The sequence below is a fragment of the Prunus persica genome, chromosome G8 (assembly GCF_000346465.2).
Source record: "Prunus persica cultivar Lovell chromosome G8, Prunus_persica_NCBIv2, whole genome shotgun sequence".
NCBI classification, from domain to species: Eukaryota; Viridiplantae; Streptophyta; class Magnoliopsida; order Rosales; family Rosaceae; genus Prunus; species Prunus persica.
In genome coordinates, this window is record NC_034016.1 from 11,513,744 (window position 1) to 11,566,426 (window position 52,683).

A 52,683-nucleotide genomic window follows, 5' to 3' on the forward strand; every position below is an offset into this window, starting at 1 on the left:
ACCTACTCTCTCTCTCTCTTTTCGTCTGTGCTTGTGGGATCGGGATATCTATGGCACTAAAAAAGTGAGGGGGTCCTGGGCAGCACACACAGTCATATCTATATAGTGTTATACACAGAGAGAGAGAGAGAGAGAGAGAGAGAGAGAGAGAGAGAGAGAGAGAGAGAGGGTCCATGTTGTCATTTGAAGGGCCAACATACAAGAGTAAACCCAATGGGCTTGGCTCCCACCAATGTCCTTGCTCACATACACGTACCCCAAAACACCCGTGGTATGTCCTTTCCTTCCCACACACCACATGACCCTCCCCAGTCTCTCTCTCTCCCACTCTCTCTAAACCCTCTTCATAAATACCCCTCTTACCCTTCACTCACTTCACCACCTACACCTCTCTCTCACTCCACTCTCTTATCTTTCCTTCACCCCAAAACCAACCCCAACAAAAACAGAAGAAAAAGAAAAGAAAGAGAAAAGATGGGCATCAGAAAATCAAACAAACTGGCTCAAACCGCAGTGCTCAAGCAAATCCTGAAAAGGTGCTCAAGCTTGGGGAAGAAACATGGATATGATGAAGATGGCCTTCCCCTAGATGTCCCAAAAGGTCATTTCCCAGTTTATGTTGGAGAGAACAGAACAAGGTACATTGTTCCCATCTCCTTCTTGACACATCCTCAGTTCCAGTGCCTCCTCCGCCAAGCCGAAGAGGAATTTGGTTTCGATCACGACATGGGCCTCACAATCCCTTGTGAAGAAGTCGTTTTTCGCTCCCTAACTTCAATGCTCAGATGAGATTTCAAGTTTTTGAAAGTCAAGAGATTTGTAGGATTTTCATGGAGAAAAAGATGGCCCAAGATGAAGCACCACAGAGAGCTTCTCTTTTTTTAACATCTTTTTTTCTTCATTTATCTTATCCATCAATCTTGACTTCAATTTGTTGGGTTTTTTTAAAATTCTTTTTGGGGTTGGAAATTTGGGAGTGTTTCTTTCTTTGAATTGAACCCTTTTGAGATGTTTGATTCTTGACTCTAACTTGAAACCCATGAACATAAGATGGGTTTGGTTACATTTTTGTATAAATTAATGTTTGAGATCCATTTTGCTCACAGAGGTGGCTTGTTTCATGTACCCTGTGACAGAAATATTAGTACTGTTTTTTAAGGAATTAATGAGAGATTTAATTGCTTGTTTGCCTTATACCAAATCTCTCTCTCTCTCTCTCTCACATACAAATTTAAGAACATGAAATTGAGATCTGTGCATGGCTTGAAGCAGCAGCTAGTACTAGTAGCTTGAGCTACGTGAAATAAAATCTGGGAGTCAAATCACAATCAGGAGCATCTGTTAGCTATAAAAAAAAGTGTAACCAAAAACATGTGAAAAAACGTAGCTTGTCAGAGAATGTGGGGTACATTGGCATAGGTACGGATTATCGATCAGGGTTTCTTCATTATTGCATGTACTGCTTGCTGATAAGAAATGTTGGTACTCAAAATAATTACGAACTGGAAAAATTAGTCAAATATCACATGAACTCTAGCCTTTGTTGGAATTTGCCATCTGTAAAAATAAAAATAAAAATAAACACATGCATCAGTTTGTCATCTAAAGTAAAATTTTATTGCAATGTGTCAATTAGAGCCGAGCTCTGTCTATTTTTTTTGGTGAAAAAAATACGCATAATTCACTTATGACTCTTTTTGAAGGATGTTTTGATGTCCGAAATATCAATTAATGCATTATTTTTAAAGAATCATGTACAAAATATACGAAACTTCCTGAACATAAAAATGGATGAAGTTAGTCGTAAATGAAATATTACAATAAAATTTGACTTTGAGATGCCAAAGTGCCTTTGTTTTTTCCTTTTTCAGGTGCATTGCTGTAATTAACCTTCTCTTTTAAGTTTGTAACAATAGAAAGGTAAGTGGGGAAGTGCTATTTTGGCAGCCAAAAATGGATTGGGAATGGAAGACACCTAGAAGCACAAAATTTTGTTACCTGAGTGGCCTTCCTGAAGGCAATACTTATTTGAGATGGTGGAATATTATTACGGCATCTATAACATTAATTAATAATGATGACCAGCATGATTTTAACTTAACTTTTACATCAAAAGAGTATGAGTATATATATATGTGTGTGATATAGCTGTAATTCCATCAATTACCTAATGAAAAATGTCATTCTAATTTCAGACTAGACCATCTCTTACAAATACATAATTTAACTATACATTATAATAGATTCTACATAACTCGTTCACGAGAAATGTGTTAAATAAATATGATATAAATAATATTATTCAAATAAGAATTGAAAGGGGTAAGTTTCCTAAATATCTGAGTTTACGATTCTTAAAACTCAATTCAGGAACAGTTAAAGATATCTTCGAGTCAAGTCCGCAGTTAGCTCAAATGCAGGTGGATGAGAAAGAATTACATTAGGATTAAGAGTTCGATTCCTTCCATTGTCATGTATCTAACCTTAACTTAGAGATTAAAAAACGCAACTGACACATATATATATATATATATATATATATGTAAGTGAATTCCATAGAGATGATGATCCAAATTATATGTTCAACAATACAACGACCCAGATGCAACTTTGGAGCCTGCATTATTATTTTGATTGCAGAAGATACGTAGCATGTATACATATATAAATTGAAAATGAAATATCAGTTTTATCTTATCCTTTGTTTATGAAATATATATTATATAGCTTTTGGATTAATGTATATACTGGTAGACCGTACTCCTTCAGCTCTCCTTGTCCTCGAATACTACAGGTCCATGACTGCTCGATTTATATCATATATTATCGGTTATTGGAACTTTTAAATTATTTTTTCTTAAATACATAAAACTGAACTTTCAATCTAAACCATTCATTAAGTAAAATCTTATTCATCGCTTGTAAATAATAGTTTAAATTGACTCAAATTGAATCAATCGAACATGTACTGACACGTAATTTGGTGAATATAAATTTAGTACTAGTAGAAGTTCTCTATTGTAAATGCGCCTAAAAGCATTAACTACCGTTAAAAGTACATATTGCGAAAAATACAAGAATGAACAGAATGTAGATGGATTTACTTTGTGATGGCAAATGACAAACTGAATATGATGCTATGATCATAAGAAAATCAATGAACTCTTCTTGTGTGTTTTGTAATGGCATCTAGCTTTATTATGGTAGCACATTTTCTCAACTTAACACCTCTTAAAGTGATACCGTTTTAGAAATATTCATTAGAATAAAAAACGTATCATACGACGGTTTGTTAAAAACGGTCGTTTTTCAAATATTTTACACCTTATTAGACGACAATTTTATAACAAACTGTCATCTAACAAAATAAAATAACAGTATTTAATACATTCATCATCTATTGAGTATTGTCTATTTCAATTATTCTTGGTGATTACTCTTCCATGCTTTTGCTGAACAAGTCCTTAAGCTAATACACTTTCTGGTTTGAGACACCAAAAGGAGAAAAGACAACCTACATACTCAGATTTTCATTTGCGTGCATCTCTCTCTCTCTCTCTCTCTCTCTCTCTCTCTCTCTCTCTCCACACACACACACACACACCACACGCGAAACTGACAATTTGGTAAAAAATGGCCAACTCATCAAGCAAATAAGGCTGCCTATGGATAGCTGGTCCTCTCCTTCTTATTAATGCACTTTTGTTTGTTTCTCTCGCAGCCACACAACAAAAAGTCTCTCTTCTGACACGCACACCCTCTACCACAAACTGCTTCTTCAACTGCAAAAGAATATCTTCCATTCGTTGCCCCAAATCCCCGATCAAAATTTCCTCCTCAGAAAAAATAAAAAATATCTACTCTAATTATGTTCCTCTTCTTGTTCGTCACGTCCCCCTCTTTCCTTTGGGAACGATAAAAACTTAGAACATGTAAGTAAATTACATGGGTCAATCCAACTTAAACTCAAAAAAAATACCAACCCTAATAAAGACTAGGGAAGTTTTCAAAAGTAGACAAGTTTCACTAATGCCCAGTAAACGGCATCCAATTACAATATATTTATATTTGTGCACAAAAATAAAATTAAAAAAACTAGGAAAATGAAGAGAGTAGTAGACAGAAGTCATCGAGGGGGTCAGTTTACAGTTAGATACATGTCGATTCTGCAGTCTTGTCCCAGCAGTCTCCTATGTAGCTATAGTCCTCGAAATTTCTTGGAAGGAGGCTTCTGATCAGTTCAAAAAGGTCGTATAATCTGAAACAAGACATACATGATCAATTAAAATCACATCACAAGATTTTGTCCTTTGTAGAGCAAGACATAGACCTGCTAATCTAAATCTTCTATAAAGGATAATATACTTGAGCCAACAAAACTTGATCTAATGGTACCTCAATTCTCCGAAATCTCGGAAAAATACCGAATTCCTTGTTTTCGTTGATCACAATACTTAAGAGTACTCACCATTGCCTCACTGTGGCTATTGAGAAATAGTGTTCATAAGTTCATTCTCCATAAATATGTGTGCTGAATTAAGAAGTTGAAAGAGCATTCATCAATGCACTCGAGATTTTACTACAGATCTTACATTCGATTATCTCCCCTTACATTCTACTCAATGCCAAAATTCAAATTCTAAATTAATTTAAACCTTAAACATGGACATAGGTTGGTGATTATTAAGGTATGATCCATCATCTCCACAGCTGTGCGTTTCATCTTCCCCCCTCCACTTTCTCTCCTTCCTCTCCCTCCATAATTTGCATTAATTTATTTATGTTTGTTGCTAAAGTTATCTTCTAATTATAACTTAATTTAAATAACTTTTTTTTTAATTTTAATTTTAATGTATACCACTGGTTCTTCACGCATATTCTTCAAATGTGGGATGAACTAGCTAGACAATGAGGACATTTGGTAGGGTGAGGTGGGGAAGGCATGTTGGGCTCCAAAATATATTTGTAAAATAATCTGAGTTGGTATTGTCGGAGAGTATAAAGTATCCTTTGCTCACTTCATTTTCAATCTTTCTCAGCTGCTCTCCTCCCCGCAATCATCTCACATACAAATTACAAACCCTAATCTTCTTTACTAACCTATCTGTATCTAAAAAGAAATTATGTCTTGTCCATGGTAGGGCGTCAGAGAACATGGTGAACTGGGAAAATGACTTTTGGATATATATACAGAGAGCTTCCATTGAGGGATCCCTCAAATAAGCTTATTTGAGAGACACCCCTTGTAGGTCCTACTCCGGATTGTATTTCACTAATCCAAACCGTCTATTTTGTAGATACTCATTCAAAGATCATCTCTACAAAAAATCACTTGAATCCGATATCATTTGACAACTCAATTAAGTTATTGAAATTTTAGCATTTTCTTAAAGCACCGTGTTCATTGATTTTGTAAGACATAGTTGGATGTCGAAATGGTTTCCGATTTGTCTAATTTTTTGTAAGGATGATCTATGAATGAAGACCTAAAAAATAGATGGTTTGGATCATTGGGAAAAAAATTGTAGGGTACCCTAAAGGGAGTCCTTCAAATAAAATTATTTAAAGAATCCCTCAATAGAAGGGAACTGTATATATATATATATATACACACATTAATTAGTACATGCTAATACTTTTAGAGTGTACTATATGTCATGGCTATGAAGACCTCAAAGGCATATTATGAGTTGGCAATGTCTTTGGTTAATTATTGGATTGCACTATAGCAGATAGAAAGTCGACTAGACATACTCAAAATTAAATTTGATGTACTCCTTGCCAAATTGCCAAAAAAGCAACCGAAATTTGAGAGGGAAGGCGAGAGTAAAATTCTGTTGTCGAGTTGATGTATGGAGTTAAGCGTTCTTTCACTAGAGTTATATGGCCATGTTTGATACGAGAGATTAGACTGGCTAAATGACTAGATTTCATGTGTAATCAATGAGGAATTAATATGGATGTTGTGTTCTAATTAAAGTGTTAAGGTGGACAATTCATGTGAGGTTGATGTCTAAAACTTTTCCCCCTCCTAAAAGACAACATCCCATATTCCTTGATTGCCCGTGAAATCTAGGTATTTAACTAGTTCAGTCTAATCCTCTATACCAAACTTGGGCTATAAGTACCATTGAATTAATATAATGAGAAAGTTTAAGCAATATTGAATTTATGATTGAGTCGGGCAAACTTTTTAAACTGAAAACTAAGTTGAGATTGAATTTGTGATGCATACTCTCAATTTGAGTTCTATCTGACTATATGATTTTGAGTCTCTTCCATTGATTAGGAAATAAGGTTTTCATTTTTCACACATAAATTCTTGAACACTGAAGAAAAAGAGTCAAATGGGAGAGAAAAGAGTTGAGAAAAATAGCCAAAGAAAGATTGAGGATGATTATAGCGATCATCAGTACATTATAGTCAGACCTGAAAGAAATAGTTGAAAACAAAATGTCGTTGGGTATTCCTCATTTTAATCGACAATGATTCCACACTTTCCATAGCTTTTAGCCTCTGCCCTCATCTCTCATCTCTTAGTTTCAAGGGAGATGGGATCCTCCCAACTCAACTCATTAACGGGTTTTGGCATTTCCGTTCGATTCATACCAACTCCCATCCTCTATAACTCATCATAATTCCGAAGTTAAGTAAGTTTAGGCGATAGTTAGATTAGGATGAGTGATAGAAGAACACCATGCAAATGTTGCTTGGTATATCTTGGTCCCCCTTTTACCAAGTTGGCATCGCAATGTCAAATATGTCATTTTCGAAAAAATAACAATATTCTTTTCTTCTTTTGCCATAATTGTCCCAACCACTTTCTCAGACTACCAAAGGCTTTGAGGCCACACAGAGAGAGAAGAGAAGGGACAAAACTGGTTTATACCACCAAAAGTACGAAGCCCCCTGTACTTGGCGGTGCTAGCCATCCTCCCTTTACTCCATATGGGCAATGATAATGTCACCTGCGTTTGCTCCAACGCTTTCTCAAACGGTAAATGTGAGATTGAAGCTGTTGTTGTTTGTGGTCCTGGCTGGTGGGTAATGATAGGATATCCCCTGTGGGTCCCTGGGGGTATGAGTAGCACGTTACTGAGGCCCCACACGTGGCCCGCACATGTTAAAACAAGTGGAACGAAACCTGCTCACCACGTGCATGATAGTCCTTTGACAGTGTGTGGGTATGTTACCATGCATCGATCATGCAATGCAAGAATAGTCTTTGAATTTATTCTCCAGTTCATTTTAGTTCTTCAACTCCTGTTTTAGTTTTTCCCAACTCTCTCACGCGTGTAAATTTTATCATTCCGCAACAAGTCACAATTTAACACATCTGTAATATAATAAAAATTGATAATTTTTTCAAATACAAGAGATAGTCTAAACTACTCTAAATTAAAATAATTTATAGAAAAAAAAACTCAAAAAACGACAACTTGAAAAGAAAAGATATGACCGTTTAGTTTATGAAATATTTAGTATCTATTCTGTTGAAGGAAGTCGTAAGTTGAATTTTTTTATATGCCAGTTTTCTAATATAAAAAATAAAAGCAAACATGTGTCTGGTACTTTTAAGAGTGTTCAAATGTTCTACAGTTCAACTATTGATCATGATCATAGTCTAAAATATTGAAAATATCGAGGATATTATCGTTTTTTCGAATCAATGATATTTTGGAACGTATCCATACACATATCGTATAAATATAAATAATATTGAAAAATATCGATGTCGATAATTTTTCTCACACTTCATACCAAAATATCGCTATAATATCAATAATATCGAGATAATGAAGACAATAAAAAATTTGAAGAGTTATTTACACTAACGCTCCCTGAGGTTTCTTGTGTTTTCATAAAACCCTCTTAGGTCTCAAAAATTACACGAACAGCTTCTGAGGTTTCAGTTTGTTTTCACAAAACCCCTTTTTGTTGATTGTTTGTCCAAAAATTAATGATTCCACTGAAAAAAAAAATTATATGCAAATGACAAAATTAACCTTAATGAAGTTGTGTGGGCTTTTTCTTTCCTGTAGCTACTGATGGGCTTGAGTTGCCGTAAATAGTCAAATGTGTGAAATTGCCCCTGAGTCTGAGTTCAAGAATCAGACCCCAAGAGTGCTTCAGAAGGGTAGCCGAGCCTTAGGAAGAACCTTGGTCTTCTTCACCAATGAAACCAACAGTTGTTTACAGATGAATTCTTGGTTTGACTTAAGAAGCTTGTGACATGAAAACTAAGCATTCATGAGTTTAGCATGAGAGAAAGAAAGACCAGGTTTTCTACGGGAAACAAAGGTTAAAGCAAAGGATTTCGTGAGGATTTGCTGAGGAGAAAGAGAGACAGAGATTAAGGTGGAAGAATGGGTTCTTCGGGTAATTTTCCAGCAGCTTGACGAAGGGTTCGTCAGGTTCTGGAATGGTGTGTCAGAGGAGAAGATGGGAAGAGATGGAGGAATAGAGCTCGAAATTGAAGGGTTCTAAGGATGAGAGGTGAAACTTGCTCTCTCTGGATGTGTATGATGGGTAGAGGATACCCCCATTTTATAGCCGCTGGAAGCTCCTTCTTCCCAAGAAACCCTAATGGGTTCTCTCCAATTTTGCTAAGTCTTCCCTTTCATTTATCTTCCCTTCCTTTGATTCATCTATTTTGTGAAATCACCCTCTGTCCAAACACACAGAGACAAGATTTTTGGGAGCTCAAAAGTCTTCCCGCAACCGTTCCAATGATAACCTCCCATCTCTGGTTATCACTTCTCCTTCTTTCCCCCTATGTTTCATGGTAAGAGCTGGTAAGGGAAAGAAATAGATAGCAGCGTTGGTCTAAATGATGCATTTTCTCCTAGCAACCTACGTGGGCTAATACCCTTTGGTCTTTTGAATGGTTTGTCTTGAGGTTTGTCTTTGGTCATGTGCTGGAGCGTCCCAGCGGACTGCATATGTGAGTCATTCCTTGGCTTTTGTCGTGGTTTTGTCTCCAGCCATGTGTTAGAGACTTTCATATATTTTTCTTGGTCATTTAGGCCTTCCTAAGGTAATGGGTTTGTCTACTAGGGAATGGGCCAACTTCACAAAGTGATGGACTATTTTTTATTAAGGTGATGGGTTAATTTTTCAAAGTAATGGGCTCCCTTTTCTCTTCTTATGCTTACCCACATATTTGGGCTCAAGAAATGAGCTCGAGTTTTTGGGCTCCCAAGCAGCCCAAAACTTCTATTTCTCAACTCATCAATGGGCCTCATGAATGCTTGTTACCATCCATACCCCAACCCACTCAGTAAGCCCCGAGCATTTGCGTAACATGGGCCCACTTAAGCTTGTAGCGTGGCTAGGTGTAAAAATAAGTATTTTCTGTTTGGAATTGCATGTCGATTGGCATGCTTGAATTTTATTGTCTTTGAAAAAGGATATAATGCTTCTGATAAAAAAAATAAAAAGAAAAGGATATGATGTTTGACGGGATAATTAGCATGGGTTTGCATATTTATAGGCTCATTTCAATTCTTAGCTTGACGAATTGCATATTTATTTGGTATGGCACGTGATCGTGGCTCGTACAAACGTGCATGACGAATTTCGCGTGCTCCGAACCTGGTCTTTCCTTAATAAGGTGTCACACTAGGCCGGAAATTTATTTGGGGGCAACCCTGAATTTTTTGGGCCTCAACAGAAGTATATGAAATCTAATCTCAAAAGCAAACTTTGTCATTTAGAGATTTTTTGTATAAAATCATCAATTTTTGGATGAAAAGTCAATGAAAAAGGAGTTTTGTGAAAACAATTTAAAACATCAAGGGGTATTCTTGTACTTTCAAAAACCTCAAGGAGTTTTATGAAAAAGCCAAAAACCTCATGAGGTGTTAGTGTAAATAACTCAATTTTGAATCTTATAGAATCTCTATGTGGTACTAAGTCACTCATGTATCTTATTATGCAAAAATATAAAATATTGTAGTAAATCATTATAAATAAATAATTATGGTGTGTTTAATCGTCTTTCATTAATTCCTATATATTTTTTACACTCGCAGTGTTTGTCAGCTTGCTATATAATTAACTTAAATTAGTTAAACCCATTATGCAATACATTTCCTTCCAAGTTTTTTTTTATATTATAATTTTCGTGGTTTTTATTCAATTTTTATCGATATCGATAATATCTCGATATTTTCTTCAAAATTTCTGTAATTTTAAACTACCAATATTTTCGAAACCAATCTATATTTTAGACCTTAATAAGAATTTATGTGATGTGTTTCCAAAAGGCTAATGTCACTTTTACAAAGAATAAAAAGTTTTAACAATTTGACCACTAATGACACATGTTCATTTCTTTTCCACATCATGAATTATTGGTCGGTTGGAATTTTAACTAGATTTAAGATTATGCAGTACTTCTGCCAACATCTGCATTATTGGTTCTTCTAAATATTTGTTCAATTTTTTTTTCCCCTTTTTCCAAATCTTGAAAGGACTTGTGAAATTATGGGGTCTCCTATTTGAAAAGTCTTTAAAAATAAAAATAAAATAAAATAAAAACCAGTTCGGAAAATAAACCACAAAATGTCAGGCATAGTAAAACATGGGAAGGCCCAATTTGCATGATTTCAAGTATTCATTAAGAAATGAAATGCTGTATGCTTTTTGGCCCAATTCATGTGCTGATTACAAGAAATTAGATCCACAAAGATGCGGACTAGTTTTTTGTTTGAGCTTTCTTCTAGCAATAGGACCAAACTAGGTTAGGGTGGTCCTGAGTCTCATAACTAGGGGTGGGTACGGTTCGAATTGGACCGATTTTTGTCTCAAATTAGAACCGATTAGGTACTATTCATCCTGTTTAGTTTGGTTCGATTTTAATAAAAAAAAAATTCAAAAACTATCTAGTTCAGGTTGAACCGATTTTAGTCAGATTTGATTTTGAACCGGATTATAAAAATTAATTTTTAATTTCAATCTCAACTGAAATATTATTATTTTTACTTGAAAATTAACTAATTATTCAATTTCATATTAAAATAAATATTAAAGTTAGAAAAGAGAGATTTTGAAATTGAACTTGAATAAATATTAGTTTTTTTTTGGTGAAATTAAAAATAATTATATATTTTTTAATTTGACAGGTTTGGTTTGGCCCGATCTGGTTTTTGAAGACATGGAATCGGATCCAAACCGATCCAGTTCAATTTTTGATTGGTTGTTAACTTTTTGGTCAACTCGATTTTTTTCTGATTTGGTTTGGTGCTGTTCGACTCGGATTTTCGGTTCGCCAGTTTGAGTGCCCACCCTTACTCATAACTAATGCATCATGACTTAAAGTATACATTTAAAGGTCCTCTATATTGCAATGATGCTATAATGAGCGGTTACAATGAAGGGGTCTTTAGTGTTGAAGAATATTAGTTCTATATCAAATGATTGACTAAATAAAATACAATTTATAATAAATGATTCCACTTTTAATAACAACAAGAATTTTTGTGATAAAATGCCACATCTATTGAGCTTTTTAAGTGGTTAAGTTGGAAACAGTATCGGTATTATTAGTAGTGGGCCGATGACTCGTCTCTTTGAAATTAACATGGTATCATAGCTTAGGGCTCAGGTGGTGGATTTTAGAAAATTAGTGGGTTAATCAAAATTACTCATTATTTTTTTTTGACATTGACAATAAGAAAAATGGTACAAAACCATCCAATTTTTCTCATGGGTCATCTACCCATGCAAATTTCAATGAAATTAAATTCAAATCTCTCAAATACAAATTCTCAATTAGTGGGCCACACTTACCCATTAATTTCCAATTTTTCCTATGAGTCATCTACCTATGAAAATTTCAACATCTCCAAATTGTCTCAAAGACACAAATTCTTAATTAGTGAGCCACACTTACCTATAAATTTCCAAATCAATTCCGAACTACGTTGGTTTGATTCATTCGAAAAGGTACGTAAGCAATCTAGAAACTCAATCTAGATGCAACCGCCCAAATCTTAAATCCAACAAAATCTCTGGTTTATTCTTAACCAAATTCGCCCCAAACACAATTCAAAATCGAATTCTTGGTTTATTCAGCTAAATTAACTCAATACAATTTAAATCAAATTTCCCTCGCAATGAGTCATTTATTCATTGCAATTCTTTGAACTACGAGTGGCTTGATTTCCGTAAGGGATACGTAGGCACCCTGAGGTTCGACTTAGGAGCAGTTGCAAAACCAAACAGACACGTTCTGTTTCTTTATAATGGAATCAAAGGGTGTTCCCTTGAAGAAATGGATTGTAATTAAGAGACACCGCATCTCGAATGGGTCGAACTTAAAATAATAAAACCCAATTATTTAATTAGTGGTGGGGAAATTATGTTGGGAGGTTCACATTTTTCTTCAACAGGAACAATATCGGTGTTATTAATAGTGGCCGATGACCCATCTCTTTGAAATTTAACATTTAGTAGGCCATCTAATTTGATTGAATTCCGTCATTGTAACCCGTCAATATAGCCCCTCCATATTGAACACCAAGTAGATCAAGTTGATCAATCCCGTCGTTCTCATAGAGTCATACTATATTTTGCAATCAATCGACTTGGACAATTGGATAATTTTCCAAATTTCTTAAGCCCGCCTTGATCATGATAATGAAATATTGATCGACACATTTCATGTTGTCAGTTCTAAGAATGTGTTTAAGTTTCTCCTCTTGGAATGCGATGGGTTTTAGATAAAAAGATAAGGTTGTTGTTGTTGTTTTCATGACGACTTTACCAAGCATAATTGGTAATAGCACTTCCACAAAGTGCTACCAATTTCAAACTTTTCCCCTCTTTTTCCACATGTTGGTAGGACCTTACCTCGAACCCTTTTTACGCTTACCTAATCTTGACTCCTAAAAGTCACTACATTTTTTAGGTAACTCCTAACTCATAATACAGAAAACTACAAACAAAAACAAAAAATAAACCAAACCATTTAGCTCAACTTTTTTTTTGGTCTTTCAATCTGGGTGACATTCTTACATTGAGGTTTAAAATTTTTTGGTTTATTAATACAATGATGTATTATTTTAAATTAATTTAGTTTATGAGGAGGGAGATTCAAACTTAGGTGTTAGGGCCAGTTTGGGATTGTTGTCGCTTTTTAAAAAAGTTGTTTTTGATGTGCTTTGAAAATAATTAGCTGTAAAGTAAAGTAGCTCCATGTTTGGTAAACAATATTTTTAAAGTGTTGTTTGTAGAAAAAGCAGTGTCAAAATTTTTTAGTAAATGTTAATGTAAAACTATTGTAACTGTGAATAATGACTAAAATAGACATAATGTTGAAAGTATCATGCGCTAATCATGTGGTAGTGGTGGTGGTGGTGGTGGTGGTAGTGGTGATGAAGGTGGAGGTGGTGGTGGTGGTGCTAGTAGCAAAGGAGGATGTGGTGGTGGTGGCAGTGGTAATAGTGGAGGTGGTGGTGGAGTTGGAGGTGGAGGTAGTGTCATTTTTAAAAATTAATGATGATATTTTGGGAATTAAAAAATTCATTAAAGGTTCATATCTGCTTCTTTTGAAAGTAGCTTTGTAAAGTAACTTAGAGTCTGCTTTTAAAAACTGATGTCTAAAGGCTACTACTTTAAAATAATCGGGATATTTTTACCAAACACCTTAAATTTCTTAACTTTAAAGTGAAGTATGTTTTTAGTGAAAAAACAAAAACAAAAAAAACAATCACAAACAGGACCTAAGAGGACGGACTCACTTTCTTGGCTGAGCAGCATGTCGGAATTTTTAACTTTAAAGAACAAAAAAGTGCTTTTTAAAAACCGCTTGAAAATAATTCCTAATAAAGCACTAATTAAAAAGTGTGTTTATCTTAAACTGTTCTTAGTCCTTTCAAAAACACTACTAAACGGTTTAAATAGTTGGATCAAAATTTTCAATGAGTGCTTATCTTTTTGGTGGTCCCTCATGTTGCCTACCTTTCCTATCCTTTTTATTAGTTTAGTGTAATAAATCTGCCTTTTTTTTGTAAGGGAGAAGATTAAGAAAATTAAATTAAATTCTAGAGCCTTGCGATAATCATGACAAACAAAGACCAATGATGGATGGTCACACTGATGCCATGGCCTGGATTGCCACAGAACATGCCTTTTTTAGGGTCCTTTTTTGTTTTCAAAAAACGAAAATAAGCAAATATGCGTTCGGTGAATTAAATGGAAACACAGAAATGATTTCAGAATTACTCTTTAAGTTGGAAAACAAAAACAAAATGATGTTTCCCGTTTCCAAATTCTATTTCAAAAAACGAGAAAACATGAGAAACGGAAGAATTGCTCCCTCTGCCGCATTCATCACTTCTTTGTCAGCCACAAAATAAGTACTAATGCGAGCATACATTTGTGCACTACGTTAGTGGGTGGTCGCACATTATCCAAATTTTCTTAAAGTAATGTATCCGAAGAACAAGTAGATCGTGATGGCGTACCTGAAGAACAATTAAATTGTGACAGCGTACCTGAAGAACAACTCGATCGTGATAATGCATCCGAAAAATGAGTGAATTGTAAAAATTTCTCCACCAAAATTTTAAAATGGAAACAACACAAGAAAAATACAGATCTTTAAGTTTGAATATGTTAACTGGAAAAAAAAAAAGTATGAATATGTTAAGAAAATTAGAAAACAAAAATTAAGTGCCTTTGAAAACTAAAATAGAATATGAAGTTTTTTTTTGTTGCAATAAACGTAATTAAATGAAAATATATTGTCGCAAATGATGGAATTAGTCACAACAAACATTTTGTTTGAATATTTCTGTCCTGAAATTATCAATTACTACAAATCCCAAAGTTTACAATATTACACAAATATTAACCACATCTCAAAAAAAAAAAAAAAAAAAACTACCCAAAAATAAATAAAAAATAATTAGTTAACAATTTGTAGTCACTAGTTAGCTAGCAGTGAGCAGTCCATGCAACTCGGAAACTCAGCTGAGTCGTCTCAACTCGACCCGCTCCACTCAAAATCCACAAGCTAACATACTGATTTATCAGCAAGCCCGTGAAGCAACGGCCGAGATTCACCCAAATATTCAAGCTGACTCAAAACATCCACGTGGCAGCGTCTCTGGAGATCATCGATGCTTAAGAACCGCCCGGAGTTACTGGACTCGGACCGGGCCACGACCCGGAGAACCTCCTCGAAAAACGACTCGTCGCACGGGATAGTCAAGGGCCCTTGGTTGGCGAAGCCGTACTCCTCCTCGGCTTGTACTAGAAGCTTCTGGAAGATGGGGTGGTTCAGATACGTCGCGCGCACGATAAACCGCCTGCAGCTGCTCCCCACGCAGACCGCCACGTGTCCTGCGGGGACGTCGGACGGTGCACGTGCTGCCGCGAGGCGGGCCTTCTTGTGCCAGCTTTGTAGCATTTGACGGATTCTCACAATGCGTCGGATTTTGTTGCATTTGCTGATTGCTGGTGACATTTTCCGGGAAAGCGAGGGAATGAGAGAGAAAGTGTGAGAAAAATAAGTCTTCAGAGAAAAAAGTGTAAATGGGTGGGGGGGGGGGTATGAGAATTGTTTGGGGGGAGGGATATTATATGGGTTGGGGGGGAAGAGAAATGCCCCTGGAGTTGGAGATAATTACGAGATTGTGGGTGTTTAAGTTGTTGTCAAGGCCATGTGACAGGGTAGACAAAAAGGGGTTGAGATGATAACATGGGATTAGTTTTGCTAATCTTTAGTTTCTTGATAGATGTGCCCCTCATTTATTTTGGAGATAGATAATGCTTTTATTGGCTCCTCTCCTCACCAAATAAATAAATGTTTTGCTTGATTGGCGGCGTAAAGGAAAAATTAATTTATGAAGAAAAAAAAGTACTAGTAATGTACAATGTGCAATAAGAAAGGAAAATATAACCACAAGTCTGGTGTGGTTAGTAAACTGTCACATTCAGCTGACGAGTTATCTAGCGTCTCAATTGCAATGTTCAAAATTCATTAGAAGCACTTTGTGGCCAGGGCGAGCCAAACTTCGAGCGGGGATTAATCTCACCCTTCGAGTGTACTTACTTCAGACATCTCGTGGTATTTACCCACAAAAAAAAAAAAAAAAAAAGAAAAGAGAGTAAAATATAGATTTTTATCAATAAATCGATTTTAGCATGAAATAATATACAAAAATCCTTATAAAAACTATATGAAGTGAAAAAACCAAAACTAGCAACTCGTCATTTTCTAATTGTTTTTTTAAAAAAATTGAACATACTAAGAACCAATTAGAAAATGACAAGTGACTAATTTTGAGTTTTTCTCTCTAAATAGGTTCAAAAAGAATTTTTGTATATTATGTCATGTTAAAATGAGGCTATATACGAAAAGCCCATGAAAATAATAATATGAAATAAAAGGACTTTTGGAAGCTTTGAAGCATGACATGGGTTGTTGTGTGACCAACAAGCAGGTATATTCAATTGGATTCTCTGAGGTAAAGCACCAAAAAGAGAAAAGAGCATTTTGTGTTTCTGTCCCTAAAAAACATTTTAAGTTTGGGAATAATGTCTTCCAACCAACAGATGCAATGTGTTTAGAAATGTTGCAAAACAGATGTGTTTTTGGTTACAGTCAATCAAGGAACATGGAGAGGGGTCCGTGAGTCAAGGAACGTGGAGAGGGGTCTGTGAGCTTTATCTCAATTAGCTTTATGATGGGACCAAGGACTAGAAACTAGGTTTTCAAGTCTCATTGGGAGGAAAATAAAGTAATTTTTCCATTGATGTAGTGGAATGAAAGGAAAAATCTACCCCAAGGAGATCATAATCATCAAAATCAAATTCAATTACAATGGAGTCTTTCTTTTCTTTTTCTTTTTTTACAAGAGAGGTACACTCAAAATTGGGACCTCTTTAACATTAAAAACAAACGACCAAGAGAAACATGAGAATGATGAGAGAGTGACAAAGTGAGAGCAGACGAGAGAGGGATGACAATGAGGGCAGCTCTGGGATTTTCTATGAGGACAGCGTAACTTTCTGTGGGAGCACACCAAAAAAGAAACAATTATTTAGTATGGTTTCATTTTAACCGAATCAAGAAAAAATTCAAACAAAAACAGAATCAATCTGGTTTGATTTAGTTTAAAGAAATTACCTATTTTTTTCCAAAAGTTGATTCGGTTCGACTGGTTGGCAAACTTCCACCTCCAGTTTGCGGGCTACCTAGTGCCTCCTTAATGACAGGGGTTCAAAACCCGTTGGACTATCGGTTTTTATGCCCTACCCTAAAACTAGTAAAGATAGACTATGCTATAACAGTCCATCTAAGCAATAGCCACTATGAGTAGCATTGCTCATGTTTGTTTTGTATATATTGTTGCCCCATATTTATATAACAATACTGATATGATTGGATTATATTCTATTTGTCTGTGCAATGCAATAGAACCAAGTTGAAGATCAATGAAGTGCATGCTAATCATTTTCAAGTGAAAATTTAATCAATTCAAATGCTCTTCTTAATCTTGATAAAATGTGCAAAGGATTTTATGCTGGGAAGATACATGTGCATCAAATAAGCCTTCAGAAATGCACCCAAAACAATATAATAGGGCATCAATGAATAATTTATTGGACTTAGTTTTGGCAACTTAGGAGCAAGACATTGGTCTGAACTTGTTATGTTTTCTGATCAACAAACAAGCTCTGCTCAGGCAAGATTTTCTTCCCAAACACAAAATCAGCAAACCAGACTTTGGACCACAGCATCAATAATATTTTTTTATGCAGAAACACCTGCTATGGAACCCTTTGAGTTTTTTCTCAATCTGAATTTGTTGTCAGGTTATAAAAAGAAACACTTAATTAAACATCCCCCTCCCCATTTCTTAGCCATCCTTTTTGGCATTATATTTGATACGATTCGATCAGAAAGCTAACTGTTTTTGTGTTTGCGGTTGAATGGACCACATGGTATCACAATTTTAAATACACTTAAGCTATAGTTATAGTTAATAATCATTTGACCCCACATTCGATTTTTGTTTATGTTGCTAAAGTTACGGAATTCGAACCTAAGACCACAAACTTGCAAGTCAAGATCATTTTTCAATGAGGTAGCCCTAATGACGTTTAGATTTCATTAAAAATTTGCATAGGAAAACTCTTGCATACATAATGAGTAATTTTTTAACAGAAAGATTTGACTTAACGACATATTCTCATAATCTAGTAGCATTTAGTTTTCACTTTATTAGAGGAGGTCCCGGGCTTAAATCCTTCAAAAAGGCAGTTTGTTTTTGTGGTTGAAAATGATGTTCTCAAACTGGTGATATACAGCTTGATGATTATGTCCTTGGACAGTAAACTTATTATTTAAAGGTTCAGCCAGCAAAATTATTGGCTCTCATTGAGTGCTTGGCCTTTAATCATAAGTAGCAACTTTGGAAATGCGCAATCAATTTACTGGTACTCAGTGCTTAAGTCCACAAAATTATATTAATTATGCTCGAAATGGACAGATATAATTTTTTTTCTATTGCTTTTTGTTTTTTTTCCCTAACCCCATGATCTCTTGTCGACCAGTATCTTTTTATCACAGTAATACTTGATTAAAATAGAACATAATGAAGATTTGGGGAATATTTGATGGGACCATTTGTGTGGGGTGATTTGATTAGGAGCCACGGATATTTTTAAAAGTTCCAAATATAAAAATAAAATGGAAAATCTAAAATGTGGCTGTTCAAACTTCAATTCAATGTGTTCATCTCAGCCCAAAGAGGAAAAAAATTCGAAGAGTTCAAACTGTTTTCTGACCAAAATAAAAACATGAAAGTTTATTATGTTGTCATTCTTTTGCTTCAGTTAGCCGAGTCATTCTATAGTGAGAGTTTTATGTATGGCCATTAGGTGAGGTTCTATTTCTTAACCGTTGAATCAGGTTAATCAATTTAATTTAACGATTAATCAATTTGATTCAACAATTAAAAAATAGGATCTCTCTTAAGCCAAATAGCTGACTGGGCCCTATACATTGGATTTGGCCTTGTAACTTAGAAAACTTGGACCAAGATAATGAAAATATAATGTCGCAAGCAAGAACAAAACTGTCAAACCCACACACCCAGCAATCTGCAATATCATCACTCAGCCCACCTACCTTCAACTTCCCACTACTTTCTATGGGCGCTCAGATACTTTACTGGCCATACAAAAAATGCAAATGGAACTGCTCAGAGTACAAAAACCACATGTAGAGGTGGGTGGTCCATTCATGAAACTATAAATGGTGGATTAAATTTTTTAGGTGTGCTATATTTAGCCCTCCACTATTGGAGATGAGTTATATTTTTGTCATATTCAGTTGTGTAAGGCTAAATCATAGTCTCTTTAATATTTTATTAGTTTTTAGTATATTCTTTAAATATATTGAATAATTTAATTAAAGTACTACTTTAGATCCTATTTAAAATTGTAGGAAATTATGAAGAGTGATGAAAAGAGTAAGGACAGTATGTAAAAAGAATGACGAAAAAAAATTTGGGAAATAAGATAGAATGATGGAAAAAAAAAGTGGGAACTTATGTAGAAATGAGGTTGGTATTTACAAAAAAAATTAAGAATTTTTCAAGAATTTATAGAAAAAAATTAGGATTTAAAAAAATATATAAATATAACTGCTAGCTAACGTCAATAGCTAGAGAGAGACGTTGGACCTTGTAGGTTTTGTCCAATGAACGAAAGTAATAGAAAAAGATATAGCCCACCCAAAAATCAGGCCACATTTGGCCCCTTTGGCCCATTGACTGGGTTTGGCCCAGTTAACATGGCATAATTAGCTCACTTACTAGAGATGGGTTGGGTGTGAGATTTAGCCCACCGTTGAAAATGGCCTAAAATTATCACCAAAAGCTTTTAACTTTACCACTTCCATTTTATTTAATTTAAGAAGAAATATAGAAAAATGATTTATATTTTTTAATTCTTTAAAAAAAAAGAAAAAAAAAAAGAAGATAACATATTATCTCGATGAACCTCAGCCCGTCTCTTGTAGCCCGTCAGAAATTTCAACCGAAGAACATCATCAAAGAGAAAGAGAAGTAGTGACAATCACCCAAGTGAAGAATAAAATAGCAAATGGAGAGGGATTCTAATAGAAATTGTAAAGACAAAGTGATGGTTAAAGTGTTGTAAACATGCCCTAAGAACCAATTATTAGATGAAATCTCTATGAATAGTTCGTTTAATTAACTCGGTTAGCTTTTTTATTTATTTTCATTTCTTAGATGCTCTTGATTTGTTAGGTTTGCAATTATGGGAGATAACTCTAACGAGAAGAATCAGAACCCTAAGCCGCCAATCACTCCTAACACAACGCCACATCTTCGACATTTTTTTTATTGTTTTTATTTTTGTAAAATGACTCTTCAACACTTACTTGAAGGGGAAAACAGATAATGAGTTTTAGTCACAAACTTGAAAATTTGAATTCATCGATGAAATCGATTCACAAAATGTAACTCATAAATTGGTTAAAGCCTCTGACTTCTACTTTCTTTTGGCTATCTACTTTCATATTCGTTGGAGCTTGTCTATCAACACCTACATGACTTAGAGGAACATTTTATATGGAGTGAACTCGGTTTTTTATTTTATTTTTAGAGTTTATATTTTGGATTTTTTAGGTTTGCAATTATGAGCAAGATTTGTGAGGGATATGATGCACAAGTTCATCTCCACGTAAAGGAACAAATTCGTAGGGAAGTTAAACGGAGTTAAGACTCATGCTATGGGAAAAACAGTCGATGATGTACTTACCTAAAAAGCCTTTCAAATTTTAAGATTAAAGAAAAAATGTGATAGTTAGAATGTCCAATTAGTTTTTCATATTTTGGAAACTGATAACAATTACCACCAAACAAGTTTCCCGTTTTAAGCTTTTTGTTGACAAACAACCGCAAGGAAGCTAAGGGAGGGAGGTGGCCACTGCCCCTTCTCCCCTCTGCCCATCTTCCCCTTCCTCTCCTCATCTCCCCTTATTTTTCTCCCATTTTTCCCCTTCTTTTCCTTCCCTTCCTCTCCCCAGATAGTCTATATCTGTTTGGATCTAGGTCTATTTGTCTGTTTGTTTTGTTTGGTTGTTTTGTAGCATTCTAGGTGACTGTTATTGACTTTGTCTTGGCGGCGACAACAGTAGTGATGTTGAATTGTGTCTCTCCTCGGGAGAGTTGTGATACCTGATGACTTATATTTTATCTCTGTTGCAACGGCGGCGGCGGCAGCAACAATGCTAGTGATAGTTGTTGGGATGTGGTGCTCTTCTCTATTCTACGTCGACTTAAGAACTATGCTTGGTCATATGAGGTTTTCTTTGTCAGAATCTGAGTTGAAGTGGAGTGCTTCTTAGGGGTCCTTTTACTATTATTTTTGTGTTCCTCTGTATTCTATCCTGGTTTCTACTATGATATGCCATGCAGTTTGTGTGAGTGTCAAAGGACTATGATTTTGCTCATAAAAGACTTCTTTTCACATTTGGAATGTTATGCGGTTCTCTCATGTGGATCTACTATGTTGGTCTCTAGTTGCGGTTCTCGTCGTTGGTTTTTGTGTTAGTTTTCATTTTTATTTTATTTTATTTATTGTAATGGTCAAAAGTTACCTGAATTGGACTCTCTTGTTAGTCCATGACATGTGTGCACTCTTTCTTCCCAAGAATTTGTCCTACGAGGTAGTCCTAGAAAGGTTTTAACGAGATCACTGTATCATATCATTCGACATATGTCTTTGGTTCTTTGAATGAATTTTCTTTCAAAAAAAAAAGTTTCCCATTTTAAGTTTTTTTTACAAATAAAATGTAAAAATTGGAAGCTAAAAATTAAGAACTGAAAGAGTTATCAAACCAACCCGAAAACTCTTATAATTTCAGCTTCAAATGTAGCATAGAAAACCCTCAATTATTTTTATTTTTATTTTCCAAAAACGTACCCTCATTTTTTTATTTCCTAGAAGTACCCTTTTAAATTTCATACAGCAGATATTGCGGACTGTCCGGCAAATTATCTTCCTTCACAGTTCCTCTTGCCTTAGCAAACCCGTGTCTATCGTTCCTGCACACTTGCACAGGCACTATCCACACAAAGCAAATTCTTCAGTAAAATTCAAAACGAAAACAAAAACAAAAATATAGAAAACCCAAACTGAAGGAGAGCTGGGTTAGAGTACAGCAATGCCACAAGTGGTCCTCCATCACCCACTCCTCACGCCCTGCCTTTCTCACCTTCCATCATCATCATCAACATCAAGCTTTCCAATTCGAACCCAGAAATCAACGGCCTGGATTCCCCAAAGAAATCATGCGGGTCTGCTCCGCTGGCATCCCACCACCACCATAAGGTGCATGGCTAACCCTCGCAGAGTTGCAATGGTGGCTAAGCAGATAAGGAGGGAGCTTTCTGATATGCTCTTAACTGATAATGTCTTGCAGTACGCTATTCTTCCTGAGGTCGCTTTGGGTGCTGACCGTTATCTCTCTTCTTTGACCACCATTAGTGATGTTGAAGTTTCTACTGACTTGCAGGTAGACTATAGCATTTAGTTATTAGCATATGTGTGGTTGTTTTTGTTTTCATTTTTGAATTGTGATAATTTTTGCGGGTTTTATTGGATTTGAAATATTGGGTTTGTGGGTTTATGAATTGCTTGGGATTTGGGTGATTATAAGGTTGTTTGGTCTAAAATTTATGACTTTTCATTGCTGTGATAGTGTTTTAGGAAAATGGGAGGCAGTGGAAACAAATGGGATAGCTTTAAATTTGTGTTTTTGTGTGTGTGATTTTATTTTTATTTTCCTTTTGCAATGTCATTGCTTTTATTTTTTGTTTATATTTCGAGTAATGACAAGGCCTTCCGTGTTTCTTTAGTGCTATCTCTTTATCTTTTGTTATCTGAAGGTTCGATTTCAAATAACATCTAGCTTAACTTCTCTGTTCTTGCATTCTGTTTTCCCTACGTGATTTCCTCGACTATGGTGAGAGATACTGGCAAACTCCTGTAGTATCTTATATCCATTGCAATCATTGTTTTATGTGAAATTGTACTGAACACAATTATGCTTTTGCTATTTGCATGATTGCATTAGGCTTTGGCTGATATGGTTTTGAGGTGGGACAGTTGTTCGATACGTCTAAGGCACAAAAATTTCTAGAAATAATTTTTTCTCAATATTATGCTTTATGAGGGATGCACATGTTTGGACCAATCATCAAATATATTGATTGAGAGTTAGAAAATGCATTTCATTGTTCAAGTTCTTGGTGACTAAGCCCATAGTTGCTATCTTGTTTGGATTCTGAGGCAAATTAGTTTCTGTGGCATGTTTAACACTGTCTGGGTAAAAATCGTCTGGCTCAATGCACATTTCCCATTTTAATGATACTAAGGAAATCAAAACTTCTTTCCTCTAGTTTTAGTTGTCTCTATTCGTAGCTTCCCTCAATGTTTCAGTGACGGTGGTAATGCTCATAATGTGAGGGAACTTATGGTTCTAGACATCTTTTCAACTATAGTTTATTTCTTTGACTACAGGTGGTTAAAGTATATGTTTCTGTTTTTGGCGATGAAAGAGGAAAGGAGGTTGCCCTTGCGGGGCTAAAGTCAAAAGCCAAATATGTCCGCGGTGAATTGGGAAAGCGTATGAAGCTGCGGTTGACTCCTGAGATACGCTTCATAGAAGACGAGTCTTTAGAGAGAGGAAGCAGGGTAAGATTAGTACTACTTTATTTCATTGATATGATTATCTATATATCTATAACTGGGGAGAGAGCAATACAATTGGTTCCTCTTGCACTTTCTTTCCTACTTTTCCCATTAAAGTACTTAAGTTGTTATATCGGCGGTTCTTGCATTAATTAAGCTTCAGATATAAGTTGGTTAAAAGTTAATTCAAGTTTTTTTTGCGCAAAAAAATTTGAAATATGCAGCTTTGCACAAGTTGTATCTCATAAATAACCAACTTTGATTGTTTCCTTGATTACTTAATGTAGAAGTATAACTTGACTTTGAGCCTATAAAAATTGTAGAAAATACTTCCCCATTTATGCTATTAATTAGTTTTGCTGGTCTTAGCAGTTAAAAATCAAGGGAAAAAATAACAAAAGTTGATTCCCCTTTTGGTTGCTTATATTGCTAATGAACATTCACATTCTGTTTTCTGTTTGTTACTTGGTTATCTCGACTAATTTTGTGCTTGTAGACTTACTTCTAAGGTGGGTGTCAATTTAATCTAATTCGTCAAAGTTGAACCATTTCAGGTTATTGCAATATTAGATAAGATAAAGAATGAAAAGAAAGATCCCGACATTCAAGATGAGGAGCAATTGGAATCATCCGAGGCACCTCAGGATGACACAGATTGGGAGGGTGATGACCCTGATGAAGACATTATATACATAAACTAGTTTCTTCCCCTACTTTCTTCACATTTTGTTTGTTTGGATTCAGGCATGGCTTTGCTTGGCAGCAGGTTTGTCTCATTTTCATGAGTTTGAATGTTGTGACACTCTGGCTGTATTGATTGCTATCAATGTATAGTATTTACAAATATTTATGTTTCTAATTGTTTCTTATCCACACACTGAAATTGGACCCACACATAGTTCAAATGAAGCTGATTACCTGAAATTTGGTTTATAATGAATCATGATGATCGATTTGGGTGCAATATATGAAGGGTTGTTGGATAAGCTTTAGGAAAGAAAAACTGTTGTCATTGTGTATTTGACTACAATTAAGATGTAATAAAATAGTGGCATAGTATGTTTATACTAGGATTTAAAGTAATAGCATACTATGTTTGGAGTTGGAATTTCTGAAATGGACCCACAAAATTGCCAAAATTAATATGTAAGCTGTGTTTTCGGGGCGTTTGATCTCTGAAACACCTCCCACTCCACAGGGGCCTCCGAAGTTGGAACTGCTTGCAATGGTGCAATGTTATGCTCGTTTCATAAAATGCAGGGAAGAAGTGTATAATGTTTATTTTACTTTCTGTGATGCAGGCAAACACCATACGTCACAATGCTAACCTGGACAGAACTGCTCGCAGTTGGAGCCATCTTTTGAATTACAAGCTTCAGCCATGTCACACATTGTAAAATTACGTAAAATATTTTTGTGCTTTTCTTCAGGTATGCTTGTGATTTGCTTTTTGTTTTGGCTTGTCGTAACTCCAGAAGCAGGCCCTGTGTTATTTAACTGTTAGATAGTTCAAAGCCCTTCACAAAAGTGTCAATGCACATGATGTGAATGGAATTATCATGTAAACCAGTCTGCCTTTGGGATTTTCTACTGTTTCTGTTCTACCACAATCGCTTATATATCGATAACACACTAGTTATTGATGTTGTTTGTCACAATCAGGCAAAGATGACTTTGAAGAACTGATTTGATAGTTTCTCTGTTAGCTATAAGTGATAGTTACTGGTCAAGGAGCCCATGAATATCGGTTGATAACAAGCATCGACTTTTAGAGTTAATTCTCACTCCAAAAGCCTATGTACGATGCATAATGTTATGAGAGTAAAGGCAAGGATGAAGATGATGTAAAGGTTTTTTTTCCTAGTGGTGCAAAAAAGAAAAAATCTAGCCCTTTAGAGATTCAACCAAAAATGTTACGATCCTCAATGACAAATTTTGTTGATGACAGTAACATTCGGTTGGTATGTGGACATGTCCTATGAGGTTACTCAAATTATAACACATCTACAATTATTAAAATATTATAATTTGAGTGGATTCGTACATGTCGGTATGCCATGTGCTATTACCCTCCTTAACATAGATATGAATTTGAAAGATCTTAGGTTTCTCTAATGCGACCTAAAATTTTATTTTACAAGATCCTTGTTTCCCTTGATCAAGCTACTCCTCCAAATGCAGGGATTAGCAACGTGCACCATGTCACACTTGAGAAGTTACCACAAATTGGAAGAGTGCTTCCATTTTGGTTAGAAAATATACTTCATAAAGCCCAAAAGCAAAGGGAAGCACAATCAAACAAAGGAACAACTTTTTTTTTCAGGGTTTAGGGAAAAACTTAAACAAGGAGTTAGGACAAAAGTATTGAGGGATGAGATTCTTTGAAATTTTTGCCGCGGGTGACAAAAGTACCGAGGGATAAACAAAATGAACTAATGAAGGATGACAACAGATATGAGTTTTCCTTTTAGCCCATTTGTTGATATGAATTGGTAAGACTGGTGTATAAATCTTTTTCGTAAATATTAAATAATTATTAATAACACATGAACGTAAAGTAAAGAAACTGAACCCATATGAATACTGGACAAATTATACAGCCGAACATGGGATCACAATTCCAAGATCTCCACAAATCCCAACTTGACCTTTGCCAATAGTACTCAAATGTCTAGGGTTCATGGAACCAGGGGGAATAATTGGAGAGACATTGATGGTGCCACGCATCTATGGAGGTAAGATTGTTGATGGCACTCAAATGTCTAGGGTTCATGCCGACCATATCAGAAACTCCATGTAATATAGGCTCACTTTAAATGAGTAATGCATCAGTCAACCAGAGATTCATAACATGCAAAAGACTAATATTCGGGCACAATTAACTGTTACAGCAAAATAACCCAATAATGAAATTGAAGCCAAATCATGATATTAAAAATAATAAATAAATGCAAAGTTAGGCAACTTATTAATCAAGGGAGCATTACCCTCACAGTTTCACTAAAACCAATAGAAATTGAAATGCCGTTACAATAGGCGAGGCCAAGTACATAAATTGTCCTAAAGTGCTGAATTCATAATTCTCAATTTAAACCAAAAAACCAAAAAAAGTTGGAGCTTTAAGCAAGGTTTTCATTATAGCTCTCAGAAGTGAAATATTGGTACACTCCACTCCCATTCATTATTTCTATCTCCAAATCAACTCATTCCTCACTCAACTTCTGATAGAACACATCTCCTTCAGTGATGAGCCTTTGCTGCAGATTTAGCCTTTGCCTTGGTGGGGAGATAACAAAAAAGGAAATTAGCACTTGTAGACATTTTTGGGTGTGCAAGTGTGTGTTTGTGCATGTCTAAAGTAAAGGTGACAAAAAAAATTTCATATGAAACGGCATGGTTTAATCAATCCAACAAACCAATACAAGACTGTCACTATTGCAAACACAACTCAAACACAAGACAACACAAGTAATTTCATTCAGCCTTAAAGGCGAGCATTGGTTAACCATGTACTAAAGCCAGGTTGACCTGACAGATTTGTCTTGACATGTTAAAACATCTTAGGTCATGTTGAAGATCAAGAACATGATTAGGAACAACAAAATATATTATGAAATGGTAATTTAGTTGTTTAAAATGTTAACCTCATCACTTGTCTTCATTCCTCATTTCCAGTTTCCGCACATTTGAGCAACCCCACTTCCTTTCTAACCCAATACCGTTGCATGATTTCCATCTACATTTGAACATAAATCTCAACTCTGCCCCTAACTTGAGGCCTTTGTTTATTAACTTACAAATCCAACAAACTACAAAGAGTTTCGTCCTCTTACATTTACTCAAGCAATCTTGATGACATATCATTTTTGGTTCTTTGCCCCTTACTTGTAACCTTAGTTTATTATCTTAAAACCAGAAAGCTACAAAGTGTTTGTTCTCTCTCACATTTTACCCGAGCAATCCTTAAAACATATCGTGTTTGGTTGTGACTGTATACATCCTTGTCTTTTTCCCCCCTTTTCCCTTCGTACTTACATATTATTTTTTGCAGTGAGTCTTTGTGAGTCATGATTGTGGGTTGTGACTGTTAAGCAATTACAAAGCTACAGTGAAGGTAAAGTTAATTGCTAAACCTAGAAGTTCTCATGCTTTGTACTTTGCTCGTGAAGTTCTTGCAACCTAGAAATATTATACTTCCACGGAGTCTCACTCAATACTGACCACACCATTGTGTATTGAACACACTACTCAAGCAAAGTGGAACTTGCTCAAACTGTGTATAACAATTAACAAGTTGGCTTTGAACTATAGGAGTGTGACAAAAAAAAAAAGGAATTTGTAAGAGAGTCCTTTTCACTCAAAGACTACGTATGCACATCTTCTAGACTTTCATTAACTCTTCTATGAGAATTCAGTTACTTTCTTTTATTTATCTACCACTGGATGCATGTTACATTAGAGACATCATCCAATAAACCTGCCACTAAGCAGCCACTCTTCAAACCAATGTCGATGGAATTGGATGACAACGAAAACAATTACTCCCGAGTAAAATAGCAGGACAAATGAAGAACTAAATAATATCCAAGAAAGCATCAGGATAAGATGATAATATATAACCGAACGATTTCTTGATTACTGCTACTAGCAACTGAAACTAGGCTTGAAATCAGCTTTTCAAATGGTGATTAAACATAAACATGCTCTTCCATGAACACAAGGAAAACATACATATTTTTCATATGAAAATGGAACCCAAAGAATAAAAAAAAGACCAATCTGCAGATACAAGTTGACCAACATCGATTAAAATCTACATATCTTATTACTCATACCAAAATTAAAGCAAACTCAACAACCATTTGTAATCAGAAACACACTATGAACTTATTTTACAAAAAACAAACAAATGGGTCATTCAAAAAAAGATAAAAGAAATAGGAAAGGCAGTACCTTGAGATACTTGAGCTTAATGCTTCCGTATACGAGTCCAAAGGAGAATGCGGAAGCACGAGCAACCTGCAAAACCAGAAGAACCCATATCACTAATTAGATTATTAATCAACATATTCGTCCAAAATTCGAACCTTCTAGTTTTTACCAAATTTAAATAAATAAATAAAAATGTATATATATATATATATATATATATATAGTTAGATCCGGAACGGAAAAAAAAAGATTTTTCAAGGGAATTACCAAGGCGAGGGTGCTGGTTCCAGAATAGGGTCCTGGAGGCGGCGCCATTTTTGTTCCGGAGACCGGTAGATGATAAGCAATAGACGAAGCGAACAAGAAGAAAATCTGTAAAACCTCCAAAGTCCCAAAGCCCGAGCCCTACACCAGCTTTCGCTAAGCCCTTATATATATCTATGCGATCACGATCGTCCGTCCACCCGCTCCATCTGGTTGGACCCACCCTTTGTGGAGTCAGCCAATAAAATACCAACACGTCGCTCTTTTTTTCCTTCAAAGAAAATTTAATTACAAATTTGGCCCCTAACTTTTAGAGCTTTTCCACTTTGGTCCTTAGGTTTTTCTTTTCATTCAAAGTTGATTCCTAAACTATTGGATTGGAATGGGGATGGCAATGGGCCGGTTGGGGGATGGGTAAGGCAATATTATTTTGGGAGACTTTAGAAAAGCCCAAAGGAGAGAGAAAAATTTTAAAAGAAGCCAAAATGGACAAATTTGCCCTTATTTATTTTTTGATTTCCTAAGGAATCCTTTACATTTGCATGTCTTTGGTTTGAAAGTTGAGAGGTTTTTCTGTCTTTTTTAAAAAAGCTTTGGCTTTTTCCAAAAGTGAAAGTTTTTTTATGGGTAAAACCTAAATTTACTTATTATTTTTGTCCTTACTCCCCATCCCTGCATCTGTCCCCATCCCCTTCTTCGTCGGGAGTTGTTTCCCAAACCCGCCCCGAATTCCCGACTTTTATTTATTAAAAATATACTACACTCAATTTTGATAAAAAAATAAACTCAATTACATTCAATTAAACCATAAAATTCAACTTAACTACTTAAAATCATCTAAACAATTTGACAAACTAATAGAAATCATATATTCAACAATTAAAACTAAATATTTTATCACAAAATTCTTATTTTACCGCTAAAATTAACAACAACAAAATACATTAAAGACGGATGAAAATAAAAGATCAAATAAACAAACAAACCTAGTAGCAATATAGCACCAGCACCGTAGCTTCATCTGACAATATGGAATGGAATGAGGTTCTAATAACGAATCAGGAAGAACACATAAAAAAAAATTTCCATATGTTTCTTGGTCAACCAAGAAAATCAAGAATTGTTTCCTATTGGTTTATTGAAATATATATTCTATATTCTATATTCATTAATTTAAAAAATTATATATATATATATATAATTTTTTTAAAATTCGGGATGGGGATAATGATACCATCCCCGGCCCATCTCCAAACAGGAATTTTTAAAATTCGGGAATACCCACATCCGCCCCCGATTTTCCCCGAAATCTTCCACGTTTAGGGGGTATGCGATGGGGCCCCAACCTGGTAGGGATTTTTGCCATCCCTAGGCCTAGTCGGGCCAGGGATCCTAAGCCCAAGCCCTACTCAACCTTAGAGGGAGCCTAACCATTGGGCCGAGCCGGGGTTTGGCCCATCGGACCTCGAGTTACCTATTTCGAGTGGGCCGCGAGCCAAATGATTATCCCTACATGAGAATGTTCTTGCAACTCATTCGGTGAAGTAAATTGAATTCTTTGTTCACAGCTTCATGTCGTTGAAGCAAATTGGGTTGCTTATACATTAGGGTTTCTTCACAGATTCAAGGAAACCATTGTTTCATAGTACTTTTTAGTAGGCATAAAAAAATTTCCTAAATTTTCCTATTTGTTTCTCACCACCATTTTCACTTTGGACACTCATTCTCCTCCACAAAATACCATTTTCAATGGCATTAAGCGGAATGTCCTCAACTGGCTCTGGCTCCTTTTGGACTGCCAAGCAAAACAAACAAAGATTTTGAAAACACTCTAGCTGTGTTTGATATGGACACTGCTAACCGCTGGGATAATGTTACCAAGGCGGTTGGTGAAAAAATCCAGAGGAAGTCAAGAAGCATTATGAGCTTGTTGTTAAGGATATAATGCTTATTAAACCTGGATAAGTGCCCATCCGGGATTACAAAAAAAAAAAAAAGAAGGTTAGAGTGTGTATCAATTAAATCTTTCAAAAAAATAAGAGCATAGGCAAGCTATTCTAGGTCGGACCTAGGTGGGCCTAGTCGTGCAAGGGATCCTAAGTCCAAGCTCTTCCCAACCTTAGAAGGAGCCTAATCATTGGGCCGGGCTGGGGTTTGGCCCATTGGACATCAGGCTACCTACTTTGGCTCGAAGGACTCTATCAGAACGATTATCCCTACATGAGAATGTGCTTAAAACTCATTTAATGAAGTAAAAGGAGTTTTTTGTTCACAGCTTCAAGGGAACCATTGTTTCATAGTACTTTTTAGTATGCATAAAAAGTTTTCCTAAATTTTCCTATTTGTTTCTCACCACCATTTTCACTTTATACCGTCATTCTCCTAAAAAAAAAAAAACCATTTTCAATGGCATCAAGCGGAATCCCCTCAACTGGCTCAGGCTCAGGCTCCTTTTGGACTGCCAAGCAAAACAAAGATTTTGGAAACGCTCTGGCTGTGTTTGATAAGGACACTGCCAACCGCTGGGATAATGTTGCCAAGGATATTGGTGAAAAAACCCAGAGGAAGTCAAGAAGTATTATGAGCTTGTTGTTAAAGATATCATGCTTATTGAGTCTAGACAAGGGCCCATCCCAGATTAGAGGAAAAAAAAAATAAGGTTAAAGAGTGTATCAGTTAAATCTTTTTTTTTTTTTTTTTTTTTTGTAAAATAGGGCATAGGCAGGTGGTCCTAGGCTGGGCCCAGGTGGGCCTAGTCCAACCAGGAATACTAAGTCCAAGCCCAACCTAACCATAGAGCGAGCCTAAACACTAGGGCGGGCCAGGCCGAATTTTGACCCATTGAACCTCGGGCTACCTACTTCTTCCCACGATTCGCGAGCCGAATGATTATCCCTACATGAGAATGTGCTTACAACACATTCGGTGAAGTAAATGAAGTTCTTTTTTCACATCTTCATGTCATTGAAGAAAATTGGGTTATTTTACATTAGGGTTTCTTCACAGCTTCAACGAAACCATTGTTTCGTGGTACTTTTTAGTAGGCATTAAAGGTTTTATTAAATTTTCCTATTTTTTTCCTACCACCGTTTTCACTTTAGACCCTTATTCTCCTCCACAAAATACCATTTTCAATGGCATCAAGCGGAATGTCCTCAACTAGCTCTGGCTCCTTTTGGATTGCCAAGCAAAACAAAGATTTTGAAAACGCTCTAGCTATGTTTGACAAAGACAATGCTAATCTCTTGGATTATGTTGCCAAGGCGGTTGGCGAAAAAACTCAGAGGAAGTCAAGAAGTATTATGAGCTTCTTGTTGAAGATATCATGCTTATTAAGCCTGGACAAGGGCCCATCCCGGATTACAGGAAAAAAAAAAAGTTTGGGAGTGTTTCAATTAAATCTTTATTTATAAAAAATAAAATAAAAAGCATTGGCAAGCGGTGCTAGGGCGGGCCCAGGTGGCCCTAGTGGGGCCAGGGATACTAAGTCCAAGCCCTACCCAACCTTAGAGCGAGCCTAACTATTAGGCTATACCTGGGTTTGACCCATCGAACCTCGGGCTACCTACTTCAGCCCTCGAACCGCAATCCGAATGATTATCCCTACATGAGAATGTGCTTACAGCACATTCGGTGAAGTAAAGGGAGTTCTTTATTCACAGATTAAAGTCATTGAAGCAAATTGGGTTGCTTATACATTAGGGTTTCTTCACAGCTTCAAGGAAACCATTGTTTCATGGTACTTTTAGTAGGCATAAAAACATTTCCTAAATTTTCCTATTTGTTTCTCACCACCATTTTCACTTTATACCCTCATTCTCCTCTAAAAAATATTATTTTCAATGGCATCAAGCGGAATCCCCTCAACTGGCTCTGACTCCGACTCCCTTGGGACTGCCAAGCAAAGCAAAGATTTTGAAAACAATTTGGCTGTGTTTGACAAGGACATTGCCAACCATTGGGATAATGTTGCTAAGGCGGTTGGCAAAAAAGCCTTGAGGTAGTCAAGAAGCATTATGAGCTTCTTGTTGAAGATATCATGATTATTGAGCCTGAACAAGTGCCTATACCGTTTTATAGGAAAAAAAAAGGTTAGGAATTGTATCAATTAAATCTTTTTATAAAATTTTTTTTATATAAAAATAAATAAATAATAAAAAAGTCATAGGCAGGCGGTCCTAAGTTGGCCTAGGGATCCTAAGCCCAAGCCTTACCCAACCTTGGAGTGAGCCTAACCATTGGGCCGGGTGGGGCCAAGGTTTAGCCCATCGGAACTAAGGCTACCTATTGCGGCACGCGAGCCGCAAGACGAATGATTATCCCTACATGAGAATGTGCTAACAATACATAAGGTGAAGTAAAGGGAGTTCTTTGTTCACAGCTTCATGTCGTTGAAGAAAATTGAGTTGTTTATATATTAGGGTTTCTTCACAACTTCAAGGAAACTATTGTTTCGTGGTACTTTTTAGTAGGCATAAAAGGTTTTCCTAAATTTTCCTAATTGTTTCCTACCACCGTTTTCACTTTAGACCCTCATTCTCCTCCACAAAATACCATTTTCAAAGGCATCAAGCCGAATGTCCTCAACTGGCTCTTGCTCCTTTTGGATTGCTAAGCAAAACAAAGATTTTGTAAATGGTCTGGCTGTGTTTGATGAGGACACTGCCAACTGCTTGGATTATGTTGCCAAGGTGGTTGGCAAAAAAACCCAGAGGAAGTCAAGAAGCATTATGAGATTCTTGTTGAAGATATCATGCTTATTGAGCCTAGACAAGTGCCCATGCCGAATTTCAGAAAAAATAAATAAATAAAATAAGGTTAGGGTGTGTATCAATTAAATATTTTTTAAAAAAAAAGTGCATAGGCACGTTATTCTAGGCCGGGTCCAAGTGGGCCTAGTCGGGCAAGGGATCCTAAGTCCAAGCCTCACCCAACCTTAGAAGGAGCCTAACCATTGGGCCGGGCTGGAGTTTGGCCCATTGGACCTCGGGCTACCTACTTTGGCTCGCAGGACGTTGTCCAAACAATTATCCCTACATGAGAGTGTGCTTACAACTCATTTAGTAAAGTAAAGGGAGTTTTTTGTTCACAGCTTCAAGGGAACCATTGTTTCATTCTACTTTTTAGTATGCATAAAAAGTTTTCCTAAATTTTCCTATTTGTTTCTCACCACCATTTTCACTTTATACCCTCATTCTCCTAAAAAAAAATATCATTTTCAATGGCATCAAGTGGAATCCCCTCAACTAGCTCAAGCTCAGGCTCATTTTTAACTGCCAAGCAAAACAAAGATTTTGAAAACAATCTGGTTGTATTTCACAAGGACACTGCCAACCGCTGGGATAATGTTGCCAAGGCGGTTGGCGAATAAACCCAGAGGAAGTCAAGAAGCATTATGAGCTTGTTGTTGAAGATATCATGCTTATTGAGTATGGACAAGTGCCCATCCCATATTACAGAAAAAAAATAAGGTTTGGGAGTGTTTCAATTAATTCTTTATAAACAAAAGAAAGCATAGGTAGGCGGTGCTAGGACGGGCCCAGGTGGGCCTAGTTGGGCCAGAGATCCTAAGCCCAAGCCTTACCCAAACTCAGAGCGAGCCTAACTATTAGGTCGGGCCTGGGTTTGGCCCATTGGATCTCGGGCTACCTACTTCAGCCCACGGGCATCGATCCGAATGATTTTCCCTACATGAGAATGTGCTTACAACATATTCGGTGAAGTAAAGGGAGTTCTTTATTCACAGATTCAAGTCATTGAAGCAAATTGGGTTGCTTATACATTAGGGTTTCTTCACAGCTTCAAGGAAACCATTGGTTCATGGTACTTTTTAGTAGGCATAAAAAGTTTTCCTAAGTTTTCCTATTTGTTTCTCACCACCATTTTCACTTTATACCCTTATTCTCTTCCAAAAAATACCATTTTCAATGGCATCAAGTCAAATGTCCTCGACTGGCTCTGGCTCTGGCTTTTTTTGGACTGCCAAGCAAAACCAAAAAATTTAGAACTCTTTAGCTGTGTTTGACAAGGACACTGCCAACCATTGGGATAATGTTGCCGAGGAGGTTGGAGAAAAAATTCAGAGGAAGTCAATAAGCATTATGAGCTTCTTGTTGAAGATATCATTCCTATTGAGCCTGGCCAAGTGCCCTTCCCGGATTACAGAAAAAACTGAGGTTAGGGAGTGTATCAATTAAATCTTTTTTAAAAAATAAAAATATAAAAAAGAGCATAGGCAGACGGTCCTAGCGGGCCCAAGTGGGCCTAGTCAAGCCAGGAATCCTAAGCCCAAGCCATACCTAACCTTAGAGCAAGCCTAACTATTGGGCCATGTCGAGGTTTGGCCCATTGGACCTAGGGCTATCTACTTCGGCCCGCAGGCCGCGAGCCGAATGATTATCCCTACATGAAAATGTGCTTGCAACTCATTCGGTGAAGTAAATTGAATTCTTTATTCACAGCTTCATGTCTTTGAAGCAAATTAGGTTGCTTATACATTAGGGTTTTTTCACTGCTTCAAGGAAACCATTGTTTCATAGTACTTTTTAGTAGGCATAAAAGGTTTTCCTAAATTTTTCTATTTGTTTCTCACCACTATTTTCACTTTGGACCCTCATTCTCCTTCACAAAATACTATTTTCAATGGCATCTAGCAGAATGTCCTCAACTGGATCTAGCTCCTTTTGGACTGCCAAGCAAAACAAAGATTTTGAAAACGCTTTGGCTGTGTTTGACAAGGACACTGCCAACCGCTGGAATAATGTTGCCAAGGCAGTTGGCGAAGAAACTGAGAGGAAGTCCAGAAGCATTATGAGCTTCTTGTTGAAGATATCATGCTTATTGAGCCTGGACAAGTGCCCACCCCAAATTATAGAAAGAAATTAAGTTAGGGAGTGTATCAATTAATTTTTTTTTTAAAATTTAAAAATAAAAAAAGGGCGTAGGCAGGCGGTCATAGGCTAGGCCCAAGTGGGCCTAATTTGGAAGTATGTTTAGGCCTTTTCGAAGTGCTTAAGTAGGAACTCTTTAAATTTAGGGTCTAAGTACTAGAGTTGTTGTGAGCTCTCCTCCCCCTCCTCCAAATTGAGAGTCGATGGCTCCTCCCTACTCGAGAATGTGGTTTTTCATGGATTGCCTCTTTTTGGATCCCTTTCCTTTTCCTCTTCCCCCTCAATTTAATTTCCCCTAAGTTATGCCCAAATCTTAAAATCGTAATTCTACACTTTCTCCCCCAGCCACTAACATTCTTTTTCAACCTCCACTTCCCACTTCTACATTCCCCTTATCCTCCCTCTCTATTATGACATCCTCAATCCCCTCACATGAGGTTGTTGCCTATGCCAACTCTCAACCACCAACCTATGTTCCTCGACTTCATGAATGTCTCTATAGTCGATCTTCCTTGGTGACACGTTTTGGTGGTGGGATGTGTTTAACATGGAGTGTGCATTATTTTCTTGAATTATGGAAGTGCATTTTTCAGTGTGCACTGTTTAACCCTTGTCTAGTTAGCAAATACTCCTCCTTGGTGGCAATGGACTTGTGATGGTGGTGTGACTAGCCTAATTTCATATCTAGGGGTTTCTATTTTGAGAATCATTTTATGGTAAGGATGCCTTATATGGACTATATATGTGGACCTTCATATTAGCTACTAGATTCATCTGAATAGTAACTTCACTTGAGTTTAATGAAATGATCATGTGACTAATATAAAAGTTCACATAAGGGGTCCATATATGGTACCATCACTGTAGAATTTCGCTCCATTTTCGAGTCTTCTATTTTTTGTTGTTTTGGGCTGCATCTTCATATTTGGGCGTTGACCATGTGTAAACTTCATGTTTTGTGCTTTTCTGTTGGGCATTATTGGTCTTTTCACATCTTTTAATGTCTTTCACTTTCAATGAATGAAGTTAGTATGACCCAGAAAAAAAGTAGGAACTCTTTATGCTCATACACACATTTACTAGAAGTACGTTGAAACTCATACTGAACATCCAAGTGTTTTCAAGAAAAAAACACCTTCATAAAGCGGCATTTTAAAAATGGCACAAAGCAAGGTAAATGATTATGGTTCTTTTCCGTCTCCTTCCACCATGTTCTTGAGGCACTAAAAAAAATTAATGATCACACATTATGCAAAAAATTAGATACTCTTGAACGTCGGAACAAATTTACAATCCGTTAGAGGGAGGTATGATAGACTCGTGCCATCTTAAAAAAAAAAACTCACAAATTTGCCCCAACATACAAGAGCAACCAAAGAATTTGGCCTTGCTTCCCATGAAACAAAATGCACACCGCGAAGGCTTATGAAGGATTAGTAACCCACCAACAAAATTTTCCGTAAGCTACTCCTCAACAACAAAGATCGAAGAAGAGTTCCATTATAAAATTTTCCCTTAATCATATGTATTTCAATTTCATGAGTTACATGCAATTGTTAGGGTTTGCTATTTTGCATTAAAAGACACTACAAGAAGATATATATATTATATATACCGTGTTGGCCATGAGACGTTTATTTTGGAAAGATAAGATTTGCACGAATATATATGGGTTTGATCAATTTTTTGTTGTTATTTTGTTATGTGGGGCATGCATGGGCTTGTGGCAAGTTAGTGGCCAATGAGTATGGTTGTGGTATATCCCTTCTTGTCTTGAAGCTGTGGTAGCTGCTTTGTCATCCCCATAATTGTTAGCCACTTCTCTTGATTTGCAAGACTTGAAGACTCACTTTCAAACACACAAATTGCAAAAAGACGTTTTTGTGAAGTTTTGGAATATTCCTACTTGTTTGCACATAATGAATGGATTGAGTCCAAATAAGAGGCTTGAGTCGATAGCCCCCCCCCCCCCAATTGGCTTATGTAACATGAATTGACTACAAGTCGCAAGTAGTTTGAACTTGCGAAAGGTTTCTATATATTTTCTTGGAGATATTATGTTGTCAGATTACCAATTAAATTATTAGTTAAAATAATGTTTGTTAATTTGAATTGTGATTTAATTTTATCTATTAAGGGTGTTGTTTTTTCTACTCTCGTTTTATCCACTTACATTATCTTTAGTTTTTTATATATTACTTTTTACTATAACATACAAGGGAGTATAAGTGGACAAAAGAAGAATGGAAAATTAGTACTATTTCTAAGTTTTTGTTTGTGCTAACTTACAATTTTATTTATTTTTAATCCAAAGGGAATATGCAATATTTACAACTTGTAAATTAAAGGCAGGTCAAGGTTGTTGTGGTACCATGCCTTTTGGTCCAATGATCGTATGGTATGCATAAGGATAACATCTACTAATAATAAGGGGAAGAAAGTTCCTACATAAGTAATTTCAAACAAAAAACCTCCAAAGAGAGGGGTTTACTAGGACATGGAGTGATTCTTGTGCAAGGACGGCAACAAATGGAAGATTCTAAAAAATAAAGAAACACATAGAATTGAATGTATTTGAAATAATTAGATATATAGTACATTTGAAATGACTATATACAAGGAATCATTTGTATTCTTTATATACAAGGAATTATTTGTATTCTTTTTTCTTTTTTTTCTTGTTCAAATCTTGCCATATGTAGATTATAGTATAAACACCTCATCCAAATTCATAGATTTGGAATCTTTTCATCTAATGGCATGTTTACTAATTCGTAATCTGGTTAGGAGGAATTGAATTGAGGATGAGTTGGATTATGAGAATTAGATTATGAATTCCTTTGGAAGTTGTTTATCCATATGAAATTGGGGTATGAGTGATACTCATTATTAAAATGTTTCCGTTGTTGGGTTAAAGTATATGACAAATTTAGAATTTTTAAAATTGTGTGAGGATATAATGGGTAATAAAGATGGCTTCCTAATAGGTTAGTTCTCTAGAAATTAGAATACCACCTTCCACCTAAGAATCTAATTCTCCTGATTTTGTACGAGCCCCACTCACTTTTTAATTCTTCGATATGAAGTAAACGTAGAAATCATTAATAATTGAAATTCAATTCTTAATTCTAATTTCAATTCCCAATTAATAAACACACCATAAATGCAGCCTTAATAATTTATAAATTAATGCTCTAATAAGAAGGCTTTGAAACTTAACAGTCTTGAATGGAAGAAATTATTATATCCGACAGTTCGGACCACGTAAATTTGCGATCATTGTCACAAAAATTAAACTCTTTATGTATTTTGATCTCACCGACCCCACCAGTAGTCGCATTATTTTGAGTGTAGTGTACTGCAGTCGCACAGAAGAATCATTCAAACCAGCCCACCATTCACGAGAAGATTGACTTGATGACCATGACTTCATTTTTGAGTAGCTCCAGAGACTTGGAGGGAGTCGGTGAGTAATGAGAGAACCCGTTCACGCTCTCTTCTCTTTCGTGTAAGTTTCAATCAATTGACTCATTCTTTCTTGGTCTATGCATGGCGCAGAAAAATCTTAGATCTATTTTTTTTTTACACCCCCCATGCATGGCTTCGACCAAGTTCATGCCATGTGTGACATGACATGCATGGATGCCCTACTTTTTTTAATTAAAAATATATAATTTAAAAGTAAAAAAGAAACCACAGTAGAAGGAAGCAACTATGGACCCATAGTTTTGTCGTGTTGCTTTTCTTGTGTGTGAGGAGTTCTTGGTGGTGTTGTGCCTTTGCGCCGAAAGCAAAGACTACAGATGTTGAAGTCAATGAAATGAGGTCAGTCTCTCAACTCCAATTTCCTACTTTTGCAACTTACCCTATTTTGTTCCGTACAATATAAACTTGAAATTAGGTTCTACTTGTTCTTCTTCATCTTATCTTGATTTTATGCCCGTTTAGTTCAATATTCAGAAGCTTAGAAATAGGTATGAAATTGCATTCTCATGTTTGATAAGTGCATTGTAAAATTGCAATACTTGACTTATGGGTATGAACGTGAAAGTTTGGTAATCTTTTCCCCCTACTTGAAAAAGCTTTTAATGCACTTTTTATAGACTAAATTACCCATTTCTAATTTTTAAATATCACTTTTTATTAGTAACTTTAAATAACGAAGTAAAGGGTTTTATTGGAAAACTCAACAACTTCACATTCATACTACTACACAAACCAAACATGGAATGAGAGAAAGTGACATTTTCTAGTCCTCATTTCCCAAACATGGGAATGAAGATATTTCATTCCATCTCTACATCTTCCATTCTCATCTCTTTAGATTAGACATGAGAGTTTCATTCTCAAGAAGTTTATTTCGCAAACCAACACAAAGTGTACCTCACACAATGTTGATCATCCTTCAATACGATCCCTATTTATTTTGCAAGTTTAAGTAGATTACATATACAAAAAGAACCAAAGAGAAAACGATTTAGTTATGTAATTGTGATCAAACATATAAGTGAATACTATTTTTTAAGAATAAGCTAGAATTGGAAAATTGCTACCCATAAACAAACATTCAATGACATTGCCATCATCCCTTACTTTTCTTTAAAATATGAATTCCCTTAAAAAGCTCCCTCGTGAAATTAGACCATTAAACTAGAATTGGAAAAATTGCTACCCATAAACAAGTTGACCTAGGAAAATAATAGTAATGATAGTAGAAGAAACCAGCCTCTCTTTAATTTTTTTTAATTTGCCCCAAAACGACGAGGGTGTCTTGAAGTATTTAAAATTTAAAATTAGAAAAAATTAAAAAATTAAAAATTAAAAAATTAAAAAATAAAAAGGTTTTCCAATGCGAATCTTTGTTTGTGAGGCAGCTATCTCACCAAAGGGTGATTTCAATCCAATGTACTTGATTATTACCCAAATTTTTTTTTTTCCAATGTACTTGATTCCATCAAACTCTCGAAAAAAACCTAGAACAAAACTCCTTCTCTACTTCCAACTCCAAGTCCCAAAACCCTCTCCCTCCCTCCACTGTCGCTTTACGCTTGCACTTACTCAACACACACCTTCTCTGCAACTCTCCCATGGCTGCCACCACCACCAAGCCCTCCCCTCTCTCATCCTCTCTCTCCAAACCCACACCCCTCCCTCTAACCCACAAAACCCCTCCTTCTTTCTCCCCCAAAACCCTCCCTAAACCCGCTTTCCCTCTCAAAACCTCCTCTCTCTCACATACCCACAAAGCTTCCTCCCTCACCCTCCGCTCCAAAAACCCAATTTCCGAGTTTTTCCCAGCAAACAAACAAAACCCAGATGGCGATTTTATTGATTACGATGATGACGATAAGCCCCGGGAGGAGTGTGGGGTCGTGGGCATATATGGCGACCCAGAAGCCTCTCGCCTCTGTTATTTGGCCCTACACGCCCTTCAGCATCGTGGCCAGGAAGGGGCTGGAATCGTGTGTGTGCAAGACGACGTGCTTCAGTCTATAACCGGCGTGGGGCTTGTGTCTGAGGTCTTCAATCAGACCAAGCTCGACCAATTGCCTGGTGACTTGGCAATTGGGCATGTTCGTTACTCGACTGCAGGGGCCTCTATGCTGAAAAATGTCCAGCCCTTTGTTGCAGGGTACAGGTTTGGGTCTGTTGGGGTTGCCCACAATGGCAATTTGGTCAACTACCGTGCCCTTAGAGCGAAGCTTGAAGACACTGGGTCCATTTTCAACACCAGCTCTGATACAGAGGTTGTTCTTCACCTTATTGCTATTTCAAAGCATAGACCTTTTCTTTTGAGAATTGTTGATGCTTGTGAGCAGCTGGAGGGGGCTTATTCTATGGTGTTTGTGACCAAAGATAAGCTTGTTGCGGTCCGGGACCCGCATGGGTTTAGGCCTTTGGTTATGGGGAGGAGGAGCAATGGCTCTGTTGTGTTTGCATCTGAGACTTGTGCACTTGATTTGATTGAAGCCACATATGAGAGAGAGGTGTTTCCTGGAGAAGTTGTGGTGGTAGATAAAGAGGGGGTTCAATCACTTTGCCTTATGTCTCATCCTCAGCCAAAGCAATGTATCTTTGAGCACATTTACTTTGCTCTGCCGAATTCAGTGGTTTTCGGACGATCAGTGTATGAATCCCGGCGTGCATTTGGTGAGATACTTGCCACTGAAGCACCGGTTGATTGTGATGTTGTGATTGCAGTGCCTGATTCTGGGGTGGTGGCTGCACTTGGTTATGCTGCTAAAGCCGGTGTGGCTTTTCAGCAGGGTTTGATTAGGTCTCACTATGTTGGGAGGACCTTCATTGAGCCATCACAGAAGATTAGGGATTTTGGTGTGAAGCTCAAGCTGTCGCCGGTCCGGGCTGTGTTGGAGGGGAAGAGGGTTGTGGTTGTGGATGACTCAATTGTGAGAGGAACCACGTCTTCGAAAATTGTTAGGTTGTTGAAGGAGGCAGGTGCTAAGGAAGTTCATATGAGGATTGCAAGCCCGCCCATTATTGGTTCTTGTTATTATGGGGTGGACACACCAAGTTCTGAGGAGTTGATTTCAAATAGGATGAGTGTTGAGGAAATTAGGGAGTTTATTGGATCGGATTCACTTGCTTTTCTGCCAATTGCTAAATTGGAGAAGATGTTGGGCAATCAGTCTCCGAACTTTTGTTATGCTTGTTTCTCTGGAAAATACCCTGTGGAGCCTAGAGAGGTTAAAGTGAAAAAGGTTGGTGATTTTGTGGATGATGGGTTGAATGGTAGTTTTGAGTCCATTGGTGGTGGTTGGGTTCAAGCAAACCAGACTCAGAAAGAGGAGAAGGATAAGGAATTTGAGGGTAGTGTTCTTTAATAGTGACTCGTCGACATGCCATTGCTTGCGGTGCCTCCAGTTTATGGTATAGGTGCTTTTTTTATTTATCAAAGGAGCAGAACAGGGGATCCATTGCAGTGAGTGACTGATGTCTTCAATGATCTAAATTATGGTTACGTGCTTCCTTGAATTTTGGCCAAGACATGGTTCCTTTTCAATTTTGCATCTGATAATTGTTTGAATTTATATTTTCTTGATGATACACAGTTGGTTAAGTTGTCTGAATTCAGCTCTAACATTACCAGTTTTGTTAGTTTTTTTTTTTTCTGGTTCTAGCTTTGGTTATGTCTCTTGACCAGCTCAAAATTTTCTTGCTAGTGCATTTTAATTTTTAGCCCCTATTATTAAGATTTAAACTCACAGCAAGGAAAGTTAGGGCCAAGGTTAGTCCCCATTACTGGGATAAATAGCAAATATCATTTTTGAGTCTCTGATCATGTTTGTTATTACTTAAGATTTACCCTTTCATCTATCTTTTCTTTTATATACGTTGCTAGGTCGAACCGTATCCAAACCGTATCGCTTAAATTGTCTTCCATGCTATGATCCGTATGTGTCATGTTTGTTTAGTGAAAAGTTTGGTATAACTCTTTTTCTTCTTGAAATTTTTAACATCTATGGACTTGGATGCATTCCATCTTTTGTTTGTATAATGGTACTACAGGAGGATTGGCTATATCATATGTTATTGAAAAAAATATGAAACCAAGGTAATTCACAAATTTTTATTATAGCATGATAATTATATTTCCAAGAACAATATATGTGTAGCTTGATGAGTGAGAAATCAACTCAAACTCAAATTTTTCCGAAGTTGATTAGTCATGGGACTTTGGCACATCTTGGCTTGACCTTCAATGTACAATTAAACACGGACAGAAATGAGGAGATACCTAGTACCATCAAAGAATGGATGGAGATTGGTCTTTTTGTAGTCTATTTTATCGACCTTTGCGAAGTTGGGATGTGTTTCTTATGCAATTTCTCACTGCAGACAAATAAAGTTCATTTTAACCCACCTTTTCTCTATTTTTCGTTTTCTTCAGGGGAAACAAATTGGCAAAATTACAAATGCGGCAGTAGATAGATTCCAATTACATGCCACTACTTTATATCAATACAAAATAAATATTTTTAAAATAAGAATAATAGCGTAACACCAATATAACAGCTTCAAAATTCAAGGGTCAATGGACAAATTGGCACCTAAAGAGAACTTTGAATTATGAACTGTTGGCTTCTCCTTTTTTACCCCCAAGTCAGGGCATACCTCAGTTAGAATTATTTGCATATAGTGAATGAGGCATGAGGCAAATAAATTAGATCTGGTTCATCCACATGGACAACTAAGCGGTCTGGTTCATACACGAGAACATCAAGAAGCCACAGAAAATCAGCCGTTTTCTGCTCGGTCGTAGGAATTGGATTTATGCTTTGGTGCAAATGTAAAGCCATCTGGAACCTTGCCGAGCAACATCTCAGAGATCCTAACCTGCAAGGAGTAGAATAAATAGAAATGCAATCAAACTACATGTTAAGCAGGTTGGGTCAGTGGATCCGATCAGCTGAAAGAGAAGGTAAAGCCATACCCAGTCCGCAGCAGAATCAGAGGCCATTAGTGTCTCAAGGTCATCACGACCAAAATAGGCCGGTGGGCGCCAGCTCAGCCGTTGAGGAATGACCTCTAGAAGGCCAACAGGTACATATCTACAAGTGTAGCTAAGCCATTCTAACAAAAAACGCCTAGTTGTCTCCACACCTGAGACATACGACAAGATAAAAGCCCGCAGAAAACAGAACTTCGATAAGCACAGATGTTGGAAAAGGTTTACGCCATTTATTGACAACTTAAAAAAAAAAAAAAAGTAAACTTTCAAGTAGAAACCAACATGGAGTTGGGTAACTGTTCAGTTCAATATCACGTAATTTTATAAAAGCATTAAACTTCCTACGAGGGCACGGTTGCTAAGTAAACTACAGCCAGTATGTTAAATAAACTAATAATACAAACCTTTAGTGTCAGAGCCCCAATGTTCAAGGCCAAGACGTACATAATCCTTTAAAATATTCAACCGCTCCCCAGAACTGATATCCCAGTGTCTCTGCTCCTTTATTTCAGTAAAAATCCAAGGCTGCAAATCACATGGATGTTTAGAACTCATAGGTTTTAAACATGGTTCAACAGAAATTTAAAGTTTAGAATATGCACGCACAAACACAAATGTAAGATGTAAATTTCAGGAATATACTACAACATAAATAAAGATACATCTAAAAATAAACAAAAGTAGTTGTGTCAGGGCGTGAAGGTTGCGGACAAGACAAAATGCAAAACACAGACCTTAACTAGTGCTCCTCGAGCAATCATGCATGTAGAAAGCTCAAGGCATTCAGCCTGGTGCTTGTTCCAATCTAAATACGAAAATATGTCTCCATTTCCAAGTACTGGCAAAGCATCAGGGGCCTTTCTGGCACACTGGTATACATATTCCCAATCTGCAAGCTTGCTGTAGCGTTGCTGTCGAGATCGACCATGTATTGTCACTGCACTGGCTCCCCAGTTTCCCATGTCTGCAATAAGCGAATCAATGCGATTTTTCCCCTCAAAATAGGCTGTCCTGACCTAGAGCAACAAGAAAGCAGCAGTATAATATTTCTTGAACAACCTTAAAACACTAGAAGTTCACATAAGAAGCAATCAAGCAGAAAACACAATTAAAGCTAGAAATTGCAGTGAACATCACATTTCGGAACCAAACAATTGAACAAAAATGTGACACATCCTTCAGCTAAAACTTGCTATCTTGCAAACTTATGTAGAATGTTTTGTTCATAGTTGCATAGAACTGGCATACAATTCAGTACCTTAATAGTTATAGGACAGTCCACTGTACCAGAAGCTGCTTGGACAATGCCTTTCATCCGCATTGGTTTTGTAAGGAGAGCTGATCCAGCACCTTTGTTCACAACAATATCTATTGGGCACCCCATATTTATATCAATAAAGTCCACCGTACATTCCTGATTTACAAGTTCAACAGTGCGTGCCACAGTGTCTGGATATGCTCCACATATCTGAACACCGAACAAATCCTCAGATGAATGTCGCCTCAGAAGTGCCCATTCTGATGCTTGACCCTATTCCCATATGAAATTGCAATTAGGAAAATGTGACATTGGAGGGTAGATTACAGCATTTACCAATTAAATTACAAAACCAGAAAGAAAGAAAAAAAGAATAGAAAAGGTAATATATGAAACGAAGAAAAATGATTAGCACAACTCCAGTTTAAAGCGAAAACACTGCTGATCTTGACACTGCCTATGTGTTGTGGCATACATCGTAGAGCTGCGGAGATGTAACCATTTCTTTTCTTAGCAAGTCAAAGAGAAAATGAAAACGCATGCTTTCTGGTGCACGCTTGAGAACAAATATCAAATGACACTAATACCCATCTCAGGCAAGTTAAATTATTTGAACAAGGTTCACTAGCCTTAATGTTAAGTATAAAACTCCACAAACAACAGAGAAAAGATATAATTCATCTAGGGAATGGTATAAAGTACTATTTATTTTCACATCAAATGATGAAAGTATTCTTTTGAAAGAATTTATAAAACTCAAATTTCCGATTGTGGGATGGTGCAAACATCACGGATCATCACATTAATCAAACAGTGAAGTAGATGAGATCAACAGCATTGGGTGGCGTCATCAGGTGAAATGACATTTTTATGATAGTATGAGAATTCGAGATGATTTAGGCTTAACCATTAGTTTTTTTTTAAAAAAAAAATTCAGCTTCTCATAAATAATAAATGCAATTACAATAATCAGCTGGCAAAAGCATAGAACAAACCTGCAAAAGATTTGTACACATTGCCATTTCACCACATGTTATATCTGCTCCTAACCCTTTGCACACCCTTCGGAATGGAAGATTTCCAACAGTGGTCAGAGGCGCAAGGTACAGCTTTTCTCTAAAATCAATAAGCTTCTTTTCACGTGGGTGTAATTTTAGGCTTCTATCACTTTCTGGTGATACAATATCAGCAGTAGCCTCTGGTTCAGGTGATGTACAGCTTGGCTCAACCACTTCTAATGTAGCATTCGCACCTATTGCAGTATAATCACCTTAAATTGGATGCCCCCAACTATTAAAACAAAATAAAATAATTTAAAGAAAAAAAGGGCTATACCTCCATCATCTACTTCACCAGATAAAATCTCCTCTTCAATTTCAGATCTTGGTTTCTTCGAAGGCCGAGATTCATCCAATGAAAATGTTTCATCAACACCATTCTCCTCTCTTATTTCAGCAGCCAATTCCATTTTATCATCTGAGTTATTGGGGAATTCAGTACAGCCATTTCCATCAGTAACATGACAGTTATTTGAAACAACCTGATCATCCTTCTTATTTTCCAAAATCTTTATTTTTGAATTAGCAGGCCCCTGCAGAAGAATAATAGAAATATTAAATCCAAGTGAAAATCACAGAAATGCACATAAACCAGACACAAATTCCCTGTCACCACTATTAATGTTTAAGGCAAGGACAAAAACATGAATGAAAGAAGACATTTACAAATGTGGTGGCCGACTATCACTTATTATAACTTGGATATTTAATTATCCCTTCGCAGTAGCCAAAGGCCATTGCTTCACTTGAAACAAATTAATGTGATAAGATTGTGGCTTTCTACAACAAGAAAGAACACCAATATATAATTACTCAGTAGATCATTTCAACTTAAAGTGTAGAAGTTCCTGTGTCTTCAATCCAAACATTTAAGCAGAGCATTTTTCTATCTGAAACCTTTGAATTAAGGAGGTATGGATGTACAACTACACCTTTCTTTTTCTTTTTTTTTCCTGCATCGTATTCAAAACCCATAGTTTTTTCAGGCACCCCATACACCCCTCTATGAATTTAATTAGATATCATTTGATACCTTAGTTTCAGGGTGCAGGTAAAGTACCATGATAACAGAACAGAACCACAATGAGAATTGTTATCATAGAAATAATCAAAATATAGCAGCATGGGAATCAAAACCAATATATTCCCATTTGTACAAGCATACAGATAGAGAGAGAGAGAGAGATTTAAGAAAACATGGATAATGTATGTTAATACCAGGAGACCAAGAGCCTTGAGTTTGGCATCTGCCTTGGGGAACTTCACTTTATTCTTCCACAAAAGCTTTTGAACATCTTTGCTTAATCCATTCATCTCAGAGCTTCTCCTGTGAGCGCTCACATCTCCAGCTTCAACGCCATCTTTATGTGAACCCAAGAACCTACATGCCAACCCATAAGGGCATGTCTCTTTGGCAGTCATGAAAGGACAATCTCCCTCTATATCCTCAGGTTTCTACATTCAACAACAACATCGAATCCTCAAAAGGGTCAATCGCCACATAACATTTTATTTACAAGAAAACCCAACAGCCAAAAACTCAAAAACACTACACAAGCATTCAAATCCAATCTTCAATACCTGAGCTTTATAAGCTTCTATGTCGTGGCTGAAGCGGCATTTGTCGTTGTACGGACACCGACTAACATCTCCTCTTTTTGCTACCTCAGGGCAGATGCCTACAGCCGATTTCACCGCCTGCAATGTTGAAGAAAACAAACTTGTCAAAATTGTCTCAAGCTCTCAGCTAACAACTCAAATTCCCATCCCATCCTTTTCTTTGATTTCAAATCCCCAAATAAGGGATTCACTATTCTCGTATCCAAACACAAACCTGCTGGCGTTCGCGCTTGAGCTGCCGCTTGGACTTCTTCTCCTTCACTACGCTAGTCTGGGCAGGCTTTGTTTTCCCACCTGAAACGTCGTCGTTCTGCTCGTTAGAGCAAGCTCTGATAGGCGGAGGGCAAAGGAACTGTTTCTTCACGGGAGCTATGGACTTGGCTACCAGCTCCTCCGGCGTTCGGTCAGCCCAGCTGTTCGAGACTCCGGGGACCGGGGCAGTTTCGGCGGGAGACTCGTCCATGGCAGACCGAGTTGACCCGTGCTACCTCGTTAGGGTTGGTTTAGGGTTTATTGCTATTGTTGGGGGAGCACCGATGCATTGGAGTCTGAGTGAGAGTAGGGTTTTGCAGGGTGTTTATGGAGACCAGGTGATACGAAACGACGTTCAAATATTTTTTGAACCCCAAATCAAAACGTTACGCACTTACCAACAGACCTGGCAAATTACACACGACTCATTAACATGATACGAATTTATACGAAATTATCAAAATTTGAGTCGAGTTGAAAATAAGTGAACTCATTAATCACCCGCTAGTTAAAGAAAAATTAGGTAATAGACATAATTAACTTTACTAATTAGTATTTGAGACATTGAGCATTTTTGTTTGGGTTTTAATACCTAGAAAAGAATTGTTATTTTGGATTAGGTCAAAGAAGAGGGCCAGATTCGTTGAGCCTGTCTAAATTATAAAGGTAAAATACAATTTTACCCTTTTGTTTTAAAATCAGATTTCAGCACCTTTCTCTCTCTCCTCTTCCTTATTCACTCCAGCGATGACGACTCCCTCTTCTCTCCATTGACGATACGACGCCCTCTCTTTCTCCTCTTCCTTCTTCGCTCAATCAACGACGACGACACTCGCTCTCTCTCCTCTTCCTTATTAGTCTCCATCAACAAGAACACCGTCTCTCTCATCTTCCTTCTTTTCACGCAAAGCTCTGTTTTTCATCTGGTGAGGTATGTGTTTTCTAGATCAGATTCGTATTTCAATTTTGTAGATCTATTAGGCCAACCTATATGGATCTAACAATAGATCCGTTATTTCAATTTTCTATATCAGATTCTTCTCAAGCGAAGTTTCTGTATCTATTGATTTATTAAGACTATATGGATCTAACAATTCGTTTGGCCAGCCTTGTCATTGGTGTGGGGTGAAATGATTTGGCTTTAATTCACATTTATAAATGATTTGGCCAGATATTGGGAAAGGATTGGGCAACAATGGTTCTGCAGCTGGAGTTGTGCTTCCGCCAATTACAAAGAGGCCAGCCGGAAGACCATCAACAAAGAGGATCAAAGTTTTTGGTGAATTTAAAAAGGCCATTGAAATGCAGTCGGTGCAGTGTTGCTGGGCACAATAGGAAGACTTGCAAGGCTATTATATGAACACTCCTTCTCATTTGACAATTTTTTATTTTAGATATGGTTTAGCGAATGTATAGTCAGTTTCTGCGTTGCACTTTTTGCAAAAACTGTATTGCAGTTTTAGTTGCTTGTAATTGGCTACACAGCTTCTAATTGGATATTGTGATTCTTTTTTGAAGTTAATGAAAACTATACAATTGTTTAATGAGTGGATATTCGTTTTCGACTGCCATTCAATACTTGTTTTCAGATTTTGAGCAGATTTTGTTGCAGAAACTGCATTGCAGTTTCTGTTTATTTGTTGCAGATTATGAGCAGAAACTACATTTCAATGCTGACATACTTAAATGTGCTTTGAACAAAGTTTTAGTACTTTGATTATGGCTTTGGCTTTGGCTTTTGGGTTCTTTTCACATTTTTTGAGCTGATTTTTTATTTTTATTTATTTATATAAACTGCACTGCAGTTTTAATTTGTTGTAGTATTTTTGACCAGAAAATTCAGTGCAGTTTGTTTGTTTCCTTTTCGTTTTGTTGCATCCTGTTCCAAGATTATATTACAGTTTATAAGTATAGGAAATATGTTCTCATATACCATAACTAGAAATATTTACAAACATCCACAAGAATTAAGATACATATTGTCTTGAGTTAAGGAAAGGTAAATCACTAGAGACGATTAATTACACAGTTTTTGTGGTGTAGGAGTTTTGTGACATATTGTGCTCGATATTCATTCATGAATTTCTTGTCCACGCTTTTTGAAAGGGGTTTTCTTGAGAAGCTTCTTCTGCCTTTCATTGAGCTTGTCCTTTATGTCTTTAATGATGCTGTTGAAAGCATAGGCATTGCATCGAAATTGGACATAGTCCAGTCCGGGTGCTTTGCTTTCCGATCATAGTTTGGCTTTGGCTTTGGTTTACTCTTTTGAGCCATCGTTTTGATTCTGCGCTTTGGTTGGTTTTCAGCTTCATTCTTTTGTGGTGACATTTCTTGTTCCATTTTGTGATATGCACTGCAGTTTGTAGTCAAAATCTGCAACAAACAACCAGAAACTGCTGCTCAAAATTTGATGTGAAAAGAAACCAAAAGGCAAAAACAGTACTGAAACTAGGGCTGGCAATGGGTCGTGTCGTGTCGGGTTCGTGTCGTGTCGTGTCGGGATAATAAACGTGTCAAGAATGCTCAACCCGAACCCAACCCATTTAATAAACGTGTCGTGTCGGGTTCGGGTCGTCTTTTATCGTGCGGGTTTCGAGTCGTGTAACGGGTTCATAAAGAATAACATGCATGTTACAAAACTCACAACCGAAAAAATTTTAATTAAAAAAAACAGAGAGAGTAGAGAAAATATAAGGAAAAGAAAGAAAAAAAAAGATAGAGAGAAGAGAGAAGCTAAAGAAAGAAAAAAATAGAGAGAGAGAGAGAGAGAGAGGAGAGAAGATTGAAGGAAAAGTAAGAAAGAAAAAAGAGAGATGAGAGAAAACTGAAGAGAAGGAAAAAAAAAAGAGAGAAGAGGAAAGGAAAAGAGAGGGAAAAAAAAAAGAGAGGAGAAGAAAGAAGGAAAAAAAAAAACAAAGAGGAGAAGAGACGGGTTGACGGGTTGTACACGGGTTGACACGACCCGTGACACGACCCGTTTAATAAACGGGTTAGATAGGTATTATAGCGGGTTAGCGGGTTGACCCGAAACCCACCCGTTTATTAAACGGGTCAGAACGGGTTGACCCGAAATTGACCTGTTTTTTTATCGTGCGGGTTGAACCCGCTAATTTCTCGTGCGGGTTTCGAGTCGTGTATCGGGTCGTATCCGAAATTGCCACCCCTAACTGAAACTAATATCAAAACACATTTAACTTCATGAGCAGTTATAACATTCCCATAAACCCTAGCAAAAAGCACTCTGAAATTGAATTATGGAACCAGAAATTGCAATGCAGTTTCTGGTAAAAATCTGCTACAAACAACCAGAAACCAAAAGGCAAAGTACTAAAACAAATATCAAAACACATTTAACTTCATGAGCAGTTATAACATTCCCATAAACCAGCAAAAAGCACTCTGAAATTGAATTATGGAACCAGAAACTGCAGTTTCTGGTCAAAATCTGCTACAAACAACCAGAAACCAAGTTTCTGGTCAAAATCGAAGACAAACAACCAGAAACCAAAAGACAAAAACAGTAGCAAAAACGAATATCAAAACACATTTAACTTCATGAGCAGTTATAACATTCTCATAAACCCTAGCAAAAAGCACTCTGAAATTGAATTATGGAACCAGAAACTGCATTGCAGTTTCTGGTCAAAATCTGCTACAAACAACCAGAAACCAAAAGGAAGAAACAGTAATGAAACCGTCATCGGTGTAAAACCTAAAATCGAATAGAGTACTGATTCATTTTCTTACGGTTTAGCTTCGGTCGTCGTCGGTGGTCGTTGCTCGTCGTCGGTGGTCGTTGCTCGTCGTCGTTGCCGTTGCTCATCGTCTTCATTTCTGGTCGTCCCCGTTGCTGCTCATCGGCTTCGTTTTTGGAGAATAATTTGTAGGTTTGCAGTGGGATATGAAAGGTCGAGCGAAACCAGTTTTTGAAGTGATTAAATTTGAGTAGTGTCATTTTGTGTTGTGTTTTGTGGGAATGTTATGTCGTTTTGACAGTTTTAAGTTTTGGTTTATAATTAAATAAACTGTATTTGACAGTTAAGCACAATGGCACATGTAGTAATTTTAGGGTTGTTGGATGTCCTTTTGGTAAAATTAGGTGGCTTTGGTTTTATATTAATTAAGCAAAATTAATTATTTTTCTTCCAAATTAGTTAAGTTTTTTATGGGTTAAAACTAAAGAGCCCTTAAGTTAAT

General features: G+C 36.7%; 6 protein-coding genes and 1 long non-coding RNA gene across 7 annotated transcripts; 4 read left to right on the forward strand and 3 right to left on the reverse strand.

Annotated features, from left to right (window-relative positions):
* On the forward strand, positions 219–1,194 carry LOC18768105 (auxin-responsive protein SAUR50). Its single transcript, XM_007201374.2, has one exon. It carries the CDS (start codon positions 274–276, stop codon positions 787–789), a length of 516 nt encoding a protein of 171 aa, XP_007201436.2. The 5' UTR covers positions 219–273; the 3' UTR covers positions 790–1,194.
* LOC18767432 (auxin-responsive protein SAUR71) lies at positions 14,736–15,573 on the reverse strand. Its single transcript, XM_007201763.2, has one exon. It carries the CDS (start codon positions 15,473–15,475, stop codon positions 15,023–15,025), a length of 453 nt encoding a protein of 150 aa, XP_007201825.1. The 5' UTR covers positions 15,476–15,573; the 3' UTR covers positions 14,736–15,022.
* Positions 22,011–25,424, forward strand: LOC18768043 (probable ribosome-binding factor A, chloroplastic). Its single transcript, XM_007201236.2, has 4 exons — positions 22,011–22,564; positions 23,572–23,745; positions 24,297–24,508; positions 25,044–25,424. The coding sequence occupies exons 1-3, from the start codon at positions 22,214–22,216 to the stop codon at positions 24,441–24,443; spliced, it is 672 nt and encodes a 223-aa protein (XP_007201298.1). The 5' UTR covers positions 22,011–22,213; the 3' UTR covers positions 24,444–24,508; positions 25,044–25,424.
* LOC18767300 lies at positions 26,650–29,098 on the reverse strand. The gene is made up of 3 exons (XM_007201459.2): positions 28,942–29,098; positions 28,696–28,761; positions 26,650–27,018 (listed from the first exon to the last, which is right to left on the reverse strand). Exons 1-3 carry the CDS (start codon positions 28,987–28,989, stop codon positions 26,983–26,985), a joined length of 150 nt encoding a protein of 49 aa, XP_007201521.2. The 5' UTR covers positions 28,990–29,098; the 3' UTR covers positions 26,650–26,982.
* LOC18768178 (amidophosphoribosyltransferase, chloroplastic) lies at positions 40,555–43,117 on the forward strand. The gene has a single exon (XM_007201660.2). It carries the CDS (start codon positions 40,916–40,918, stop codon positions 42,668–42,670), a length of 1,755 nt encoding a protein of 584 aa, XP_007201722.1. The 5' UTR covers positions 40,555–40,915; the 3' UTR covers positions 42,671–43,117.
* On the reverse strand, positions 43,696–48,886 carry LOC18766784 (tRNA-dihydrouridine(47) synthase [NAD(P)(+)]-like). Its single transcript, XM_007201138.2, has 10 exons — positions 48,449–48,886; positions 48,196–48,312; positions 47,833–48,069; positions 46,892–47,147; positions 46,552–46,808; positions 45,557–45,829; positions 45,033–45,314; positions 44,703–44,823; positions 44,281–44,450; positions 43,696–44,183 (listed from the first exon to the last, which is right to left on the reverse strand). Exons 1-10 carry the CDS (start codon positions 48,695–48,697, stop codon positions 44,085–44,087), a joined length of 2,061 nt encoding a protein of 686 aa, XP_007201200.1. The 5' UTR covers positions 48,698–48,886; the 3' UTR covers positions 43,696–44,084.
* LOC109946276 lies at positions 49,112–50,008 on the forward strand. The gene is made up of 2 exons (XR_002269466.1): positions 49,112–49,417; positions 49,658–50,008. It is a non-coding gene; the product is annotated as an uncharacterized LOC109946276 (long non-coding RNA).

Coding starts and splice junctions, on each gene's coding strand:
- LOC18768105 (XM_007201374.2), top strand. CDS start 274: ATGTCCTTTCCTTCCCACACACCACATGACCCTCCCCAGTCTCTCTCT.
- LOC18767432 (XM_007201763.2), bottom strand. CDS start 15,475: ATGTCACCAGCAATCAGCAAATGCAACAAAATCCGACGCATTGTGAGA.
- LOC18768043 (XM_007201236.2), top strand. CDS start 22,214: ATGCCACAAGTGGTCCTCCATCACCCACTCCTCACGCCCTGCCTTTCT. Junction 22,565..23,571: donor AAGTTTCTACTGACTTGCAG/GTAGACTATAGC, acceptor CTTTGACTACAG/GTGGTTAAAGTATATGTTTC. Junction 23,746..24,296: donor CTTTAGAGAGAGGAAGCAGG/GTAAGATTAGTA, acceptor GAACCATTTCAG/GTTATTGCAATATTAGATAA.
- LOC18767300 (XM_007201459.2), bottom strand. CDS start 28,989: ATGGCGCCGCCTCCAGGACCCTATTCTGGAACCAGCACCCTCGCCTTG. Junction 28,762..28,941: donor GAACCAGCACCCTCGCCTTG/GTAATTCCCTTG, acceptor CTGGTTTTGCAG/GTTGCTCGTGCTTCCGCATT. Junction 27,019..28,695: donor TTAAGCTCAAGTATCTCAAG/GTACTGCCTTTC, acceptor CTCCCCACCAAG/GCAAAGGCTAAATCTGCAGC.
- LOC18768178 (XM_007201660.2), top strand. CDS start 40,916: ATGGCTGCCACCACCACCAAGCCCTCCCCTCTCTCATCCTCTCTCTCC.
- LOC18766784 (XM_007201138.2), bottom strand. CDS start 48,697: ATGGACGAGTCTCCCGCCGAAACTGCCCCGGTCCCCGGAGTCTCGAAC. Junction 48,070..48,195: donor TAGAAGCTTATAAAGCTCAG/GTATTGAAGATT, acceptor TGTTGAATGTAG/AAACCTGAGGATATAGAGGG. Junction 44,184..44,280: donor CTGATTCTGCTGCGGACTGG/GTATGGCTTTAC, acceptor TACTCCTTGCAG/GTTAGGATCTCTGAGATGTT.